Raw genomic sequence first — 72089 nt, 5'->3', positions numbered from 1 at the left:
ACCATTCAGGGATAATTAATGAACAAGGAGAGTGCGTATGTGAGGATCTTCAAAAGGCAGAAGTATTCAGTCAGCAGTATGTAAAAATTGTTGGTTGCAAGGAAAATGTCCAGATAGAAGAGGTGACTAATGCTAAAGAGGTATTAAAATTTACATTTGATGACAATGATATGTACAATAAGGTACAAAAGTTGAAAACTAGAAAAGCAGCTGGAATGGGTAAGATTTCTGGGGATATACTAAAGACAATGGGTTGGGATATAGTACCATATCTGAAGTACTTATTTGATTATTGTTTGGTTGAAGGAGCTATACCAAATGAATGGAGAGTTGCTATAGCAGCCCCTTTGTATAAAGGATATAAAGGAAAGGGTAATAGACATAAAGCTGAAAATTACAGGCCAGTAAGTTTGACATGCGTTGCATGTAAGCTTTGGGAAGGCATTCTTGCTGATTACATTAGACATGTTTGCAAAGTTAAACTGGTTCGATAGAAGGCAATTCGGTTTTAGGAAATGTTATTCGACTGACGCTCAACTTACAGGATTTCAGCAAAATATAGCAGATATTTTGAATTCTGGAGGTCAAATGGGCTGTATCGTAATTGACCTGTCTAAAGCATTTGATAGGGTGGATCATGGGAGACTACTGGCAAAAATAAGTGCAATTCGACTGGACAAAAGAGTGACTGAATGGGTTGCTATATTTCTAGAAAATAGATCTCAGAGAATTAGAGTAGGCAAAGCTTTATCTGACCCTGTAATAATTAAGAGGGGAATTCCTCAAGGCAGTATTATTGGACCTTTATGTTTTCTTACATATATGAATGATATGAGTAAAGGAGTTGAATCAGAGGTAAGGCTTTTTGCGGATGATGTTATTCTTTATAGGCAATAAATAAGTTACAAAATTGTGACCAACTGCAAAATGACCTTGATAATGTTATGAGATGGACAGTAGGCAATGGTATGATGACAAACGGGCTTAAAAGTCAGGTTGTGAGTTTCACAAATAGGAAAATTCCTCTGAGTTTTAATTACTGCGTTGATGGGGTGAAAAGTTCCTTTTGGTGATCATTGTAAGTATCTGGGTGTTAATATAAGGAAAGATCTTCATTGGGGCAATCACATAAATGGGATTGTAAATAAAGGATACAGATCTCCGCACATGGTTATGAGGGTGTTTAGGGGTTTTAGTAAGGATGTAAAGGAGAGGGCTTACAAGTCTCGGGTAAGAGCCCAACTAGAGTACGGTTCCAGTGTATGGGACTCCCACCAGGATTACTTGATTTAAGAACTGGAAAAAATCCAAAGAAAAGCAGCTCGGTTTGTTCTGGGTGATTTACGACAAAAGAGTAGCATTACAAAAATGTTGCAAAGTTTTGACAGGGAAGAACTGGGAGAAAGGAGACGAGCTGCTTGACTGAGTGGTATGTTTCGAGCTGTCAGCAGAGAAATGGCGTGGAATGACATTAGTAGACAAATAAGTTTGAGTGGCGACTTTAAAAGTAGGAAAGGTCATAATATGAAAATAAAGTTGGATTACAAGAGGACAAATTGGGGCAAATATCATTTATAGGAAGGGGAGTTTCGGATTGGAATAACTTACCAAGGGAAATGTTCAATAAATTTCCAATGACATTGAAATAATTTAAGGAAAGGCTTGGAAAACAACAGATAGGGAATCTGCCACCTGGGCGACTGCCCTAAATGTAGATCAGTATTGATTGATTGTTAGAAACAGATTGTACCGGGTGAGTTGGCCGAGCAGCTGTGTACTTTCATCCGGTAGATAGTGGGTTCGAACCCCACTGTCGGCAGCCCTGAAGATGGCTTTCCGTGGTTTCCCATTTTCCCACCAGGCAATTAAGGCCCTGTCCCATCGTCGGCATAAGACCTATCTGCGTCGGTGCGACGTAAAACAAACAGCAAAAGAAACAGACTGTAACAGAGTTTCTTTGAATCTGTGCATTTCCTGTTGATAGTCATTTCAAGAGATTTTGTTTTACTGATGTTTAGTCCATGTTCTTTAACTTCCCATTCCCGAGATTTCGTTTCTCCTGAAAATATTAGAGTGTTAGGCTCTTTGCAATGTTCTTTGATGGATTTTATGATCCAATCCATGGCAGTGATGAACAGGAGTGGTGACAAGCCACTTACCTGCTGGACTCCTCTTTTGGTTTCAAACCAATATGATCTTCCATCCCCTACTTGGACACAGCTCAAGCACTTTTGATAGAGCATCTTTACTTTATCAGTCGGGAAGTTTGGCACACCTATACCTCCTAGGCATTCCCAGATTATCTCTCTAGGCATACTGTCGTAGGCCTTCTCGATGTCCATATAAACTAGTGAATGGCAGTCTGAAACGAGATCTCAGGATTTCTCGAGATTAGGGCAGGCACTATTTCTAGCGAGAAATTTCGAGAGATCTCGAGAGCGTTGTCCCCGCATTATGCGGCGAGCAGCGTGTCGGAGCCGAATGTTGTTTGCGCCGTATATGCGAACAGCAAACCACACGCCTTCTCCATTCCATAAATACGTGTCAACAAGCGACTAGGACGTTCATTTCTTTCATTTCTACAGAGTTCTATTTTGACGCAGTATAACATAATTATAAAAGGATACGCATTCTGGCATTGTATGCAGCGGTAAGTTCACGAATGAATAAGCCAATACCTGGATACTAGAGGCGTGCATTATTCGAACTCGAGACGAGTGGAATGTGTGATCTAAAATGCTTGAGTTTATTCCAGTTCTTTCTACAGGTTGATGTACATCGTTATCAGACCCCACATTCAATATCATATGACTACTGCTTGTATTTACTGATATTTTGGTGACGAAGGAAATAATTCCTTACAATACTTCGGTATATGACGGTGCAATGTGTAATTGTATCTGGTTGTACGCGACAACTTGAAGACGATGTCCGAAACGTAACACAAGTGATGGATGTTATTTTGAAGAGATGCTACATAGCACAACCCGCTGTGTTTGTTCAAAAGAAGTCAAATTCGTCGGCAGAAATACTCCTGGGATAATCCGGCACTGAAAAACACGTAATATCAATGAAGGGGAATCGTCACGGAACACCTCCGGCCCGGCCTGCATCACAAGAAGCTACCCTGTCGACAGCAATTGCGAGGTATCCAGGTAGGTGTTCATCCTATCCACAGTTATTAACAAATTATACGGGTTATTCAGCTAAGAAGTCCACCTGCAATAACTTGTGAACAGTTTAACGTACTGACATTGTGTTTTCACTTCCGTTAATGGTATTAAGGAGCTCATAGTTCAACATGCAGTGCTTTCCTAGGCTTTTGACAAATTTATCGGCACACATGTTTCCATATGAGAACTGCTGATGATATATTACCAAGCTTACATTTGTGGTTACTGGAACGTCGCACAGCTCGCAAAACAAGAGAATCGGTCTCGAGAGTGGTGCCCATCACTCCTGTCGAAAGAATTGGAGAAAATTCGGGCATTTTAAATAATACGTTCCACTAATGTGTAATGGTTTTTTCCCCCGCCTCAAGTTCGAGTAATGCACGCCTAGCTACTGTTTTTCCGCGTGTCCTTCAAGCCCATATCGGCCAGCTCATCAGAATCTTTTATTTTACTTGATAATGAAATAATGCAGTAGTTTATAACTATCCACAATAATAGCAATATTATCCATACATATGCTCCTCAGGCACACCGCGCCCGAACACGACGTGTATTTATATTGTATCGTTTTGTTTGAGGATTTATACTTTAAAAATTGACTTTTTAATTATCATATTTACGTAAACATAAGTGTGATAAGTGTAAATGTCAGTTATTAAAATAATTATTAATTATAATAATTAAAATAATATATAAGTTTTCTTCACAAAATGTAAATGATTTTTGTTTCTGATTTCTAACATGTGTCTGTCAGCCCCATTCCGCCCGCGGGCGTGGAAATGGAATTCCAATTTGACATCAAGTGGTACGGATTGTCTTGGCGTAAATATTTGGGAATTGCGGGAAAAACCTTTCGCAGGTAGATAAAGACCTAGGTGGCACGAAATGTCCTGAAAAATCAAGTGGCACGGAATGACCGTGGTACGAAATATTCGGACACCGCCGTTATCAGAGGGTGAACTTAATGATTTTGAGTGCTGTTTCTTTCAATGTGAGGGGGCAAAAGTAGGGGTTAAGAGGTTCCCTGTGTACCAGAAGGTGGCAGATTGTCTTGGATTATCGCTGTCCTCAGTGAAGAGAGTAGGAGCCGCTTCAAAGGAGAATGATGGAAATACGTCATGCGGGTCAAGAAAATAGCAGTGTGTGATACCGGGGCGTGAAAATCCATCTCGATGATTTTGCTTTGGGCACAATACGAAGAAATATGCACGATTTTTTAACGAATAAGATATTTCCCACAGTTAAAGCTTCCGCATGAAACTATTAGAAAATATGGCGGATTTCCGTGGTATGTCAATTTCTACGCTTTTGAAATTAGTTCAAAGCTTGGGATTCCGATTCAAAAAACTAAACAGGAAACCTGTGCTAATGGAATCTGTGACAGTTGCTGCATCGCGACATACCTACCTTAGACAAATTAGAGACTTAAGAGCACTGGGCTACAACATCTTTACAGACGAGGCCTGGTGCGGACAGAACTATACTATGAAATATGGGTGGCAAGAAAACGTGGTTGAAGCTCTAGAAAACAACTATAATCTGTACAGAGGGTACATTCAGCAAATTTATGGATGGCACGGAGGGTTCAAAACACCGTCTGGAGCTGGGAAATGCATCATAATTTTACACATCGGAAGTGAAGAAGGATTTCTTGACGGTGCAGAACTTTGTTTTATTGGCAAGAAAGGAAATGGTGATTACCACAGTGAGATGAACTCGACTCATTATGAAGAATGGTTCACGAAAGTCCTGAGTTTATTGCCTCAAAGGTCGGCTGTCGTTATAGATCAAGCTCCATATCGTACGATGGTCGATCCTTCCTCTAAAAACCCGAACATGTCATGGCTGAAACCTGAAATTATATCTTGGATAACATCAAAGAATATTTCACTACCACCTGGAGTTGATGATTATAACAAATTAACTAAATCAGAGCTGATTGTCCCTGCCAGGCTTTATTTTCAAACACCGGTAAAGAAGCTGGAACAACTGACTAAACGACTTCGACCAGATGTACAGCTTGTTTGGTTACCAGTGGCCCATTGCGAGCTTAATCCAATCGAGCTCATTTGGGCTTACGTAAAAGGGAAAATAGCAAAAACAAATATGGCTAACACATTAGAAAATGGTAGAGGTATGGAAGCAATTAACGCTTTATGCCAAGAAGCCTTACGTACCGTGATCCCTGAACTCTGGAAACAATGTATTAAACACGCCAAGGAAATTGAAGACCACTACTGGGAAAAAGATGGACTGTCTGAAAATGTCCCTTATTTCGAGCGTCATAATCAACATGAATGGCAGCAGCACCGATTCGTCGGAACACAGTATTTTTTCAGACGAAGAAAAACGATAGAACTAAATACCGTAAACTGGGGTGAATAGGGACAACTTTTTCAAATTTTCCTACATATCTTAGCAATAATTAACTTAGCATTGAAAGTTATATTTTTATATTTTGAAATGTCCCGTAAATTGTTCATAACATACCTGCTTCTTCCTTCCCCTGAACATATATATTTACAAATATTCATTCCCTATTCACCCCAAGGTCGGGGTGAAAAGGGACAGGTCTTTAATTTTATTGTATTCCCTATTCAGCCACACAGAGGGGTAAATGGGGACATCATTTACCTCTTTAAAAATAAGTTAACATTTATTCCAAAAGTAAAAACACAAATATTTTAAACCTTTTACTATCATTTTAATGCCACAAAGACACAAATTACAAGTTCTAAAAGGAGGCTCATTTAAAATAAATAAAAAATTCATTTCTCAAAGAAAGCAGTCACTTTAAAAGTGGGTTTGGCTTGAAGGTGTAACGTCCCCTTCGCACAGTTGGTGGCTTTAAAACAGCACGTACAACAGCTTTTGAGAACTCGCTTTCCTCACGCATATCAAGGAACACGGACATCTTAACATTTGGTTGATTGGCGAAGAAAAGTTGCAATGTATTTTTCCTTTTCAAGTTCTTGTAGAACCATTCCAATGAATAGGCCTATCTTCACACCCTTATCGTAAGAAAACTGGACCCGTGGCCCAGTCTCCTTCCTTCAGATCGTTTATTCCTTCACTTGTTTTCTCCACTTCACCATCTTGTCCTTCTTCATCACTCGAGTGTACTTCATATTGAACATATTCTTCTTGTTCTGGATCATCTTCATTAGCTTCCTCAAAATCACCTAGAATCACACTGCAACCAGCTGGGACGTTCAGCCTCTTTTTTCGACCCCTTATCTGTTCCATTTAATCTTTTCTATATCACATTTCCTTCAATAATTCTGTCAGGCTGTCATTTGCAGCTACTGGCGTGTCTCTCGACTGCTTCAAATAACGATGAAGGACTGACCTTGAAATTTCAAGAACAACTGGGTGGACAGCCAGTATCACCTTCTCCTCATCAGAGGACGATACAGTTTTGATCGAGGGTCCCTGACGTATTTCCTAGGCATCATTCAAGAATTGCTGAAATTAAATGAGACCAAAATTGAGGTTAGGTTAGCAGAAAGCCACGGTGTCAAATGAAACTGTTACCTACAACTCTAGTTTGACTTATAATTGAGAATAGTATCCGTTTTTCAGATAAATGTGTTTATTTTGTACATTTTTCATCTTGTCCCTATCACCCCAATTTAATGGAAAAAATATGCCTACAACAAAAATAAACAGCTGATTTCAAAATAAAGGTACATTAACATATTATGTGAAAATACTCACCAAAACACACCCAAATGAGAATAGTAATGCAGTAACACGTCAGTCTAGCCACAAGTTGATATTTGACATTTTACACTGTATGGAAATTCTAAGAAAATTAACATCCCATTAGCATGTCTACCAACACAAGAAGTAGAATATGATTTTGGCGCCAAAACTCATTGTAAACAACAGATTATCCATCTTAAGTGCACTGGTACCATCACCATAGACCAAAACACAAGCGTGAATGCAAATAACTCTTGTAAAAATTGTACCTACAGTGTGATATTTCTAAATCAGGAAGTCAACCATTGTTAAACCTGCCATTGAAGGTCCAAAGCCCTTATGAGAAAAGGTGATGGGAAGTGGAATTTATAAGAGGAAATAGAATTAAAGGTTGAAAGTAAACGAAAAGCTGTGTTTGTTTCGCGCGTGATTACTACTGAACGCGGCAACACTGCGCCCGATTTCACCACCCGGCCTGCTATTAATCGAACGGTCCGGCGTACACAAAACCTCCTTTCAAAATTACTCTTCATAAATTCGAGACCACACTGTACGGTTACAGTTGTTGTAGTTTCTGATAACCATGACAGTGATTCAAAACAAGCCCAGGTTTGCTGCTGCACGTTTATCCTGGGCTGAGAAAGAGTTGCTTTAGAAAAATAAGAACTTTCTTCGGAGTGATTGAAAAAATTGTAACTTGAGTATTACATTACAAATACATGTGGTTATAACATATAAAAATTTCTATACCATCAGACAAGTACTTTTCCTTGTACTGTATATATTCCTAAGTGAGCGCTTCCTAGAGAAGAAGTAAAAAACCCCGGGCAATATTTACTACCACCACAAATAAAAAATATTTAATGAACGACGAAAACAATGTTTTATATGAGCTAATGTAGAATTAAACAAGGAGAATATTGGTATAACTCGCATTGCAATAGGCCTATCGGTTCGTTTGTAATTAAAGCCTAAACTCGAGTGTCCATAATAAAAAATCCAACTGTAATCACAAATTATAAAGGGTTATTCAGCTAAGATGTCCACTTCAAATAAGTCCTGAAGAGTAGTGATGGGCAACGCTCTCGCTCGAGACTGACGTCGTAGATCTCGAGACTCTCTCGAGAATCTCGAGACCGATCCTCCTGTAGTGCAAATTGTGCGACGTACGAGTAACTACGACTGTAGACTTGATAGTACATCATTGGCAGTTATTGCGTGAAATGACGTACTCATATGAAAACATCTGAGCCAATACATTTTGTCAAAAGCCTGGAAAAGTACTGCATGTTCAACTATGAACCCCTTAATACCATTAACGAAGTAAAAACCGAATGTCAGTATCTTAAACTGTTCACGGCTCATTTGAGGTGGAATAACCCTGCATAATTTGTGAATAACTGTAGATAGAATGTACACCTACTTGGATGCTAGAGGCGTGCATTATTTGAACTTGAGACGGGGAAGATGTGCTTAGCTACATACGTAACACCCATTACACACGAGTGGAACATGTAATCTAAAATGCCCGACTTTGCTCCAATTCCTTCAGCAGGTATGATGGACAACGCTCTCGAGACCGATTCTCGTGTGCTGCGAGCTGTGCGACGCGACGTCCTAGTAACTACGAGTGTAAGCTTGATAGTTAACATCAGCAGTTCTCATATGGAAACGTGTGCGACGATAAATTTTGTCAAAAGTCTAGGAAAGCACTGCTAGGGGCTTTTCGTCGCACCGACACGGATAGGTCTCATGGCGATGATGGGATGGGAAAGGCCTAGGAGTTGGAAGGAAGTGGCCGTGGCCTTAATTAAGGTACAGCCCCAGAATTTTCCGGGTGTGAAAATGGGAAATCACGGAAAACCATCTTCAGGGCTTCCGACAGTGGGATCTCCCGGATGCAAGCTAGGAAAGCACTGCACATGTTGAACTATGAGCTCCTTAATACCATTAACGAAAGTGAAGACAGAATGCAGTATCTTAAACTGTTCACGAGTTATTTCAGGTGGACTTCTTAGCTGAATAACCCGTATAATTTGTTAATAACTACTATTACGATGTAAACCTACCTGGAAGCCTCACGATTGTTGTAGGTAGGGTAGCTTCTTGTGATTCAGACCGAGCCGGAGGTGTTCTGTGACTATTCCTATTCATTTATATCATCGGTATATGTTTTTAAATGTCGGATCATCCCAGGAGTATTTCTGCCGACGTATTTTACATCTTTTGAATAAAAACACAGCGGGCTGTGCTATGTGGCATCTCTTCAAAATAACCGACGTCCACGACTTACGTTGCATTTCGGACATCGTCTTCAAGTTATCGCGTACAACTAGACACAATTACACAGTGCACTATTATATACCGAAGTACGTAATTATTATTATTAACAAATACATCGCAAATGGGAAATATCCCGGTGGCAATGGTCACTTACAGTAGTGTAATAATAACCAGCATACTGATGTGGGAAAGTTTTCCTTCGTAAACAGGACCATAAGGGATTGGAATAAATTACCTGCAGCAGTCTTTGATAGATTCTCTTCCGGTATCAAATCGTTTAAGGTGATGATTAGTGCTAGTGCAAAGTAAAAGCTGTAAACGACGAACACTGAATTTGTGATTTCTTCTGGATTTAGAATGTTAAACTAGTAGTATTTCTTGTCATATTTTCTTTCGTTGTTGTCGTTCTAGTTGTAGGGTAATGTGGTTTAACTTCACTTTATTATCACTTGTAATGTTAAGCTAGTAGAAAGCTCAACCTATAGTATCGTAAGCGGTAGTGTTAAGCACTGGAAATATTGAATTTGTTTATGATGATGGTGGATTTAGAATGTTAAATTAGTAGTATCGTACTTCTTGTACGCAGTATAACATAATTTTAAAGGATACGCATTCTGGCATTGTGTGCAGTGGTAAGTACACGAATGAATAGGCCAAGTACAGAAACTGACGGCTACTGTAGGTACACCTACCTGGATACAGTAATAGAGGCGTGCATTATTCGAACTCGAATTGGTATTGCTTGTTGTACTCTTGTTGTTGTTATTGGGTAATTATGCTAACTTTACATATGACGCGAATACTCTATAACATTGTAAGGAATTATTTCCTTCGTCCCCAAAATATCGGTAAACACAACAAGCAGTGGTCATAATATGATATTGAATGTGGGGTCTGATAACGATGTTCACCTACCTATCGAAAGAACTGGAGCAAACTCAAGCAGTTTAGATTACACATTCCACTCATGCGTAATGGTGGTTGCATATTCAGCAGGGCGCATCTTGCCTCCTCTCAAGTTCGAATAATCCACGCCTCCACTACTGTATCCAGGTAGGTGTACCTACAGTAGCCGTCAGTTTCTGTACTTAGCCTATTCATTCGTGTACTTACCACTGCACACAATGCCAGAATGCGTATCCTTTATAATTATGTTATACTGCGTCAAAATAGACCTCGCTAGAAATGAGAGAAATGAACGCCGTAATCGCTTGTTCACACGTATTTACGGAATGGAGAAGGTGCGTGGTTTGCTATTCGCATACTCAGCGAAAACGAAGCTCTCGAGATCTTTCGAAATTTCTCAAGAGAAATAGTGTATGCGCTAGTCTCTGGAAATCTCGTCTCAGACTGCCCATCACTAGTCGACAGAGTAGCTTCTTGTGATGCAGACCGGACCGGAGGTGTTCTGTGACGATTCCTCTTCATTGATATTATGCGTTTTAAGTGCCGGATCATCCCAGAAGTATTCCTGCCGACGTATTTTACTTCTTTTGAACAAGCAACACATCCACGACTTCGTTGCTTTTCGGACATCGTCTTCAAGTTGTTGCGTACAACTAGTACAATTTCACATTGCACCGTTATATATCGACTTACCTAATTATGACGGGAATACTCTATAACATTGTAAGGAATTATTACCTTCGTCACTAAAATATCGGTAAACACAAGCAGTGGTCGTACGTTATGGAATGTGGGGTCTTATAACGATGTACACCTATCTGTCGAAAGAATTGGAGCAAACTGAAGTATTTTAGATTACACATTCTACTAATGCGTAATGGTGGTTGAATATGCAGCAAGGCGCATCTTGCCTCGTCTCGAGTTCGAATAATGCAAGCCTCTAGTATCCAGGTTCGTGTACCTACAGTAGTCGACAGGTTCTGTATTTTTTTTTGCTAGTTGCTTTACGTCGCGCCGACACAGTTAGGTCTTATGGCGACGATGGGACAGGGAAGGGCTAGGAGTGGGAAGGAAGCGGCCGTGGCCTTAATTAAGGCACAGCCCCAGCATTTGCCTGGTGTGAAAATGGAAAACCACGGAAAACCATCTTCAGGGCTGCCGACAGTGGGGTTCGAACCTACTATCTCCCGAATACTGGATACTGACCGCACGTAAGCGACTGTAGCTATCGAGCTCGGTGGTTCTGTACTCAAACCACTCATCCTTATACCTACCAGTGCATACAATGCCAGAATGCGTATCCTTTATAATTATGTTATACTGCGTCAAAATAGACCTCGCTAGAAGTGAGAGAAATGAACGCCGTAGTCGCTTGTTCACACGTATTTACGGAATGGAGAAGGTGCGTGGTTTGCTATTCGCATACTCAGCTAAAAACGAAGCTCTCGAGATCTTTCGAAATTTCTCAAGAGAAAAAGTGTATGCGCTAGTCTCTGGAAATCTCGTATCAGACTGCCCATCACTAGTCGACAGAGTAGCTTCTTGTGATGCAGACCGGACCGGAGGTGTTCTGTGACGATTCCTCTTCATTGATATTATGCGTTTTAAGTGCCGGATCATCCCAGAAGTATTCCTGCCGACGTATTTTACTTCTTTTGAACAAGCAACACATCCACGACTTCGTTGCGTTTCGGACATCGTCTTCAAGTTGTTGCGTACAACTAGTACAATTTCACATTGCACCGTTATATATCGACTTACCTAATTATGACGGGAATACTCTATAACATTGTAAGGAATTATTACCTTCGTCACTAAAATATCGGTAAACACAAGCAGTGGTCGTATGTTATTGAATGTGGGGTCTTATAACGATGTACACCTATCTGTCGAAAGAATTGGAGCAAACTGAAGTATTTTAGATTACACATTCTACTCATGCGTAATGGTGGTTGAATATGCAGCAAGGCGCATCTTGCCTCGTCTCGAGTTCGAATAATGCAAGCCTCTAGTATCCAGGTTCGTGTACCTACAGTAGTCGACAGGTTCTGTACTCAAACCACTCATCCTTATACCTACCAGTGCATACAATGCCAGAATGCGTATCCTTTATAATTATGTTATACTGCGTCAAAATAGACCTCGGTAGAAATGAACGCCCTAGTCGCTAGTTGACACGTATTTACGAAATGGAGAAGGGCCGTGGTTGGCTATTCGCATACCCGGCACAAACAACATTCAGCTCAGACTACCTGTAGGCCTACGACACGCTGCTCGCCGCACAATGCGGGGACAACGCTCTCGAGACCTAGTCGCAGACTGCCCATCACTACTGAACAGTTCAAGATACCGACATTCTCCTTTCGCTTTAGTTTATGGTATTAATAGGTTCATAGTCGAACATACAGTAGTTATCCAAGCATTTGACAAAATATATTGGCTCACACGTTTCCATATGAGAACGTTATTTAACGCAATAACTGCTGATGATATACTATCAAGTTTACACTCTTAGTTACTGGGACTTCGCACAGCTCGCAGCACAAGAGAATCGGTCTCGACATCTGTGACGTAGTCTCGAGTGTGCGCGTTGCCCATCACTAATAAAACCATCACCAAGTTCTTACCACATACCCAGTGCTCCTGTTAGCATTCTGACGGCAAATATCAGGTCTGTAGTACTTCGGTGTTGCTCCTCCAATAACATTTCCATTATATTACTAATTCTTTTTTTGAATAATTTTCTCCAGAAGTTTAAGTGAGTGAGAAAGTAGAGTGATACCCCTATAGTTTCCGCATTTCTTCCCGACTCCCTTTTTATACAGGAGAATAATGATGCCCTTCATCCAGTCTTCTGGTATCGTGTTCTCTTTCAAGATGACAGTACTCTACACAGCCAGCTCCAGCTGCCTTTATCATGTCAGCAGCGAGGTCGTCAAACCCTGGGGACTTACCATTTCTTATGTTCTTCAGCTCAGACTTCACTTCTAGCCATGTTACCTGGTGTTGTGCTCCATCACTTGCACTTAAACTGCAGTTTTCAGTTATATCATTTTGAAGATTTTCTCTATTTAATAAAGTACAGCCAAAACTGGTGAAGACGTTTATGTGGGAACCGAAAAAAAAAAAAAATGTCCTAAAGAGGGAACGTGCTACAAGATGAAAAGCAATTTCGGTGTTAAATTGAAGGTTAGGTTTGAACGTAAAAATAATTACGAAGGAAACAAACAAGTGTTTACAAATAATAATCAATGAAATAATACATTTTAAGCACACCAACACAGTAAACCATCAAGGAAAAATGTTCTTAGAAATGCGAACTATACACGTCGCTTACAATTATGTTTAAAAGATGGCATAGGAAAATCGTCATCTGGGCAATTTGTGCACGTTTCGTGTGTGAATTAACATCCACTTTCTCATATAAACTTTAATTTTTTATTATCTATTAACCGTCTAGATTTCTTCTCCAAAACGGAATGTCCTGCTAACCACTACGCGTAAGTACTGTAGACCTAAAATATGTACGTTTTTACACAATTCGCTTACGAACGTAAAATTAAGCAGCCACATGTTAGCTGTATACGTAAGTACAGTAGGCCTAATTTACATACGTTGTTACACACGTACGTACGGAAGGCCTAGTTTGCGTAAATTGTTACAGAAGTCATTCAGGCCTCTTTCAGACGGCGCGTAAATAAAAAGCGCTCGTCAGCATGCGCGAGTGCACCCGCTTCCACTGACACTTAAGGCCGGTCTTCACTGATTAACATTTAACACCAACATGTTAAATTTAACATGTTACAACTGACATGTATATTGCGATTGTATCTTCCAACTGACTTTGCATGTTAACTCAGAATGTTGAGGTTAACACTTTTAACATGTTGGCGTGTTTTCCGCTCCAAGTGAAAAACATGTCAAATCAATTCGTTGTTCGTGAGATGTTGGCACAGTTTCGGCAACTTCTTTGCCATTCCCATGTCAACAGATAGCCAAACGTCGCAAACGAAGTGCTTCTCGTGAAGTAGGATTATAATTACAACACTCATTCTCTTTGTTACAAATACAGTACCCGTACGCGCACGCGTGTCGTTCTCTCTGCACTATACTAATATTTATAGTCAGAAATGGAGTGGAGCAAGATTACTTTGAACCTCATTAATGACATAATAGATATTTGTGGGATGTCTCATCAAAGGAATACAGAGATAATGCGAAGAAAGCCGACAGTTTCCAGGAGCTCTAAATTATCTATAATTATTCCCGCGAGTGCATCGAAAAACGAGTAGCGTTCCTCCGCTCCCAGTACAGTCGAGTATTGTAAAACATCAGAAAAGTCCGAAGTCGAGGGCGGGAACGGACGAAGTTTATACTTCAAAGTGGTTTTCTTTTGAAGCAATGAGCACGATGAGGGGAGGAAATGTGTCGAATAAAACTACATTTCTAAATCATAACAAGAAGAAGCAACAGTGGCAATAACAAGGGCCAAATCCTCTTCATCTGAGTTCATTGTCCTTGTTTGAAAATACTAAAAACCATCTAAATGTATTACCACAAACTGATATTATGAACTGCCTATATATATAAACAAAGAAAGTCAAGTGTAACATGTTTATTAAGTGTGGACACAATGTTAAATGAAACAGTATTCAACATTTAACATGTTGATGGTGTAACCGGTTAACATTTAACACTTTTAACATGTTAAATGTTAATCAGTGGAGACCGGCCTTTACACAGCGGGTCGAGTAGTGCAAAACTCCCCGCGCTTTCCAGAGGATCTTCTTCACACACTTTTCAGTGAAGGCAACAAATATAGAACATAATCTTCGTTCGCCTTCTACACTTGAGAAAATACAAAAATTGTTGAAGCATGCTGTGTCTTTCACATTTCGTTAGAGAAGACTGGTACAATTTTGAGGATACTTTCTCAATAACAGGTCTAAATGGTATTTCTGACTATAAAGTTAGGTATTAAGTTCTCAATGTTTATTTCGAGTTCCATAACAACCGCTGTAAATCACACAGAAAAAAAAAACCCGACACAAATAACTTTTAAACTGAAAATGAGAATTAAATGTCAAATGGGCGAGAGCGGGCCTACAACTTTTGTCTAAATCCAATTCTACTCCCTTATTGGTACACTATCGGGTTCCGATACAGGTCACAGTACTAATGTCGCGAGTACGGTCGATCCGCTGTGTATGACGACATGGATAAATCCGATGTCCAATAACAAGTAACTGCGGGCGCGGGACGGCGACACACTACGAACTGCCCGCTCAAGCATTTCTCACGCACGCGGTTGCACTTTGCCTCCACGTCAAATGAAAGATTCTATTTGAACAATCAGTTCTTATTTTAGGCCTAGGCGGTTAAGAGCGGAAGCGAGTCGAACCCGCACCGTCTGAAAGAGGCCTCACGAACTTAAAATTAAGCACCAACATGACAGGCGCAAAGAGAATATGACCTGGATTGTGACCGAAGATCCCTGCAGCTGTAGGCCGACATGCAACCACGCTCTGAGCCCGTGAAATTAAGTTTTCTAGCGAATCCTTACCTAGGCCAGTTGTCGCTGGCCCGACTCGCATGCAATGTGGCCGGGAACGCTAATTTAAAATTCTTATTGTGAGAGTTACGAATATATGAAATACTAAAGTGACGTAAATGTGCTACACAGGTTTCTTTAGCAAGTATTTTGTAGGACACGTCCTGGGACTTCGGAATAATGACGTAATAACCAGATAAACGCGCTAGACAAGGACGTCTTAACCAGTTTCAACTCTATTGAAGTACGGTAGTCTATTTCTTCTGACGCCTTGATATCTTTTCACCAGGTTCCCATTGCAAGGATATTATTGCCTTGTTCACTTCTATTCTTGACTACTTTATAAAGCAACTTCCTATTACTTTTACAGTTGACTTATCAGTCGCTTCACAAATAGTTTCCTGTACCAGATACTGAAGTTCATCTTCTTGATGGACTGATTTCTGTTTTTTGTTATCTAGCCTCTTCTTTGCTGCATTTCTTTCTTTCAGAGCAGTTTTTAACCTCACATTCTACCGTGGTGTAGCCTATCTTTCTCCCTGCATACTGCACTCATCTTTCCACATAGTGATTCAGCTTCTGAAACCAGGATGTTCTCGAATGACAGCCACTCTTCTACTACTCTTTTTTTAATTATCTGGTAATTTGGCTGAGATCTTTATGATACTTTTTTCCCTGCCATCAGGGCTCAAACTGGCTAACCACAGTATCAGGCCAGAGACTCTATGCCTTAGTGAAATCATAGTGCATCTGGTGGCTATGATCGTTATCTCCATACTTCCTTGATTGTTTGCTTTCCACTTCGAGAATGAGGTATTTCCTGGCGGTTCTCAATGTGTCCAGGCTTCTTTAATACACTGGTGTGTTCGCTATCATGTTATTTTATATTAAAAAAATGCAGGTAAATTAGTTGTCACCTGTATCAAATTAAGGACAATTTAAATAGTTTTCATATATAATGGATGCAGAAATTTTCTCACAGAAAAGATAGGAATAGTAGAAGGGGGAGTATTCATTCTGGTGAAAGAAGAATTTGTAAGTTACATAAAAGTTAAAGATGACAAACATGAAATTCTAGGTGTAAGGCTCATCTCTAAAGATGATAGACAACTTGATGTCTTTGGAGTGTACAGACCAGGAAAGGGTAGCGCTGACATTCAGAATTATTTGATAAGATAGTCGGCTATGTGGAAAACAGTATGGAAAGGAACACGATTGTAGCAAGTGATCTCAATTTACCAAATGTCAATTGGGAAGGTAATGCAAACAGGAAACATGACCAACAAATGGCAAATAAGTTCATGTGGGAAGGACAACTGCTTCAGAAAATGACAACCAACTAGAGGGAAGAATATTATGGATGTAGTGATGGTAAAACCAGATTAGCTCTACAGAGAAACCAAAGTAAGATATATTAGTGATCACAAACCTATTTTTGTTATAGTTAAAAATAAATGTGATGGAAAGGAAAATTTTTAAAGCAGGACTGGTAGGCAGTACCATATGGCTGATAGAACAGGCATGAGGGAGTTTTTAAGAAGGAACTATGATAGGAGGAAAACTGTAAACAAACATGTAAACATACTCTGGGATGGGTTTAAAGCAACTGTTGAGGAATATGAAAATATGTTTGTACCTTTAAAGGTTGTGATGTTTGGAACATCACAGCATGTGATAAATTATTGAACTATATTATTAATTGATAAGATGTATATATTTAATCACCGATAGGTCATTTTAAAATTTATATATATATATATATAGGGTTTTAATAATCCATTTCACATCATTTCATTTCTTTGTATCGCAGCTATAACGTATTCTGAACGAACCACATATTGGGTAAAGTATTTCAACACCATTCATATTAATAGCTTGCAGTAAATTTTCCAATAGCCGTTGCGAGGTGACCAGAGTCAGCAGGCTAATTTCAGCCCATTTCCAGGAAATGTAAGTCATCAAGTTTACGAGAGACCTTACCCTCTCCACCTTCTGAAGAGACAGTTGAAACATTATGAACACCGAATTTTCGAACTTCGTTACCTGACGCTATATTTCAGCGGGAAAGTTCAGCCTATGTGAATGGACGTAATGAAGTAACATGGTGGATTCCTAGCAATACATAGAAGGGATAAGAACTCGAATCTTACTGGACCATGTGATATGGCTGATGGAGGGAGACTTTTGACGGCCATATACCTGCCGACAAGAGCTGGAAAGGACACTCTTATTCGGACATTCTTACTCGTATTCAGATTCACACTGGTACTCGTACTCTTGGAAGACACGACAATTCGACGTCTGCACATCGGAGAAGATTTTAACTTAGTTCACTTAGCATCCTAGTAGTATTCTGCTCAAAAGTTACTCTCATTGGGATCTGTTCTCTCAATGACGAGTGATAAAGTCAACGGGAGACTGGTTTTGACTAGTATAGGGGAGGAGAGCTTTTATTATGAATTTAGTTACGCTACTGTTCCGTAATACGGAAGAATACAAATGTATTCTCTCCACGAACATAACCCATGGTGGTTTTGCATCTAAAATTAGGACTCGTTATGACTTTATGTAAGGAGTACAGTACGAAGTGTTAAAGGCAGGAAATGCAGAAGTAGGACTGGAATCCAACAACAGATGAGGCAGCCAGTACGAGAGATCCATCGATCATCAACTTCAAGACAACAGTCTACAAATGGTGAGCTATTGGCTTAAATTACTGCAAGTCTACGCTTTACAATTCATGTTCTTAGAGTTCATTTAATTTCATTTAATTTTTCTTTTGCTTCCGTAAGTTCAGATTTCGTTAATACGCCATTACGTCTCGTTTTTCAACCTAATAAATAGCTGTTTTAATTTGTATTTTCTGAAATTATTATTAATGATCCTTAAATTCCAAGTTAGTGTACTTAATGATTTGTGTTCCGTCACCTCACCCCTGGGAGTTTTTTTGAGTCTCATTATGTATCATTATTATTATTTATCAACTATCGTTTTCAAGCCATAAGCTTGAAGGCTGGCGCCCATGGGATTTTGTTTATTGAGAAACAATGAGATATTTATTTATATTACTATTAAAATGACCCGCCACATTATAATTTTGTCACATCTGTGGGCTGAGTGGGTACGTCACAAGGTGGTAAGGAATGGTAAAGACCCACTATATTTTAATAGAGAAGTAAAGAGATTAAGGAGGAAGTGCAGGCTGGAAAGAAGAAATGGCTGTGGAAGTAAGGAGAAACTGAAGGAACTTGCTAGGAAATTGAATCTAACAAAGAAGTCAGCTAGGAACATCATGATGGCAAGCATAATTGGCAATCACAGAAATTTTAGTTAGTTTAAGGCAGAAACAGGTTTCAAGGAAGACGTTCCACGAATCATTAATGAACTAGGGGAGTGTGTATGCAAGGATCTTCAAAAGGCAGAAGTATTCAGTCAGCAGTATGAAAAGATTGTTGGTTACACGGTTAATGTCCAGATAGAAGAGCTGATTAACACTAAAGTAGTATTAAAATTTACCTATGATAACAGGGACATTTACAATAAGATACAATTTTTGAAAACTAGAAACACAGCAGGAATTGATAAGATTTTAGGAGATATACTAAAGACTGCCTGCTGCCATTTCTTGATCGATACAGTACTTTGGTATCCATCTCTTGGCACAGGCCAGAGTAAAGTGTAGTTTTCAATGAAGTTCCAGTCTCATCCGTGGCTGTGACAGTATGGAAGTTGCTGGGGTATGGGTGGTACCGAGTAATGACATTCAGAGCACGACTGGTGCATCGGAGTGTTATGAAAGGTGTTGCTCATAGGGTCAGTCCTGCTGCAATAGCACTTTCTGACCCAGTGAGGAAAGCAATGGTAAACTACCTCACTCCTCGTCTTGCCTAGTACGCCCCATTTTGGTGCTGCCATTGGTTTCCTTATAACTGCATAATCTTTGGTGGTGCTATTTGAGGATCCAACCAGCCTCTGGGCTGATGACCTAACAGACAGACACTAAAGACTATGGGTTGGGATATAGTACCATATCTGAAGTACTTATCTGAATACTGCTTGCATGAAGGAGCTATCCAAATGAATGGAGAGTTGCTATAGTAAGCCCCATGTATAAAGGAAAGGGTGATAGACATAAAGCTGAAAACTACAGGCCAGTAAGTTTTACATGCATTGCATGTAAGCTTTGACAAAGCAATTATATTAGACATGTTTGCAAAATTAATAACTGGTTTGATGCAGTTTGGGTTTAGGAAATGTTATCCCACTGAAGTTCAACTTGTAGGATTCCAGCAAGGTATAGCAGGTATCTTTGATTCAGGAGGTCAAATGAACTCTATTGCAATTGACTTATCTAAGGAATTTGATAGGGTAGATCATGGGAGACTACTGGCAAAAATGAGTGCAATAAACTAGACAAAAGTGACAATTGGTGACTATATTTCTAGAAAATAAATCTCAGAGAATTAGAGTAGGTGAGGCTTTGTGACCCTGTAATAATTAAGAGGAATTCCTCGAGGCAGTATTATTGGAACTTTGTTTTCATATATATATATATAAGATATGAGTAAATAAGAGAAATCAGAGATAACTTTTTGCATATGTTATTCTGTACAGAGTAATAAATAAGTTACAAGATTTGGAGCAACTACAAAATGACCTCAATGTTGTGAGATGGACAGTAGGTAATGGTATGATAAACAGGTTTAAAAGTCAGGTTGTGAGTTTCACAAGTAGGAAAAGTCCTCTCAGTTTTAATCACTCTTGATGGGATGAAAGTTCCTTATGGGGATCACTGTAGGTAGGTGTTAATATAAGGAAAGATCTTCATTGGTGTAATCACATAAATGGGATTGTAAATAAAGGGTTCAGACCTCTGCATATGGTTATGAGGGTGGTTAGGGGTTGTAGTAAGGATGTAAAGGAGAGGGCATGTGTCTCTGGTAAGACCCCAACTTGAATATGGTTCCAGTGTATGGGACCTTCACCAGGATTAGAATCAAGAAATGGAAAAGTATCCAAAGAAAAGCTGCTTGATTTGTTCCGGGTGATTTCCAAAAAAATAGTAATGTTACAAAAATGTTGCAAAGTTTGGGCTGGGAAGACTTGGGAGAAAGACTAGCCACTCAACTAAGTGGTATGTTGTTGGTCTGTTATTGGACATTTTGCCCCCGTGTGTTAAGTTGGGCTCATCAGCTGGTAAACAGCACACCCACCAAGACGCATGGCTAGTGCATACCGTGGAAGCCACTGCGTAGGCCACTTGGAGCAACCGCCAGTGCGAATGCACTATCAGGGACTCATTTCGAAAAACTGATGCCTACCTGGCCATCAGATGATATAGATGTTGGTTCCCTATGGGAATCAACATCTATATCATAAGAGGTACGTTCCGAGTTGTTAGTGGAGAGATGGCGTGGAATGACATTAGTAGACTAAAGTTTGAGTGGTGTCTAAAAGTAGGGAAGATCACAATATATATGAAGATAAAGTTGGAATTCAAGAGGAGAAATTGGGGCAAATAATTTATAGGAAGGGGAGTTAGGGCTTGAAATTACTTACTAAGCAAGATGTTCAAGAAATTACCAATTTCTTTGCAATCATAAAAAAGTCTTAGGAAAACAGCAGAGAAGGAATCTCCCACCTGGGCAACTGCCCTAAGTGAAGATCAGTAGTGACTGATTGAGGATTGATAACACTGAAAATGTACACAAAGTTATTAAATGGAACCTTTTAAAAATGCAGTGAATGATATATTTATTTTCAATGAAATGAAACTTGGGGGGGGGACCACTATCAGTGCTCTCAGGTAGTGGTTTTGCAAATGTGGCAATATTACCAATACGTCAGTGCTCTGATAGAACTAACACAATTATGGTCATATGTACATACAGACAGGCACATTATGGTACCTAATATCACACTGATGTAAGGCTGTACAGAAGTAATTAATACATTACACAAATCTTTTATGAAAGCTTATTATTAGATATTTAACAATAATAACAAGCAATAAAGCTAATGTACAATAAATAATGAATTCATATTACATAGTATGTACAGTATATAAGTGGCCTTGATCTTTTGAGTAACAGTTCAGTCTTGAATTTTTTTTAAAAATTGCCATGTTAAGTTATTTCTCAGATTCACTTCCTCTTGTTGGAACCTCCGCCAGACAAAATAATTGCCATGCGAATGAAGATGTTGATGGTGTCCAAGTAAATTGAAATTGACCTGAAAGAGTAACATTTGAATCAGTCAAAATAGCAATGGAAACACTGATCAACAGGATTTCTGTAACAAATTCTACTACCAGCTCCAGTTTTTTTGTGCCACAAGGGTTCTGTTATTAGAGCATTAGCAGTAAGTCCATTAGTAAGACATTTTGACAATGTCTAGGAATAGTTCACAAAGCATTTTAATCATCCTAACAGAAAGGGAAGATACATATGGTAAGTAAAATCAAAAATAGAATTGATGAGTACTGTGTACTGGAGCACTTCCACTGACATGGTACTGGAAGTTTAAGGGCAGCCAGGAGTATACTTGGGAGATACTGTCAATTGCACCTGTGAAGTATTTATAAGTTTGTTCCATGTTGATTACATATGAAAATATGGCCACTGAATACTCGGCAAATATAAAACTTTTTAATGCCACACAAATCTCTCGGACTATAAGAATGCTTGAAGGAGGCTATGGCAAAGTAGCAATGAAGCAAACAGGTTTATTACAGACATGCATATTCTTGAGTATCAATAGCATCGTGCACACATTAACACAAATATAGAAATATGTGAAGCAAAGAGAGTACTGGTAGTGAAAAAGAATGGAGGAGATATCAGTAGCAACAGGAAACAGAAGTTACACGTTGACAGAATTTGAATGTGTGTATTTTTTTAAATTAACATACAAAAGGAAGCTTCTTTGATCAGCAGTGACAAAGAGTCAAATCAGACAGCAATATTTTTCATACTTAATGGGCTTCCTCTGATTCAACGAGCTAGAATAACAAGAGAGGTGGAAGCGCTGCCTGGGTGAAGCTAATAGAATAAACGTCCCCCATGTTTCCTGTGATCGCACAAGCAAGGGGTAGTTTCTCTTGAATGACGAGAAGTGTAGAAAATACACATTTTAGAATCACTGGGGCAGATTTAAAGACAGTCAGCCAAAAGCTTAAAGCATTAAAAATCATAAGACTGCGAATACTGCCACTTCATCATGTTGCGGTACGAGGCAAACATCACTAATTGTATGGTAGTTCGAAATCGTCGCACTGTGACATATGAATGAGCCTCAAAACCGGAACAAGAGTGCTACCCTGCTTGGCCGTTGTGGTTAAGCGTAAATTACAATAAAAACTGTAGACAAATATTTATGAGAGAAATCCTTAAAATGATAGGGACCGCATTCTGATATTTCTGATATTTTAAAAAGTAATGCAAGCCCATGAGTACTGTACCTCTATAGTATAAATTGTTCAATGTATTATAATATAGGGGACATTTTTCCCTTTACTATATCATACTGGGATTACTAGCTTAAAGGTAACCTTGAAAGTTATCCATTATGAAGTGTAGCCTAGTTTTAAAAACCAAGGCAAATGACAACAATAAAGGCTGCATGAATTTCACAAACAGCAATGAAATACGGCATTTACCGGCTTGGTGTACGTTTGACCGAACAGGCCTACATCAAACCAATGCCAAAGCACAAGATAGTAACACACAGCCTTCAGGACCACAATGGAGGGGTGAGGGAAGAAAGAACCTGAATATCAAACTTCAGTGATTCATACACCACCAATGGCATATGGCAACAAAACTGAACTCTCAAGGTCAAAAGACACAGGTACTAAGAAATAATCACTTATCATAAGCCTGTAAAAAGGGAACATTATCAAGCATCATACATTCGCAACAATAATAAATAAGGTAATATTTCACTACACCTGGGCAAGGTCAGATCGCATCAGTGGCTTGTCTGCCTGCTCTGTGCAAGGTTCCGTGATGCTAGCATTGCCTGCATTGTGTCTGCGATCGTTTAAAATGTTTAAACGAATTGAGAATCCTGCCAGTTTTGAAGTGACGGCCGTTCGACCTTGTGATATTCATCGCCAATTAACGGAGGTGTATGGAAACAATGTGATGGACGAGTCGTCTGATCGGCGCTGGTGTCGCAATTTCAACCTGGGGAGGGGGAATACACACGACGAGGAGCGTTCAGGGAGACCATCTGTCATTACAAACTGCTGAGCGCAGTAGACGAATGCGTGAGGAACGATCAGCGGGTCACAGTTGATGAACTCTGAACATTTTCCTAATGTGTCTCGAACAATTGTTCATGAAATTGTCAAAGACCATCTGCATTATTAAAAAATCTGTGCAAGGTGGGTCCCTCGCATACTTACAGAGGAGCACAAAACCAAGCCTATGGCTGCAGCACTGACGTTTCTGGGATGTTATTGCTATGAAGGAGACACTTTCCTGACTCGCATCATTACTGGGGACGAAACATGGGTTTGTTATGCGCCACCTGAGAGTAAACAGCAGTCAATGGAGTGGCATCATGCTCATTCACCAACCAAACCAAAAAAATTCAAGACAGTTCTGTCCACCAGAAAACTCATGGGAACCGTTTTCTGGGATCGCCGAGGTGTACTGCTCATTGATTTTATGGCCCGTGGAGACAATTAATGCTAATGCGTATTGTGAAACATTAAAGAAATTGTGGCGGGCAATACAAAACCGACGGCGAGGTCTATTGCCTACAGGCGTCATTCTCCCTCATGACAATGCCAGGCCTCATGCAGCTGCGATAACACAAGTTTTGCAGCAATTCAAGTGGGAAACCTTTGACCATCCCCCGTATAGCCCGGACTTGGCCCCTTTGGATTTTCATATCTTTACGAAGCTTAAAGACTTTCTGGCGGGTAAAAGATTTGACAGCGATGAAGAACTTAAACAAGCCGTGACTACGTATCTCAATACGCTGGTGGCGGAGGACTATGACTCTGGAATACAAAAACATGTCCCATGTTATGACAAATGCCTAAATTTGCTTGGAGATTATGTGGAGAAGTAGTGTAAAGTATACTCTTTCCCAATAAAAATGTGTACATTTGTTAATATTTACTCTTGTGTCTATTGTGCAAACGGGTACCACTTTCCGGATGGCCTTCGTAAATTAGCCTTAGTCTGAAGCACATCATAAAAAGCACATATCACATTTGAAGTACAAATAATAGGAGGTAACATCTGCAGGAAGGTCCTCATCAATCATGTCAGGTGACTTCTCGTGATTAAGTTTCCTTGGAGGTGGGTGCTTCATTTTCTTTGTAAATGTGAAGGAAAATTATATAGGGTTGAAACTGCATTGGTCAGTAATTGCCATATGTCATTTGTTTCATCCATGTACTTTTTTTAAATGTACGGAGCATAACTGACTGTATTGAGTGGAATACCATTTATCTCTTTTCGTCCTCACATCCCATTTATGGCCAGGTGGGTCATTTTCGACCCATCAAATTATGCTATCCTCCTTTAAGCTATCACATTGTTGATACTTGTAAGATCAATTAAGTTAACCATTATATATTTCGTCATACATTTAGGCAGGAATCTGATTCACTGTTGGAGTTATTCTTGATCTGGAGTCAATGGAAGAAAGATGGATTGTCAGCCCTCTACTCGCAGGAGAAGAATGTAAGTAGAATTGACAACTATTCTCATTGGCATGTTATTCATTCTAGTATTTACTATTTAAAACTTCAATAATATACATACATAATTTGATATCCGCATAACGTGTTTATAATTTCCAGTATTTTCGATATAATTTACTGTGGATTGTTAACGACCCGCTGGGCAGTCGCCTGAGAACTATAACCGACTTTCACATCGCTCGATAATGACCACATATTTAGTTTGAATGTTATGTAATTTGGCTTAGTATTCCTAACTAGTCTAATTTATTGCAGAGTACAGCAACTGACAGTTGCAGAAATCCTGGATGAGCTCTAAGCAGCCGATCCTTCAGGTATCCCCGACTCCGGTGGTGATATCTTTATTGGGCTGCCTGAAGATGGAGAAGAAACAAATGCTGACTCTGGTGTTGAAGATTGGTCAGATCCTGAGACTAAATCGTGCTCAGCTTCAAGCTCCAGCAGAGTTAGTGATGCAGGTACCAATAAACAGCAACGTCAATTTAGAAATTCCTCCCGAATTCAGCGACGAACCTGAAACCCTTCTGGGAAATGAACAGGCTCATGGTAGCGACTTGGACACAAACTGTACTAACGGGACAGCTAAATCTTTCTCTTTCAATTGGGAAATTTGTGATTTGAAATTCCCACCCTCTTCTTCGTCCAATGTTCGTCATCCAAGTAAAAGAAATTTTACGATCCTATAGATTTTTTGGATGCATTTCTCAAAGCAGATACAGTTCTTCAAATACTGAAATATACCGTTGGTTATGCCTCTTACATTAATAATCCACAGTTTCAATTATCGTTGGAAGAGATGCACTCTTTTTTCGGCATACTTTTTCTGAGTAGATATGTACCCCTACCATGAAGAAGGATGTTTAGGAGGAACTCAGATGATGGAAACGAACTTGTTCAGAACAGCAGGAGTAGGAATAGTTTTGAGGAAATATTCAGATTTCTTCACGTATGTGAAGAATTTGGATTTCCTGGCAGGTGACAAAATGGGTAAATTGAGAAATCATCTAAACAAGTAAAAAAAAAAAAAAAAAAAGCTCCCAAAGAAGACTCTGTATCTATTGACGAGAGTCTATGATCCCGTATTTCGGGCGCCACGGGTGTAAGCAATTCATCCGTGGCAAACCAATTTGCTTCCGCTTCAAAGGCTGGGTAGCCGTTCAGCGGACAGGCTACTGTCTCCAGGATGTCATTTACCAAGGATATAAAGGAGAAAAGAGGGGAGTTAGGTGAAACATTAGTGGTGACATTTGTGCATATTTCTGAAGTATTACCTGGGACTGCCTTTTCTTTATATTTTGACAAATTTTTTACGTAACTTAAGCTTCTATGTAGGATCTCTGAAGAAGGCCATCATGCTACAGGAACTCTCAGAAGCAACAGAATGTTATTTCTGGTAAGACTGTCACTGAAAAGGAAGAGCACGGTTACTTTGAATCTTGTTTTCTGATAGTTGTCTTGGAAAGACAATGGTGTAGTGAACATTATGTCAAATCAGTTTGGTGTAACTCTCCTTCAAGGAGGTTACAAGATACTCAGCCAACTAACGAGGGAAAATAAAAGTCAAACAGCCAAATGTTCTCTGTAAGTACAACCAAAGCATGGGTGGAGTTGATCTCACGAAGCATAACGTGTCAGATTTACGAATTTCAATTTATGGCAAAAAAGGGTACATTCCTATTTTGTTTTGGTTGCTCGATTTATACATGAACAATGCCTCGATTCTTAGCAGAAGGTAGGGTATGTCTTGAATCCCTAACTCTCCGTCGGGCAGTAACCAAGGCAATTCTCTACAAACATGGGACAACTCCTAAGGGAAGGGGTCGACTTACATCGCTTGACATTATCAAGGAACGCCAGATGAAGGGGCACCTGCTGATAAGTCAACAACCTAGGTGCCAATGCAAGATTTGTCGCAATAAAACAGTGAAGGCCTGTGCGAGGTGTGATGTTCCCGTTCATGACAGGTGTTTTGTAAATTACCATGAGAGTCTCAGTTCCACTGTCAGTTATGGAGTCTGAAGTTAAGTATTTTAGGTACTAAATAATATAATTAAACAGAACAATGACAACTATTGCTCTTTGTGTCAATATAACACTCATTTCTATAGGTAAGTAAACTGTAAGTCTGTAGAAATAATTGTTGCTAAGCTTGATATTCAGAATATCCCCTCTCCCAAACAAGTGCTTAGCGGGTCGTTAACGACCCATAAGTTTATATGGGTTCTAAACAGTAAATATGGTTTTGTTCATTTGTCCATGAATAATGGGTCATATTAAGTGCTTATATATATATAAAAGTTATCAATATCGGAAGAAAAAAATAATTTTGACATAAATGGGTTAATTATTTTTTAAAGGAAATCTGAAATATAATTTGACAAATAATTACTGTGGCTATCAGTACTTTTGCTGTGTAAGCATTAAAATGGGTTTGATTAGAAACAGTGATCTCTGCTATCATTCAGTAATAAAATATGATATATCCCTGGTTTCATTACTCTGATTAGAACAACCGTACACTGAACATACGGCTGGCATTCTTGAAAGCGAGAATCTATCTTTTCACTTGTTAAAACGTATGAAATTAAATTGCCATGCGCTATCTCCATCACCTCGAAATATGTTCTCACACCAACTTGCTTCGTTTCGACAACCGTTAACATGGCTACCCTTTAACTTGCTGCCTCAGGGAGCGCTGATGTTAGGCACACAGCCCCTCTATGCTATTCTAGCTCATTGCTCTGATCTGAGATGCAAACAGAAACATTAAATATTAGTACAATAATGGTCACAAAATAGTGCTCAAAAAAATATTTTACATAATATTCTGTTAGTGCACTTTATATGTACGGTAGGTAACCCTTGGGGAAGCCTCTAGAAGGCATGTCCCCAGGTGGATCAAGGGCCCATAGAAATACAGGCGGGTTCATACACCCTGGAAATGAACCCACGGACCAACAGGCAGCACAGCTGCTGGGAGCTGTATAATACTGGGAGAGACTCTCCAGTGGTCATGAATATGGAGGACCCATACTTGGGGTAATTCGAGAAGGCTTCAACAACAGTTACAGAGAAGAGGGACTTTGGTACAGAGTAACTGGCAGAAGATGAAGCTCAGTGATTAGGTGACTAAGTTACCTGTTCTACGCCTGGGGCAAGTATCAGATAGGATGGGTGTTGGTTCCACTATTGGAGGAAATGCCACTGAAACATGTCTTGAAGGACAGCAGCAGCTTCTTCAATACTGGACTGAGGCTGAGGAGGAATTTGAGTGTTCAGAACTGGATAGCACCATGCAGAGCTGGAGCAGTTTTATGGGTATGTGTATGTGTTAAAAAATAAGGCTATACAGTAGAACCTCTATAATTTGAATCGGTTAATTCAAACTCCCGCCCAATTCGAAGGAGCTCTCGTTCCCGGAAACACGAGGTACAGTTTCGCATGTTATTTAAATTGTTTAATTCAAAATACATACAATTCATAATTTGAAGAACAATGTCTCTTCCATTACTGAAATTCAGACTTACTACAAAACGCCTTTTGCATTTAAAAAAAAATTCAGAGTAATTTAAATTCGAATGGTTCATGGTGTGGGTTACTGTAGTCACGTCCTAGTTCGTGAACCACTGACAACGGCTGAGTGGCCTAGTAAGTGGTCCTGAGTCGGGATACCAGTTCCTATGGAATGGGAGTGGGCATCTCTGACATATTCTGAGTCATGGCCCTAATTGTGCTCAGGTGGCTAGGACTATACAATTCACCGGTGGTACATAACCCGTTAGAGGAGGGATCCTCACTTGGACTATGTGCAAGTAGGGTAGCCACCTGCTCATGAATTTACCGAGCTCAAAACATTTTAAGCAAGCCTCGGACATATAGGAGTAACGGAGTCCCACTCGCATTTGACAGGCGAGGGACTCCTTGGAAACAACTTGGCGAACGAAATTGGAATTCGATGGGGAGCTATCAATATTAATGGGACTTATGGAAGAAAGCGATATTCGGGTAAGGGGAGATAACGAGGAAGAGAGATTATAAAGTGTACTTGACGGGTGTTAGAAAGGGAAGGGCAGAGTCTGGGTAAGGGCTCTATCAGGAATACCACTGCACGAAACAGTTTCTGTTAGGCACGTAAATGAGCGAATGATGTGGGTAGATTTGAGAGTTGGAGGAATTAGGTCTAGAATTGTCTCCGTGTATTCACCATGTGAGGGTGCAGATGAGGATGAAGTTGACAAGTTTTATGAAGCATTGAGAGACATCGTGGTCAGGGTCAACAGCAAGGATAGAATAGTGCTAATGGGCGATTTCAATGCGAGAGTTGGGAATAGAACTGAAGGATACAAAAGGGTGAATGGCAAATGTGGGGAAGATATGGAAGCTAATGGGAATGGGAAGCGTTTGCTGGACTTCTGTGCTAGTATGGGTTTAGCCGTTACGAATACATTCTTCAAGCATAAGGCTATTCACCGCTATACATGGGAGGCTAGGGGTACCAGATCCATAATAGACTTTATCTTAACCGACTTCGAATTCAGAAAATCTGTTAGGAATGTACAAGTTTTCCGGGGATTTTTCGATGATACAGACCACTATCTGATCTCCAGTGAACTAAGTATCTGTAGGCCAACGATGGAGAAAGTGAAATCTGTTTGTAAATGAATAAGGGTAGAAAATCTCCAGGACAGAAGTACATGGATATGATTAGTGAGAAGTTTCGAACTGTAGACAGTAAGCAGGTTCAGGATATAGAAAGTGAATGGGTGGCATACGGGGATGCTGTAGTAAAAACAGCAAGGGAATGCCTAGGAACAACTGTGTGTAAAGATGGGAAAAGGCAAACATCTTGGTGGAATGATGAAGCGAGAGCAGCCTGTAAACGTAAAAAGAAGGCTTATCAGAAATGGCTCCAAACAAATGCCGAGGCAGACAGGGATTTGTACGTAGATGAAAGAAACAGAGCGAAACAAATAGTTGTTGAATCCAAAAAGGAAGTCAGGAAGTCATGGTGGTATAAATTTACTCATTCAGAACAAATATTTCTGATTCCCTATGGGTATCAACATCTATATCAGATGGCCAAGCAGGCATCAATTTTGGGTAGTGAGACAGTCTCATAGTGCACTGGCATTGCCAGTGGCTACAATTAGCCTACGCAGTGGCCTTCACGGTGTGCACTGGCCATGCGTCTTGGTAGGTGTGCTAGGTACCAACTGATGAGCCCAGCCTAGCACGCGGGGCGAAACGCTGGCAACCAGGAATGAGTTAGCTGGAAAATTTAAAATGTTCAGTAGCGGACCATTTATATTGGGATTTGTTTTATTTTTTTTCGAAGTAGTGCCAAGATGGCTTATTTTTCTTTGTCACGCATGGCCCAAGGTCTCGGGGTGAGTTATCGGCATCAGGCTTATCTGCCCTGATAGTTTCATTTGTACTCTACAGATGGCATCCGAGAACACATTTCTGATGCTGATAGTTCACACTGAGACCTATGACAAGAACAAGGAAAAATTGACCACCTTTGGACAGATTTGAAAAAAAAACCCCATGAAAACCGATGCTATTTTTTCAGAATTTTAATATGTATACTAAACCAACCCCCACCTATAGCTAAGTCTACAAAAGAATCTTTGTGATGATACTTTCAACCAATTAAGAGTATATACAGTAAAATACCAGTATAACAAAATTTTGTTATACTGAAATATGTTAATTCTTAAGCACTCGCCCACTGCTAAACCTGTTGAAGAATCTACATTATTTCAGCACAAATTTACACATTAAAAAACCTTAATACAGTATTTATTAAATGAGAAGAAAATTAGGATGCATATATTTACATGATGTAATGGTATAAAGTACAGGTACTAGCAAGAAGTTTTCAGCATCTCAAATTTTACCCTGTACCAGTAGATTATCTCCTCGACTATTTTTTGACAAAGTCTGATTTTCTTCTGAATGCTCCCAGACACAAACAAATATTCAAGGTAGACAGCAACCACCGTACTTGAATTTACCACAGCTTCTGGCACATCACTTCGTGACAAGAAAATCCTGAAGACTACGTGCCATGTTTATTGCCTGCACAAGAGAAACTCTGTTGAACACTTTGAGGCACTTCCTCCTCTTCCACCTCATCATCACATGGATTTCCATCACTAATAATATCTGCTACAATGTCTCTTCAGTGATTTCCTTTTCCACTAACACATCACAGTCCATGCTGACAATCGGTAAGATTTACACTTGTTGGTACATCCAACTTTTCACACATATGCTTCCAGTTCTCTGTTTCTGTATCCAACTCTTCACTTTCAATGTTGTCCTCTCCATAACCCACTCCAGCTTTTCTAAAGCAGTTCCTGATTACCTCTTATTTCAGTGACCTCCATACAGCACTGAACATTTACATTGCTCCCAATAAGTTGACATTAATGTCTCTCTCTCTGAGGCAATGTTAGATAGCATACGCTGGACCACACGAGCTCAGTAATGCCGCTTCACGTGAATTATCCCCTGATCCAGTGTCTGCAGAACTGAGGTAGTATTTGGAGGCAAAAAGAAAACTTTCACATGCTCCAAATGGCGAGGTACACAACTACGAGAGGAGCATTTGTCTAGGATGAGAAGAATTCTCCTCTCTTCGGCCTTCATCTGACATTCCAGGCACAACAGCCACTCTTCGAAGATCACTGATGTCATCCATGCCTTTTCGTTGTGCCTATATTCACAGGAAAGATGATGTACTCCCTTGAAGCACCTTGGCTTCCCAAACTTCCCAATTATGAGAGGCTTCAGTTTATCCGTCCCAGTGGAGTTGGTGCACAAAAAAGCCGTTATCCGTTCTTTTGAGCCTTTGTCCCCAAAACACTTATTTGCCTTGAATTCAAGGGTTTTATTTGGCATTAATTTGTAGAATAATGCAGTCTCATCTGCATTATAAACATCCACCGGCGAATATTCCTTCAAGGCACCAGATAGTGTCTCCACCCGCCATGAAGATGCAACTTCCTTTGGAATAGCGTTTTCTTCACCATTTACAACCTTGTGGGAAATGCCATATCTTTCCCGGAACCTATGAAGCCAACCAGTACTCCCCATAAATTCCAGAAATCCAAGCGAACGTGTTAAGGATCATGCACGCTCGCATAACAGTGGGCCATTGACAGGAATGTTTCTGGTCCGCATTTCGATAAACCACGTACAAATGGCTTTGTCCACCTCCTCGTAGTCTGCTGTCCTCATCTTTCGTTGTGGGCCAAGGGCATCAGCATCAATATTCTGCTCTATCTTACTTTTCTGTTTTAGAAAAGTAGATAGTGTTGAATGACTGATTCCATACTTCTTCGCTATTTCTCCTTTTTTTTCCACCTTTCTCCACTTTCCGAAGTATTTCACTTTTTTCTTTTAAAGAAAACTGCTTCCGCTTCTTTTGATCCATATTAGCGAAAGAGTTAACTGGCACACTAATACACACGTTGCTTCACGAATGAAAGAAACAACGAACGCCACGTGAGACGTGAATAAACTGAATGCAGTACTGAAGGTAGAGATGTAAAACCGTAATGTTCATCAGTTGATTGTAAAGGTGGCATTCCGAACCAGCCAATAGTGTTACTTCTTACATATTGATTACTTTGAAGTCAATATCCAGCTTGACCAATCTCGTACATGTATGGAAAATGGGTACCTGAACCGTATCATGTAAACACAAATACAGTGGAACCTCGATTCTCCGTTTTTTGGAGGGAGCAGGAAAAAAAAAACCCACACCGTACAACACGGGAAAACTGAAAATCTGGGAACGAATGAACCATCAACAATTTGGCTAATCATCATAAAAATGAAATATGTATACTTGTAATCTTACAAACGCCCCTAAACCAAACGACAACCCCAATGGGCCTTCCGCTTACCAAGCGACTACCGTCGGTCCGAAGGCCTGCAGATTACGAGGTGACGCATGGTCAGTGTGACGAATCCTTTCGGCCATTATTCCTGGCTCTTTAGACCGGGGTCACCACATCACCATTAAATAGCTCCTCAATTAAAGATAATCGTAGAATGACTGAACCTGAAACCAGCCCTCATATCCAGATAAAAATGCCTAACCTGGCCAATAATCGAATCTGGGCCCTCCGGGTGAGAGGCAGGCAAATTAGACCACAATGTTAAAATACCGGCATGCGACTTTAAATCTCGAAACTTTACATTCAGTTTTACCGCACAAACTTTGTCAGTTTCATCTGAAAACTTTGTCATATTCCTTTGAAAACTTCTTTCAGTTCAGCAACTTTGATCAGCCAAACTCTTCGAAAAATCTAATAGGTACCCGTAATGCCAACCAAACAATCTACCACAAGTAGTTTTTCATTCTCTAATCTAATAAAGTAAAGCACATTAGATTCAAATGCGCCCAACATGATGGCAAAATACTTTTTTATCTTCCATTGCAATTTGGTCACCGGTATACTGTTCCTAGTCAGTTTATGGAAATCTTGTACCGCGTAAATTAGGCCTACATCGACTTTTAAAGGTTATGCTGAACTCGAGAATATGGTTTCGAAAGTATGAATCCTCAAGTTCACGAATGCATTATATTTAGTTCTGCCCGTCACTAATCACAATCAAATTGGAAAGAAAAAATATCATTAACACTTCCGAAATGACGATTATTCGCGACCTTGAGCTCAGCTGGAAAGCGTGCTCGCTGTACAAGTCTGCAAGAGTGCGAAATAAAATTTTAAACGTAATGTGCGCAAATAAAACGACTGCGGCTTCTGTAACATTTTAACACAAGAACGTGAAATTGCCAGTCTTATATTAGGAAGAAAACAGTAATAAGCAATCCCAAAACATTCCATGGCTTTATGTATGTAAGGTCAGGTTTCTGTTCAGGTTTCGATAACATAATCGTATACGATAATATTAAAATAATGAATTTGTGTTACTTAAGGAGCAGTTTCGATTTCTGCCTGAAAACCCAGTGACTATACAGTGCCCTGAGGGAAATTCCGAAAACCTGTTTGGCGACTCACTCGAAAAAAGTAAAAAAAAATAAACATCTAACCCTGGATATAATGTAGACGATTTGCAAGTACGAACATTTGACGAAACTTGTTCCGTTTTCAAATAGAGCTGTCGAAATGCACTCTGTCTCCTTCCACTCTCTGCTTGATAATATCCGAGGATTCTCTAAACAATACTACCTGAATGCGATACTAAGATGATCCCTCATGCAAGTTCACCGCCGATCGCTTTTCCAGTACAGTACTACTTCAAATTACCGGTACCACAATGACCGGACGTCAACACCAAGATCCGTAAGTATGCCGTAGCCTCCTTTCGTAAGACACAGTTTCTTGATAAACGCGTGATCGAGGATGTAGCGCTGATGGGACTGATTTTTGGACGGTTGATCCGGGAAATCGTTTCGAGGAACGAAAAATGCAGAATTTGTACAATGTGATTTAATTAGGATGCTTGCGGGACCACGTAATTTGAACGAATAATACGGGAAAACATAGTTTCCAGGAACGTATAATCAAAGTTCTACTGTACTGCAATCCAATCCGCTCACTTCAATATTTGAAGATAATTATTTTTATCAATAGAAAACTGGCTTTAATTTGCTTCTTGTGTATAAAAAAATAATCCTACATACAGCAGAACCTTGATAATTCAAAATGGATTACTTCAAAATCTCGCCCGATTAGATCTCGTTCCCGGAAACATGAGGTACAGTTTTGCAAGTTATTTCAGTTTAATTCGAAATACGGATAATTTAGAACTCGAAAAACAATGTCGGCCCCATTACCGAAATTCAGACTTTTAATTCAAAAATGCCTTTACATAAAAAAAAATAAAAATAGCAGGCCTATTTTACAGAGTAACTTATAATTTAAAATGTATCCGCGCCATGATAAAACGAGTCTTCCGGAACGTACAGTGTAGCTTTCCCCATTTTCACTCACTTCGGTGTGTCTTCACTGTGCTTCATATTTGCTAGGTCCGAGTGAAATCTTAATTCTCTTGTATTCAGTTTTCAGGAACGCCACAATATCACGCACTACCAGCCAGGTTGGGGTCACTGGACTGTGTTGCAATGCACGCTGAAGCGAGAGTCTTGATCCCCTAATTGTGCAAGCAGAGGGCATATAAAATGCATGAATAAAGCACTTACACGAGAGCCAGCATAGATTTCTCCTCGTTTTTGAATCATGCTTTGTTTTTTTCGTTGCGTGAGGTCATGTTTGTCAGTGGTTTATCCGAGTGCATTATCTGAATACTGTAAATGCACCTTGTTGGATACATTTTGTAATTGTTTTTTTCCATGACACTTTAAAGGTTTAAACTGTAAATCAAGGTTAATTGCATGCAGTAACGGGTCTTAAAATATTTTGTGATGCAACAAGAGTTGGCATTTCTGAATTAAGAGTTGACGGTTAATTCGAAGTCCGATTTTTGGGTCCCAATGACTTTGAATTAACAAGGCTTTACAGTAATTACGTTCAATACCGGTACACCACACTGATTAAGATAATCTGCATGTGCTGTTGGGTAGGCAACCCGCTCATCAGAATTGTGATGCGTTTGCTTACTTTCCCCCGTTTCGTAATCGGGTAGTTTTGCCTGTGTTGTACAGGCGTGCCGTCCTTTATTAGCTGCACAGAAATATGTTGTGCAATATACCCGGCAATTAAAACAGGATGATTTTCAATTATATTTTGAAGAAAAAGGCTACATTTTAATTTGTTATACTGAAAGTTTGAAATTCATTACAATGAAATATTTAAACACACATTAAATAGGTAAAAGGGAAGGGGCCTAAAAATAATTTCGCTATTCTGATCATCTTGTTAAACTGGCGTGCATTATGACATTTTACTGTAGTGCATATTTCCAAAAATGTTGACTTTCTGATGTGACCTTCCAACAGTTAAAAATGTATAACTTCTACATTATTCTACAATTATTTCAGAGGAATTAATAAATGCTTAGTTTCTTTTTAGGGTCCCCCTAGCCGAGGCAGTAAAGGCGTGCTCGATTCTACAATACTCTGCATAACTCAATGAAATCGGGTGACTTGTATCAGATTACATGCAAGAGCTCAGGGAAAGAATTACAGAGGTCTAGCAGCACAATTTTAAGTCCTAGATGACATTTCATGATTTTTTTTAATGTTGTCAAACTTCTGACCAACATGTACATGACAGGAAAACACAAAAGACATAAAATTTTGAGGTATGTTCTATGATTTCATTCAATAGTGTTACCGATTCATGAACTTGCATGACTTAAGTTAATTTTGTGTATCTTCTCTTCATTATTCCAGTTTTGCATCAGCACACATTTCTACTTTCCGTGTTATGCTTTACCCGGTATCAATTTTTCTATTTTCCATGTGTTACCTAAACCTGTATTAATTTAAAATAAATGCATAATTTACTTTAGAGATTTTATCTCACTATTAACCTTTTACAAACATGCTTTTAATTTCACATTAATGTCATTTCAAATTATCAATATTATCCCATACGGTAGTTTTTCTCCAAAATGCTATCAAAGGCTAAATTGCAAATGTATAAATGCTACAAAATGCCAAACTTTGAAATCAAAATGTTAAATTTCTGATTTCAAAAGGCTAAAAATCACCACACTTACTCGTAAGTGGAGTTCCATTCATCTATACCAGGTTTTGAAACTTTCCTGCTGCATGCAGGCTTATAACATTCCAAGTGGCAATGCTAAATTTAGATTTAGATTTGTTGCGTGAGGTTATGTTTGTCAGTGAGTTGGCGAATTTGAATACTGTAAATGCACCTTGTTGGATACATTTTATTCACATTTTTTTCCATGGCACTTCAAAGGTTTAAACTTTGAATCAAGTTTAATTGCATGCAGTACAGGTCTTAGAATATTTTTTGATGCAGCAAGGGTTAGCATTTCTGACTTAAAAGAGTTGGCAGTTAATTCAAAATCACATAATTCGAAGTCCGATTTTTGCGTCCCAACGACTTCGAATTAAAGAAGTTTTACTGTACTCGCAAACACAGTGTTTGAGGTCTACTGAAGAATCTAAAGCTGTGTAAAGGGTATGAAATTTATTTCAGAGTAATTAATAAATGCTTATTTTCTTTTTAGGGTCCCCCTAGCCGAGGCAGTAAAGGCGTGCTCGATTCACCTGGAAGGACAAGGGTTCGATTTCCTGTCGGAAAGTAAAAAAATTTAAGAAACAAGATTTCCACTTTCGGAGATGCTTACAGCCCTGAGATTCACTCAGCCTATAACATAAATGAGTAGCAGGTTAATTCCTGGGAGCAAAGGTGGCCGGGCGTAGAGCTAACTACTACACCCCACCAAGTGCTGAAGTTACAGATAGTGGAAGCCTATACCTTCCTTTCCACCCCTCCCAAGGCCTGTACGGAGATAGTTCTGCTTTGCTTATTTTCTTTCTGCTATTTGTTTTACTGTGCACCAACACAAATGTCTTATAGCCCCAGCATTTACATGGAGTGAAAACAGGAAACCATAGAAACCGATCTTCAGGGCTGCCAACAGTAGGTTTTGAACCCACCAGCTCCAGAATGCTAGCTCACAACTACATGACCCAAACTGTGTAGCCAACTTACTTTATATCAAATGAATTTCAGGAATGATTTTTGAAGGTGAAAAATTATCGACTCCTTAAAACTAAACAACTAATGATCACTAAGTGTAACTGCTGAAGAGTAAAAATGTAAAGTACATAAAGCAGTACTAAATCACATATACTCACGCATTAACTGGATCATATGGACGAGCTGCCATCAGAGGGTAAGTTTCTGCCATGCGAATAATGCGCTGAGTATCGTAGAGCAAGAAGCCAGAAAAGATCAATAAACCACCATATAAACTGATTGAATATAGACCTGCACCAAGAGCTGTGGTGGGAGGAAGAAACCAACTACCTGTAACATAAGAGACATTGCATTTAGCATCAATCTAGTGGGGGAATGTGTGTTAAGTAACACTGGACACAAACACATGCAGAGCCAGCCCTGGGGTCTAGGGGTAGCACACCTACCTCTTACCTGGAAGCCCCGATTCCTGGCCAGACCAGGTATTTACATGGGTCTGAGGGCTAGTAAGAGGTTCATTTCAGCCTTCACGGTTACAACTGAGAAGCTATCTGATAACAAGATGGTGATCCCGGCCTAGAGAGCCAAGAATAATAGCTGACCACGGGTCACCTCGTAATCTGCAAGCCTTTGAGCTCAAGAGCAACTATTATATAGGCCAAGTCCCATCAGGGCTGTACTGTCACGGTGTGAGTGATTAATTCAAATCTATTGTTCTTGGGATTCTGCGGTTTGGTCATTCCAGGTCTGGAACTTTGGACTGTTAGATAGGCAGTGTAGTTCTATTCGTTAAAAATGAGAAAATGTGTGGTGTTTCATTTGAACGAGTATTTCGTAATATGAAAGCATTGCTTTTAAGACAGTCTTTCTGAGGACGTAAAAAGGCATTATAATGAAAACATCCCAACCTGATGGTGACTGATGGTATGAAACTGGATCTACCATTACAGTGAAAATTCCATCAGTCTTCATACTGTACGAGAAAAGATGTTTGGTGACCTCCCGTTGCATTTCTAGGGTAACGTTAAGAGCTATACAATTTAAGACAATCTTGCTCACAACGTGTACACTACCTAACCTAGAATTCTGTATACAGTGTAGAATTCCGTAGCGAAGCACGGGTACATCAGCTAGTTTCAATATATTTTCAGTAACCTTATTACCAACGCAATGAAAATGTTACTACATCTTCCACATAACAATACAGTCGTTAAAATCCATTGGTAGTATGTGAGAAAATACAACCCGAGCCTGAAAAGTTTGGTGAATGGTCGCCTAGTTTGTACACCGTGCTAGTTCGGACGATGCACTCGCGCATACGCATTGCGAGATATTACACCAAGTGCCCCCTATCAGTCAACTCAACACGGTTAAACCGAGTTGAACGCTGCAACACATCGCACGGAGTCAGTGTGAGGACTGTCATTGCACAATGGTTTGCAAAATGGAGCAACGCGTTAACGTGAAATTTTGCTTCCATGTAGGCAAAACGGTAACTGAAACACACGCAATGTTAGTGCCAGTTTACCACGATCAAGCAGCGAGTAAAAAGTGCTTTTTAACTGGTTTAAACCCTTTTGAGATGGAAAGGAAGTTGTTGCGGACGAGGCATGTTCGAGTGGACCAACCACAGACACAGCTCCAGACAACATCGAACGAGTGTGACAGATGCTTGCAAATGATTGGCGACTGTCGTTACGAATGATTGCAGATGAAGTGGGTGTAGGCAAGGACCACTGTTCATGAACATTTGAAAAAGCGGAAGATTTGTAGCCGGTTTGTACTGCACAACCTGACAGACGAGGAGAAGCAAACTCGGGTGGAAACGTCGGGAGATTTCATTGGCATTTTAGGTTAGTTGCAACGCCATTTTACCTCAAATCTTTTCCTCTCCAACGGCTTGTCGTGGCGTAAATGCCTGGAAGCATAAAATGTCGCAAACATAAATTTGAGGATTTTAATACATTGTTAGCATAGAAAATCTCAGGACCAACAAAAAATGTTGTAAAACACTGGAAAACATAAAAGCCAGGAACATAAATGCGGGGTAATACTGTATCTTAAGTAGCTTGGGAGCCTGATAATAGTTAAGCCTAAAAAATTAATTTTCTGTCCAATTTCAGGTTCAAGTGTGAATTTTATATGCGGGTCAATGTTATTTAAATTAATGAGGGGGGTAGCAGAGTCTGTGATGCTCTCATCGATAATTACTATGGCATCATCTACAGATCTCGCCAGAAAAGGATGTTGTCAAAGTTATGATCAATTTTGGTGTGTTCCAAAAAATCCAAGTAAATCTCAGCTAAGATACCCAAGGCCAGCAATTCCATAGCCAATCCTCCTCTTTGATAAATAACATTATTGAAAGGCACCCGCCTCTCCTTTATTCAACCTCTCCCCTTGCTGCACCCCCTCGCTCCGCCTCTCCCCGCCCCTTCCTTTTCCTGTGAATCTCAGAACCGTTAGTACGAGGCACAAAACTATACACCATGCACCACATGCCACAACGAGAGGTATGTCTCATATAACCTATGCTATTTGACTAACCCCCCCCCCATATTTCTATTCGTTGATTTTATCTATCATTTATTCAGGTTAACTGCATGGACACAATGAATTGCGAATTTACACCAGCCACAAGTTAAGCCGTAGAGAGCCAGACAATGATATATAGTTTCATATATATGTGTAAAGTGCCAACCACGATATATCGTTTGGATCAGATAAAAAATTAGATGTATGGCTTTTCAGGTGTTTGCTCTATTAACCAGCGTTTTGTCTTAGATCTGACACTAGACTCGGAGTGGGATGTGTCAGACCCTACCCACCGAACTACATGGGAACTTAGAATTTCCATATCGTTTGGATAGCGAGCAATTCTATACGAGTTAGTACAACTTGGGCCGCCAGATCGCAATATCTTATGTGTCGAGTCCATAGAAAATTGTCATTAGATTATAACTACGCCGCTAGATAATGCATAAATTCATTGTTTATCATACACTGAGTATCTAAAGTCCGTGTTCATCTACCACGTATGATCCCCATGCTGCGCGAGTAAAATGGCGACTGGTGGGAGAAGTTATTTTGTTAACGATGACGAACTGGCTGTATATCTTAATTTGTAGTGAAGAGGATGATGAATACTCTTATGAGAAATTCATTCCTCCAACAAGTGAGGAAGGAAAAAGTGGAAGTGTTATTGGGAGTGATAACAGCAAGTTTTCTTTAAACACTCAACCACGTGCTCATTGTCCGAGTGTCAACATTGGAAGTGGTAATGACCGTCTGAGTGACAGTACTGATGATGATGACTGCTGTAACAATATCCAACAGCAACAACTACCTGTTTTCTGTGAAATTCAATTAGGTCAAGATGCAAAATACCAACCCTCACCTTATTATGATACTACTGGCCCGAGACACGCCCGTTCGTCAGACGTAAACCTACAGCATATTTTTATTTTATTTTACACGGCTCAATTGTGGAACCTCATAACTACAGAGAAAAACAGATATGAGAAATCATGAATTGTTACCACATGTCAGACCACGGCAGTGGCGCCTGGTTATATTGACTGAAATGAAGGCTTTCATTACTGTTTTGTTGGAAATGGGTAGAACTAGAAGGCCGAGCATATTTTCTGACTGGGTCAAAAACTCCCGTTATATTCCATGGTTTGGAAATATGTTCTCAAGAAACAGATTCCAATTGATCTTGAGATTCTTTCATCTTGTGAACAATGATAATCACCATCTGGTCACCCTGACTACAACTCATGTGCCAGGTTCGATCCCATTGTTGAACATGCCAATTGTATTTTATGATATCATTGAACATAATTCATAAAATACTTAAGATAAAAATGTGAAACATTACATGTTTATTCATCTGAAATAGGATATTTCAAAGAAGTCATCAATATTTATCGTTGAATGGAATTTTCTGATTTTTTCTGTTTTGATTCTGATTTTTAACTTTTGGCGTTTTAAAATTGTTTCGAAAATATTTTTTTTGAAAATACTGAATAGCATTTTAGTGTTATTTAGCTCAGCAGTAAGAGTGTCTTCTTGTTAACATTTATTAAAACTTTCAAGTCAGTTATAATATTTGTGAACTATATAGTCCAGAGTGAGAACCTGCAAAATTCTCTAAATCTGCCTGGCACTCTTGGCATACTGTGAGCACCCTAGCCTGGCACTAAGAGAGTTAAGAATGTGTCAGTTTAAACAATATTTTCATGTGCTGTCCTGACAATGTGCAACAGCATTTCAGCAGGATTTTAACAAGCGCTACGGAACATTTAATTTTATTTACGCTGGTCGATGTGGATACACCATCTAGCAGTTCTGCGTCAGCTGGTGGTTATTTACAGTGGCATCCAGTGGCTTACATACTGGTAACACCACTCGTGTAGATTTGGGGATTGATGATCTGACTACAGAATCAACATTTACCAATTACAGTTTTGAAACTGAAATTGTAATGATTAGCAGTGATGGAACTAACAATTCTATGAGTATCAATAGAAGAAAAAGTCTGGATGATGAACATACTCCAGATACTAAGAATATTTAGAGCCTAATTTGTCAGATTTTGCACTTAGTTCATCCCAGATTTTAATGTTAATTGTGTGTCTGTACATTAGTTTTCATGTCAATTGTGTGTTTATACATTTATTTAGTTATTAGAAGTATTACATTAAGGCTGCTGATGGTTAGCCAGGGCCAAAACTAGTCCCTAGTTTAGTAATGTAATTCAGTAATATTGCATAATATAGTATTGAAAAAGGTGGACCATACAACATTAATTTAATAATTATTGTCTTCATTAGTAATCAATTTTACAACTTTTCAATATCCGTAACTGGGCAACCACAAGAATAATATGCACCATTCTAGTCAACCTCACATGATTATGTTCCTAATCTGTAGGCAGGCTATCACGCGACAAATATTCGCTCCCCTTCACTGTCTCAACACACAATAACTTCTAAATGGAATGCAAAATACAAGCACAGACAGACTTACTGGGTTATTATGCAAAATCAATGGAAAGCGGAGAGCAAAATGGAACTTTCCGGAGGCTAATGGCTTGCTTCCCAAAGGTGTAATATGCCCTGTTAAGTTCAGGAATAAAGGCCATTTCCTGTTTTCATATCACTCACCGACCTGCCTCCTGTGGTGAGTACTCTAGAAAACTGATTGTATTGAAACATAATGGTGATAATTTGGCATCAATAAGAGAGGTATTTTTTATGAAGATTTAATATGACATGAATTGGTATATCGAATTTACGATTCGCTAAGCGAGAAATTTTAATGAGAAACGCACCAACGAGGTTTCACTGTATTTTCTCTTGTCTGGTTAATTTCTGGAAAGAGTATTCCCATATAAATTTATAGCAAAAAGATTATCATTACTCTACTAGCGCTTGAAATTTTCATCATGATCCATATAAGGTTAAGTTAGGTGACTGAATAACAAACTGTAAAGTTTGCCACAAAAGCCACTGCAGTGATACAATTTTTCAGAAAGAAATTTTAACATACGCATTCACATTATCTCAAAATTAGACATAAGTAACAAGTAAGCCATAGTATGGAAATTTGCAAAAATTCAAATTTCAAACAAAGTGATTGCAGTTTCATACCAATTTTAATGTGTGATGAATTCACATGACTTACAAAAAATCAGATATAATGACAATCCGCTATAGCGAGTAAATTTTTCAGTTATGAATTCTCGCTACAATGGACGTCTTAATGTATTCCTCAAAAGAGTGCCACTCTTACGTATGAGCAGGGCAGCAGTTCAGAAACACCACAATCTTCCTGTTCCAGCTCCCCATCCTGGCATCTAGAGCCTGCATGTATTTCAAACAGGGAGGGATCTTTTCATTCAAGGCAACTTTATGCTCGTACTTGTATGGTCAAGTATGAATTTTTAAACTGCGTGGTTTCCTAGACTTTCCTATCATCAATAGCAGTAGCTTTTCAGTTCCTTCCATACTCGCACCAATAGTACTCTAGTTCACATTTTACTTAGCTTTCCTCCATGGCAAGCTTCTCCCTTCAAAACCAGACATTTATCTGGATAACCCTGTAAAAAAACTCCAAATTCATCGACATTAAAAATGTCAAGGTTTTTTTAACTGCTTATTTTGTCAGAGAAGAGTTTCCTTCCACACTCTCGTTTTCTCTTGACTTACACTCATGGCTTCACCACTTATTGTTTTATAAACGATGCTGGCTCGATTTTTAAAGGGGTCCAGCCACCCACAAGATACGGTAAAAGATACATTTAATACACACGAGATTTCAACAGCTTTTCTCCTTCACAATGTCAGACTCGTTGGCTGAATGGTTAGCATACTGGCCTTCGGTTCAGAGGGTCCCGGGTTCGATTCCCGGCCGGGTCGGGGATTTTAACCTTAATTGGTTAATTCCAATGGCACGGGGGCTGGGTGTATGTGTTGTCTTCATCATTTCATCCTCATCACGACGCGCAGGTCGCCTACGGGTGTCAAATAGAAAGACCTAGACCTGGCGAGCCGAACCCGTCCTGGGATATCCCAGCACTAAAAGCCATATGACAATTCATTTTTCCTTCAGAATTGCCCCGGTTAAAGGTAGGCTTAAATTTTGCTGCTATTTAAAACATAAGCTATTAGCAAAGTTTGTTCCACTTCATCGTACTTCCCCGATTTAAATTCGCTTGAAACACAGGAAAGTGTACAAGACAACTTGCTTTAAAATCTCCATTTTGTCTTTACTTGTTCGTGCTTTCTGCTCGATCCCTTTCAGAGTTCCACTCATTTTCAATTAAAACCAACATTTGCACACTCATATTACAACTCACTTCACCGGTTCACACTAATTTTGAAGCTATACATCAAAGAGTACGGCTATGCGCTTGGCAATCCTTAGCTTAGGCTTACAAGCGTACTACATCTCATGTGTTTGCTGTGTACCACATGACCCTAACACCTGCTTTAAGGTTAACAGCAGCAAATGAGAAATCTAGCAAATTATTTTTAGAACCTATATTATCCCTGCATTCCTACTGGGTGTCATGGCAACCAGTGTAATTTGCTGACTATTTTGCAAATATCTAACTGCATGGTCAAACCGTTAGGCCTATTAATTTATTTTCCCATTTTAATCCTTTTCATGCTATAGGTCATGAAGGAAAAAAACAACCACGTTTGAAGTTAAAAAAAACGAGTGCATGGGAAAGTGCTGGGGATATCACATGTGCGTGTGGCAGTAGCAACAAGTGTAAACGTAAAGAGTTCCTTTCTCCATGAGAACTTTATTTTATGCCACCTTTTCACATGTTCTAATAATGTGATTTAATAATTACGATGAATACAAGAACATAATAATTCATACAAAAGTAAAAATAAAAAGAATACAGTGAAACCTGGTTAGTGCATACATCATTAAGAAGTTTTCCACTCTTAGCATGTTGTAAACTCGAAGTCCCGACTCGCATCGTATTAACTCTCTACTGCATTATTTTTCGTTTTTGTTTGGTGAAGAAAATTTCAACCTTTAATGTTCAACTTACGTTCAGTGTTTCAGATATACCAGCAAATCAATTGGGGCCAACAGTTTAACACTCGCATGTGATGTGGTTTGCTATAGTGGGGAATATATACAACTTTTCACGATTTTACGCTAAGCTTTTGATATTCAAAGACCGAACATTACTGCCTACTGGCCATAGGTATGTATTGCAAGGTGCAAATACACATGCACGGCCGTAGGTCGGTAACGACTGAGGCTGAGCCAGAGGTACTCCTGAAGCCTGTGGTAATGATGGGGAGAACCCACATAAAATAAACGGTTCGTAGACGTGGATGTTGACGGGGTGGAAGGAGTACCTTCGGTTGTATTGCTGTTTTGTCACGTTATGTAAAAAAAAAAACAAGGCATCACTGGTATGTGTGTGACTGTGCAGTTGAAGGTGTGCTGTAAAACTACCTGTCTACAATCTGTACCCATTTATACAGGTGAAAAGTTGTATGTTGCCTAAGGGCAACAGTATGCAGTAGAGGGGTAAATCATCTTCAGCCATTCCCTTCTCCAGACACTGAGTAGGGTAGTGTGCCAAAGCCCTCCAGCTTACTCGATTTTTCCACCATTGCTCTTCTAGTACTTTATTGCTACAGATTCCTCTATATGCAGTACAGTCCACAACAGAGCTCCTCCATCTCATTCTAGGACATCCCCTAGGCATCCTTCCAGTCTCTGTATCCATGAATGTTCTCTTTGGTATTCTCTCTCCTGGCATTCTCATGTGTCCGAACCATTTTAGCTTTGCTATTATCAATTTAAAGTTAAAAACTTCATCACTGATCCGTATTGAACTAATAATTACAATGCTAAAAAGAGAAAGATATTCCACCTATTGCCTGTATGCTCCTCACGAACCACATTTCAGCTGCTTGTATCTTACTTCGGTTCCGCTTAGTTAACGTCCAGGCTGCTGAAGCGTAGGTCAGTATAGGTCTATAAAAGGACTAGCCGATGTACCCGTGCTTCGCTACGGAATTCTACAATGTATACAGAATTGTAGGTTAGGTAGAGTACACGTTGTGAGCAAGACTGTATTAAATCGATAGCTCTTAATGTTACCCTGAAAACGCGACTGAGAAATCACCAAACGTCTTCTCATGAAGACTGTTAGGAATTTTCATTGTAATGGAAGGCCTGCTTGCCTACCATCAGTCACAATCAGGTTGGGGAAATGCATTATAATGGCAGACACTCGCTCTCTATCTGCCTTTTTACATCCTCCGATAGACTGTCTTAGTAGTTTTCCCAACTGAAATTAACATAGGTCATTACTAGAGCCCGGAATTTTATGCATTAATAGGTTAGAATGCAAACTTACTGAAGCGAGAAGCAAGTATAGTCTACCTTCTCAACGATTATGCTATGGGGTTTGCATAAACATTAGGGGTACGGCCCATCAGAACCCCTATAATTTATGTTACTCTTCCTACATTATGGAAGAGCGCGTGGCCGACATTTACTACTTACCAAATTAGTTTGCAATTTAACCTATTACCGCATGAAAATCTGGGGTTCAGTCATTACAACTGCGTCGGAAGGAATGGTGCGAGTAAAAGCAATGATTTCACATGAAATACTCAGTCAAATGAAAAACCACATATTTTCTCAATTTTAACAAACAGTACTACGCTGCCGATCTAACAGTCCAAAGTTCCAGAGCCTGAATGACCAGGCTACAGACAGCCGTGATCAGTGAACACACACTTTTTTTCAGAGAGAGAGAGAGAGAGAGAGAGTGGGTGGGGGAGGAGGGGGAGGTCGAATAGTGGAGAGTCCCAGGGCAAACACTATCCTCTTTACAATCTGTTTCCTAGGAATACCCGACGAGTCGGAAAATCTCAATTCACTCCACTGGTGGTGGAAAAATCTGACTTGGAGGCAATTTTTTCCTCCAAGCCAGAGAAGAAACCCCCGCTTTACTGCTAATTTTGAATAAAATGAATGTAGAATTTAATAAAAGTGAAGAGGAAGAAGCTCTTTAAGAAATGGCTCTTTTCAGGATTGAATTTTGAGTTATTAAGGAATTGTGGTGCTATAATTTGGAATATGCCTAAATTGTAATTGTAGACCAGGTCATAATACTACTACTACTAATAAGCCTCTGGCTTAATAGTGCACAATGCTCATTCAAAACAGTGCATCAGAGTAGGGATTGAATAGCTGGAATACTATGATGAACCAGTGAGTAACGTACCAGCAGTACGGTATCAGAAAATGTAGGAACCAGAGGAATGACATGCTAAAGAAGAAAGTTTTCTAATTCTAACTCCCAGCTATTTCCCACCAATATTTAGTCAGACTGTTATACTCTGTACGCAGCAGTAATCCCGTCTATCGGAGTTGAGCAGCAGCATAAGAGAAAGAACATCACCACAAACATTGGTCAATGTAATGTTATTGTTTATCAATATTGTAGGTTTTCACATTTAGTTTTCTTCTGACTTTGAAATACCACTTATCATAGTCGGTACGGTAAAACTGAATAAAACAAATGGTCGGAAATTGTATTCTCTATGTACTCTTCGATAGGACCAATAACATAGGTATTTAAAAATACAATTTTAGGTGCCTTTCCCTAAACTACAATTTCATACAGGGCGAATAAAACTGTTTATAACTTAGACTGTAGTTTCTTATTCCCCAAATCTATATACCGACTTTCATGAAATTCTGTTAACCCATTTTCTCTTGGCTTGTTGTTAATATGGACTATGCAACAAAAATACAAATTTATTAATGTATACATTATCAAAGCGCCAGTACAGTAACAATGTACGATATAAATGATCGTACATTTAATTCTATATAACTAGTTATGTAGTATTTATCGACAGGGCCACTAATATAAATATTTGAGAATTCAATTTAGGCCTTCCCCTAAACTACCATTTCACTCAGCATGAGTAAAATGATTCATAGCGTAGATAGCAGTGGCTTATCCCCTGACTTCACATACCGATTTTCATTAAATTATCTTCAGCCGTTTTCTCGCGATGCGTGTACATACATACAGATATTACGGAAAAGTAAAAAGTGCATTTCCTTATTATGGACATGACCGATACAGAAATACCATTCTTTTCGAATTCTGAGCAATGTACAGACAAAACTCATATTTTATATATATACTGCATATACACACGGTATAGATGAGTATAAAACCTTCTTGCACTTCATTGGCACATCTTTGTTCCATACAATGTCTCGCACACTGGTAGAAACTTGCAAACTGCTGTATTCTTAAATCAATTTCTCCATCCAAATTTCCATCTTGTGATATCACGCTGCCCAAATATTTAAAAAAATTTCACTACTTCAAGAGGTTCATTTTCTATTTTTATCACTTCCCTGGATTTTCTGTTATCTCTTGTCATGAACAAAGTCTTACTCTGCACAGTACTCTTCATTCCAAAATTTCTTATCTCCTCATTCCATACATCAGCTTGTGTCTGTACTTCCTCTTCATTATCTCCCCAAACTACAATGTCATCAGCAATGAGCATAGACTATTTGCTAGCCCATCATCATCTCCTTGATATGTAGAATTGTATCAATGATAATGAAGAGTCGGGGAGACAACTTCCCTGTCTTAAGCCTGTCTCAACTCTGAACCATTCAGTTTGACCCACTTTGGTTCTAACAGAGCTTTCGCAATTTTGCGATTTTGCATAGTTTCATTCCCAATCTGCGCCTCTGTCAACGTTTTCCATAACAAATTCCTTGGGACACTGTCATATGCCTTTTCAAATTCTAGAAACGTTATTACCATGTCCTTTCCACATTCCCAATACCTTCCTATCATTTGATGCAATGTAAATATTGGATCAAATGCAGACCTGCCTCTTCTGAATCCATACTGGTGTTCTGCCAATTTTCCCTCTACTCTGTCTCTTATTTGTCTATCCAAGATTCTTTCAAGCATCTTAGCTGTATGAGGTATCATTGCCACTCCTCTGTAATTTTTACATTGCTTCCTGTCTAGTTTCTTGAAAATTGGTACGACACCTTTCGTCCACTCTTTTCTCTCCATATCACTCTGAAGAGTTTATACAATCACTGTAGACAAACTACTCCTGCTACTATTATCATTTCTATGGTGAACTCGTCAATTCCAGCTGTCTTGCCTCGTTTCATTCGTTTAGTGGCCCACTCAATCTCTGCCACGGCCACCTCGTTTTCCTTTATCATTCATCTGCACTAAATCTGGTTATTTGATTTCTCCTTGTGTCTGGTCAGTTAATCTGCTTTGGAAAGGGAGTAAACCAGTCAGTGTCTCCACGCGAGTGTTGGGCGGCGGTAAATAGCCTGACCCACTATGAGGACCAACGACTACGAGCGGAGAAGTCCTTATAGGAGGGAAATGTGCCCTCAGTGGAGGAAAAGACACTGAAACCCTATAGCAGCTGTACCGTCTGTACTCCAGAAGAGCAACTAAAAAAGACGCCTGTTCTCGATGTTAGGAGCGGCCTACAAATTTCCACTGGCAGTAGATCTAAAATGCCTTTTTGAGTGGCGAACCCATTGTAATAAAAGCCTATATGATGACAAGTGTAAGAGGGCTAAATCTATATAAAAAATACCTCACCTATCGCGTCACAAATTTTTGGAATTAACGGCTGGTACAATAATTTTTCCTAGCTTGAAAATGTTTTTTGTCATCCTTTGTGAAAAAAAAAAAAAAAAAAAAAACTTTATTTCCAATAGGTAAGAAGCCCTTGCCACAGGAGGTAGGTTGAGGAAAATTGCAAGAAAACTGGGAAAAGGCCTTTAATCCCTAACCTTTACTGGGTAAATTATACTTTTGAGGAGCAAGCCTCTAGCCTCAGGATTAGGGGTGTTCAGTTTTGCTCGTCGGATTTCAGCAATAATGCTCTGAACAATCTGGTAAGAGTGTGAATATCTGTCATGCGATAATCTACCTACGCATTAGGAACCTAATCATGTGAAACTGACTAGTGTGGTGCATATGCTTCTTGTAGCAGCCCAGTTATAGATACCGAAAAAGTAGTGAAATCGCTTACTAATGAAGACAAAATTAAAATTTAGAAAGTTGACAAGCATTTGCATCTCTCAATTGTGCCACGTACATTGAAACTCTTACCCATGAGCTTCAACTACAGTCGATCGAAGGGTTGTTATCGAGATGGCAGCTGAAGTCATTTCTTGCACATGGCATAGTTCAACCTCCAAATAGTTCATGATCAAAGGGTGCGACCAGAAAACAATGTTTAATAACTCACTGGTCCACAATATGCTTCAGCTAACGTTTGTTTTAGAAAGCGTGCAATCTGCAATAATACACTGATACTTTTAATGGACCCGAGTGTAAAAGTTTTCATATTTGCTTCTGGTGTATTACACACCTTTTAATACAGCGGAAAAGGTTTCCGTATTTGTTCTCTCGTCCTTTTCGTGCCTTTTTTATGCTCTAATCTCATCTTCAGAAACGGTCGATATAACTTGCACTCTACCTGTACATACACTACCTAAAGTGTTCACATATCCCTGTTTGATACTATTTTATTCACGTATTCAGTAATACGTTCTCTCACTTTGCACTTTCTCTTTCCTTGTCCAGTACACAAATGTCTTAACAAGGTTTTACTGTATTCAATTTTATGCCAACATGTGATGTATGGTGGGAGAGAATTCAATGTGAGTTTTCTTTTCTTGAGCATGGAAGGACGTTACTGTATTCCATGTCTGACTGAGCAATACTACCAATATCAAGTGTTATTGTAGCACTGAAATATTTTGTGACTTTAGTATCAATATCAAAATATGTCATGTGGTCACAACGTCTATGTGTGTATGCACGCGCTGGTATTGGCGTCACAGCATAATATCACGCGACCTTGGCAAGCACGGACGGGCTCTGTGACGTCAGGGACCCGCTGCAAGCGCACAAGCGGTCGCACACAGAGTGCAACTTCAGCGGAGATGCGAGAGTTTTACACATGAGCTGCAGTGAGTGGATTTTTCATATCTCAAGGGGCTCTAAAATCTGAACTGTTGAACCAAGAAACCTTTTTATACCTGAACATTTTAAATGGAAAAATATATGTAAATCTAATGTGACCAACTAAGGAACCAAGAATCTGCATGTTTTAGGCAGGAAAAATTATTGACCGAGTTTCACTGTACATCAAAATGTTGGCCGGCAGGATAGAAGATTTGTGGGTATGCAACTTCTAATTACTAGAATGCGTGCCACAATCCTGGATTCAATTACAAACCTCTCCAGTGTTCATATGAAGTGAGGGCATATGACTTGGTGATTTGTCCATCAGATGGTATTATTCAACAGTAGTAGGCTATGTGCTGACACTGGATTTCACCCTCTACCTCATTATCATCCCACATCTGGATGTGCAGGTTGCCCCATGGATATCAAATACACACACCTACATCAGGCGAACCAAACATGTTCTCGGTCACTCCTGGCACTAAAAGCCATACAATAAAATAAATAAAACAAAGCCCCCCTCCCAATATTTCAACTGTCTAACATACAAGGTCTATATCCAACTGGACTCAGGTAATCTTGAAATTCTAATACTTCAAAATTTCTGAATATAATTGGATCTCTCATCTTACAGTTTAAGGTGCCTTATTTAAGGAAATATGGAACACAGTATTACATGATTAAACACTTACCAAGAGAAGATGCAATGACAACTCCTAAGCCAATTGCCAGAGGTCCACCCATATTCAGAAATTTCTCACTGGGAGCACAAACTGCAACAGTAGACAGGCCTCCCACAATGCCCAACGTGTACCTGTCAGCACACAAAGGACCGGTAATATTCTCTGAACGAAGGACAAAAATACTGTATTATCTTATGAAATTTAAGTAACTCTGCAGCTTCCTACCAGGCAGCTCGAACAATTACAGGGCCTCCCAACAGACAAATGGGTGCTACAACTGCTCCTATGACACCAGAATGCACCAGCCAGGCCAGCTGTTTAGCACCAATACCTTCTTTATACGGAATACTTTGTACGATCATACCACTTCCAATCATAGCAGCGACTGTACCAGCCAGAGCCTAAAAGAAAAAGGAAAATACCATCACTTAAAGATAACCATATACAGTGAACCCATTCTTTACACCTAAATTAATACCAGTAAAATGACATCAATATCCTGATCAAAAGTGCTCCCAAGGAAATTTGCGATTCCCTGGTAACACTCCTGATGCTATACTCTATCAGAAAATACAAGGGTCAGAATTATAATTTAGGCGAGATGAGAAACATTTTTTCAACATAGCTCCTGACAAAAGCTGCTTTCAACATCCACTAAGGACCAGCTGTACAATGGCTGGATAAGTTGCATTCCAAGTATAACTGCAAAATATGCTATACAGACATCAAATTGAAGGACAGCGCATTACTCCCACAGTAAATATGGGGGATGTAAATACAGAATCGGATAATGATGACTGAATCTTTCATGATTATTTTGCTTTTTGCTAGTGGCTTTTGTGGCAATGATGGGATAGGAAAGGGCTAGGTGTTGGAAGGGAGCAGCTGTGGCCATAAGATACAGCCCCAGCATTTGCCTGGTGTGAAAATGGGAAACCACGGAAAACCATCTTCAGGGCTGCCAACAGAGGGGTTTGAACCCACTATATCCCGGATGCAAGCTCTCAGCTGCGCGCCCCTAACCGCACAGCCAACTCGCCTGGTCATAATTTTTAAGAACAAGGATCATGCAGAACGTGGGACCCCATCCAGATCTGTTTCATATATTTGACAATGAATGTATCGTCTGATTTCGGTTGACCAAAGATTTTTTTCTCTTTTGGATATGATTAATAATCAGCTGGAACATATGACTGACAGGTCGGTAGGTTAACCTAATGTTATTTTTAATTGGTTTTAATTAATCTGATGTGTCTAAGTTATCATGTAGTTATGTTATATCATCAAATACTATTGTTAGAAGTATGTTAAGTTTATTTGTGTGATTGCATATCACTAGGGCTTGGTAGGGTAGTTCATGCATTTGCATGTTTTTTTTTAGGGGTTAAAAATGTATTCTTTTCTAGCCTATTTCAGTCCACTGCTGGATATAGGCCTCTTCCATATGCTTCCATCGTCTTCGGTCTTGAGTCACTTGGAACCAGCGTGTTCCAGCCAACAGCTTTATGTCAGAGTCATCTCTTCTGGATCCTTCCAATGCCTCTGTTGTGTTCTCAATGTCTCCAGTGAACAATCCTAGAGGTTCACCTGTTGTAGTCTTGTCGAGCTACGTGTCCTACCCATTGCCATTTTAGTCTTGCTACTCTCTCTAGGATGTCTGTTACAATTTTTCTTCTCCTGATGTCCCCTGAACGGATCTTATCTCTAAGGCTGATCGCTACCATCTATCGCTCCATGGCTCGTGTTCGCTGAAGCTTGCGAGCACTTTCCTTCGTCAGAGTCATCGTTTCCAGACTGTAAGCAATAACTGGCACCATGCACATATTATAAACCTTGGTCTTCAGGTTAATTGGAACATCCTTGTTCGTCAGGATGAATCAGTTTTTGGAATGCTATCCAACTCATACCTATTCTGCGAGGAATTTCTGCACGTTGGTTGTCTTTTCCAAGTTTCATCGTGTGTCCAAGATAGATGTACTCATCGACAGCTTCTATATATTGGTTTACCATTACAGGGAATTATGCACGAATAATGGAATTTTCAGTCATTTGAACATGCTTTTATGGTACATATAACTGCATACTTTCGTGATTTTTATAAATGCATCATTTTAATATTTTAGCAACTATATGGCATATTTTAATTAGTTTAATGGTTTTAACAATATTTTTAATCAGTCTTTTTCATATGGTTGCTGTCGGCAGTAATGTTGAGCATGATGACGCAACTTGTCATGTGGTGAGGAGTTATGTCACGCAGTGAATCGCGTTTCATGTTTAACTGTCGACTGGCTGTCCATCGAGTCTTGTAACGGTGTTGTGAACTGGTTGTGACCAAACTATGTTTCGCGTATAAAGTGTCCGTTAAAAATTTCTTTAAATGACAGGACTTTTCAGGCGACTTAATATCTGCTGTTCTGTGGAGCATGAGAGAAAACCATAGGAAGTGAGAAAAGATTTCAAATAGTTCAACACAAACACAGCAAAACATAAGAATTTAACTACCAAACTCACAAATAAAGAGCCTGTTCAAAAACAACTATCAGAGTGTTTAGGAAGTAGGATAATTGAATTTTCTTACGACTTGTGCCAAGCATTTTAGCTACTGATATTCCCTTGCATAAAATAACCCCACATTAAAACATTTTCTTGCCAAATACACTCGACAATATATGCCTGAAACAAGTACATTGCGCAAGACTTACGTAGGACGTTGTTACAGTAACGTATTGACAAATTTACAAATTGAATTAGCGGATCAGTTTGTGTAGTTGTCTATTGATGAAACCACTGATTCTGAAGACCAATTTATTACTAATGTAATTGTGGGCGCCTTAAATAAGAAACAAAAGACAATACCATATCTTCTTAACGTGTATGAATTGCCGGCCACTAACAATGTAACTGTAATGCAGTGGATGATGTACTCATTGAAATTATTATGGCCATCTGTTATCAACTACGACCAGCTTTTATTTTATACCGATTCCGGTACTTATATGGTAAAATCAGGACAAACACCGAAAGGCATTGTAGAACTTGTTTGGCACATGCTCTTAATAGCATTGCTGAGACAATACGCAATTCTTTCCCACGGGTGGATCAATTTGTGACCTGTTCAAAGAAAATTTGTTAAATCTCCTTCAAGAGTCAAGTTGTTTAGATCAACAGCCAATTGTAAGTTAATGGTTATTAAATTTGCGTAAATAAAGAATAATTGTGCAGCCGCAAGAAAATATGGCATAACTAAAGCCAATGTTCGGTGTTGACATGACGACAGTCTAAAAATGCGTACTGTACAAGAAAGGCATTCATATGATTTCAGCAAGCATTTTTTAAGAATTTGTTTTTTATTCTTTGAAAGAAAAAGTGGGGCGTGTCATCTGGCATTCAGGGTAGTCTTTGATTTGGAGAAACAGTATACTGGAATTATGAATTTACTCATTCAGGACAAACATTTTAGGCTCCCTATGGGAATCAATATCTATATCAACTACCAATACACCCTTTGTAATCTCTACTGGTTTCCTACATTATTACTGATGCTACCGAATACTTCACATTTAAGATAATGCATGTTCTAATGAGTAATGCTTTCAGTACAAATTTCTACCACAAAAGACATTATGCGGATAAACATAATGTTTACAGTAAGTTAAGATACCTACCAAGAAGGAATTCTTAGTCATAAGGTTCATCATGGCTGGAGATCGAAGCACAGCAACGGCACTACATGCTGTTACAGCCAGGGATCCACCAAAATACATGTACGTAGCTTTAATCCGATCCTTTACATACTGGGGCCAGAGCCTACAAAAAATTCACAAAATAAACTTTCTAGCAACTACTACACAGTATATACAATACCACAGTACTTTCAAATGGATATTGAAAAGAAAGGTATACAGGACGTACTTACATAGCTTGATCTATAGCACCAGCTTGTTTCGATAGCCCAAGGCCATAGTAACACAGAGCACCTAATCCCAGAATTCCTCCTCCAACCATAGCTCCTTGGCCAATATTGAATGCTACAAAAAATTGCACAACGAAAGGTAACAGTTAGGTTATCAATTAAATACAGTAGAACCTCGATAATTCAAGATAGGTTAATTCAAAATCCTGCCTAATTCGAAGAAGCTCTCGTTCCTGGAAACGTAAGGTACAGTTTTGCATGTTATTTAAATGGTTTAATTCGTAATTCGAAGAACAATGTCGGTCCCATTACTGAAATTCAGTCTCTTAATTCAAAACTGCCTTTACATTAAAAAAATATTTTCAAATTAATTTAAATTTGAAATTTATCCGCATCATGTGGAGCATGCTGGGGGTAGATTTAATTACTTTCACTCACTTCGGTGTGTCTACAGTGTGCTTCATATTTGCTAAGTTTGAGTGAAATCGCCATTCTTTTGTATTCAGCGTTTTAAGGAACACCATAATATCATGTAGCAGGCAGTGCGCGGAGAAGCAGAATCCGCGAACACCGGAGATGCCGACACTTGGCGGAAAAGTGAGGCTCATATAATCAATTCGTACGCGCTGAATAATATTGTCAATGCCGATGAAACTGCATCTTTTTTATGCCAAGCCCAAATGATCTTACAGGATGGAAGTGACAGCCGGGAAATTTTACAAGGGGGCTCATTGCACTGTTGCAATGCACATGGAAGCGAGACTTCTTACCCTCGTCATAGGGAAGTCCGATAAGCCATGATGTTTTCAGGGCGTCGGGCACGTTCCGTGCAAGTACAGGACAAGTAAAATGCATTCAGTACAGTAATCCAATGAATAAGGGACTTGCACAAGGGAGCCAGCATAATTTGTCCTCTTCTTTGAATCATGCAATTTTTTTCTTTCAATGCGTGAGGTTATGTTTGACATGGATTAATCCAAGTGCATTATTTGAATAATGTAAATGCACTTTGTTGGATACATCTCAGGAACAGTTTTTCCAAGGCAGTTGAAAGGTTTAAACTGTGAATCAAGGTAACTGTGTGCATTGACGAGTCTTAGAATACATTGTGACGCAGCAAGGGTTCGCATTTCTGAATTACGACAGAAGTACCATGGCAGGAAATCGTACTGTGTTCTAATGCAGACTGAAGCGAGACTTTCTCCCAACGTGATAAGAAAGTTCAATAAACCACGTTTTAAGGGCATCGGGTACTTCCCACGCAAGTACAGGACATCTAAAATGCATTCAGTTCAGTAATCCAATGAATAAAGGACTTGCTCAGGGGAGCCAGCAGAGATTTCTCCTCGTCTTTGAATCATGCTTTTTTTTTTTTTCTTTCTCTTGTTGCGTGATTTTCTGCTTGTCAGGGAGTTATCCAAGTGAATACTGTATTGTGAATTTTAATACTGTACATGCACCTTGTTGGATATATTTTAGAAAGTTTTTTTCCATGGCATATCAAAGGTTTAAACTGTGAATTAAGGTTAACTGCATACAGGATGGGTCTTAGAATATTTTTTGACACAGCAAAGGATAGCATTTCTGAATTAAGAGTTGGCGGTTTATTCGAAATCTTGTAATTCGAAATCCTATTTTTGCGTCCCAACGACTTTGAATTAACAAGGTTTTACTGTAGCAGGAAATTAACTAAAAAACTTAACCCAGATAAGGCTGATGTACTTCCAGAAGGATATGTGCAGAGGTGCAAAAATATTCACATATTGTATAAGTTTTTGAAGCATTGACTGAATTCTCACCTGTTTACCTTGCCTTTACAACACATTCTAACCGAATAGCCATGCAATATCAATTGTTGACTCAGCTTTTCACAAGTAACTTAAAAAGAGCGGGTTACTAAAAATGGATGATTTGTCGTAAATGGTTTAGTATATTTGCTTGATGTTTACACTGTTTGTAGAAATGATCAATGTTATGGCATCTCAGGAGGTTCCTTGAACAGCCTAACCAGTCATGTGGGATTACAAAAAGATAACTAATGGTCTACATTCTATTTCCTGTAATCATCCTTCCAGAAGAATATCAGCCATTAATCACAGCACTTTGATTGCATAGCTTCTCTAAGCATACTTCTATTCCTTACGTTAGCAAAATCTATGCCTATCGTCTACAGTGCAATTTCAAATATACAGCAAGTCAGGTTCATCTCACTTGGTACGGGGGACCAAGCAATGGATATATGTCATGGTTTGAGCCTTATCAGCGAGCTGGAACACTGCCGCAAAACTAAGTCCTCCGACAAGGATGTAGGCTACAGTGTTATGACATAGGCTGACCAGATTGAGAACTCTCATAAGGAATCCATTTGGGCAATTTTAACATCACTACTGTGCCATTTCACTGTTCTCAATGAAGTCTGACTGGAACGAAAATGGAATCTAAGATGTGAGAACGTCAGTGTTAAAACATCAAAGCATTCCTAAATGTCAAAGGGATAATATTTTTGTCAGGTACTTGAGAAAGAACCATAGAAGGCGGTGACAAAGAAAGACACGAGAAGATTGTTTAAATTTATTACTGAGAAAACATTCAATTCTTACTGAAGGTACAGAAATAAAACGTCACTCAAGACTGCTGAAGAGGAAGGATAGTAGCACCAAAGCGAAAGTTAAAGACGCAAATATAATAAAATAATAGTCTACGAGTTTTTTGCAAGACGCTGACGTTGAAGGATATTTAGATCCGCAAAAATAGAGAATTATTCCAGCAGACAGAAAGACTTCCACATTACTACATCACATTCCTTGCAAGACGACGTGTTAGCCGACGGAGTTTATTTTTAGGAAGCTACATAATAACAAGAGCGCAAGACAGAGAACCCAATATCTTAGTCAAGTTGAAATATTCACATACATACTGCAAATCCTAAAGCATTGTAAAAGATTATTTTTGAGGAGCAATACTCATATTATCCATAGATTGACAGACTGTGTCCTTAAGATGACAAAACTAACCATGCTGAAGTCTTATTCTGTTTTAACAGCGCAAGAGGCCGAAGACATCATGCACTAAAATGTGAAGGCAGAGCTACCTAGGTTATGGCGACACGAGATGACAAGTCTAGCCTATGATGACAGGCAACGACCCGAGATTATCCCAGATGTTCCCAAAAGGATGAGGGAAATGCCATGAACCAAGCCCGCATGTCTAACCACCAAGACGTGATGACGAGGGAGTACGGAGAAAGATAAGTCATTATAGTCATTAATAAAAATGTTATTTGTTTGATTTTGGAGAGTGCTATGCTATATTTTTATTCTCATTTATCGAAACGTGAACGAAGTGCTATCGTAAATATTATCAAAGAAGTGATGTTACATGAGAACACAACTCATAGGTATGTTAGAGTTTAGTAGGTATTCATCTGACAAATATCAAATCCGTTATGTAGGAAGCAGTTAATATTCTATTCGCAATGCTGTCCGTATTGAGTAAGAGGAGGTTAAGATAATCTTAATGTGAATACTATAAGACATTGTGGTAAACGCCAGGTTTATTTTAGAACAGGTGACGTGAAGTAAAGAGGAAATTAGATCGTATGTTGAATTTGAGAACTGGCTAGAAAATATTTTACGGAATTGTTGAAAGATTGAGAACATAAGATAATAGAATGAATGAGTAATAATGCTAGTATGGTATACGTTAAGTTGAAATGAATTAATGCGTTTATGGTAATGTGAAGTATAATAGGAGATGAATGATTTATATGCAAATAATGGTATGAGAAGATGATGAATAATGTTGGTGATTATTGCTTCGATGTAGATGAAGTTATTGTTTAGTTTAGCGACAATATTATTTCAGTTTACGTATTTTGAGATGGAAGAAGGCTATGTTTTGTTCTCAATCACCCCTTAATCTTTGGATAAGCCATGTATAGCGTTGATTACAATCTTCATAATGTTCCTATGTTGACATTTACTTAGTACATCAGATAATTCTTGATAACAGGAGTGGCACAGAATTAGCCTATACTTATGTTTTTTCTAACCACAAGTATTCTCACTTTGAATAGGAAAGCTAGGAAGCCTACTGTAGTACGTTAATTGATATCACTGGTAACTGTTCTTCGAAATTGAAGGCTATTAGTAATTGATAGCATCTTCTTAAAAGCTAAATCCCCTGATATCCAGCATAATTGTGTTAAATGACCGTCAAATATGGATGATAGCACAGTATTACAACATGTATAACCACCGTATGAGCACTTAATTTATACCTACCCCAAATTAACAAGTTGAGTAAATATTAGTTATGATGTTTCAATCATATTATTTTTAAGGATGTAATGACTTAATGATTTACCTTTCTTCGCTTATGAAATGCGACACCAAGAATTTTGAAAGAATATTAGGAATGTGCAACCCAAGTGAACCATGTTAAATAATTTAAATTATATTATTTTTTTATTTATTTATATTTTCTCACAACCAAGTTGTTAATAATTGGGCATGAACAGCTTCATCCAAGTAAATCTATCATACTGTGTGCTAATTAATGAATAAGGGCCTTATTTTTTGGTGAAATAAAACTGTTGATTTCGGTGTAAAAACTAACACTATTTCGGTAGGTATTTCGTGAAATAAATTGTCATACTGATCGATGTTTCTTGTGAAATATTCCTTATGGTATGGGGTAAATCTGACTAATTTTGTGATTAGGAGTTTTAAAGTGAACACTTGTAATGTATTAAATTGTTATTAAACCTTAGAACCACCAAATATACAGAATGCTATAGAAATAAATACCGGCAGGCCTATATAAATCACTGAAACCTCAAAACGAAGTTAGGCGGAAGTTAGGAATTTATACATAGCCTAACACTTTTTTGCCGGTCATGTGGTGTAGGGGTTGCGTGCCTGCCTCTCGCCAGGAGGCCCCGGGTTCAATTCGCAGCCAGGTCAGGGATTTTTCTCTCGACCTAAGGGTTGGTTCGAGGTCCACTCAGCCTACCTGATTAGAATTGAGGAGCTATCTGACGGTGAGATGGCGGCCCTGGTCTCGAAAGCCCAGAATAACGGCCGAGAGGATGCGTCGTGCTGACCACACGACAACTCGTAATCTGCAGGCCATCAGGCTGAGCAGCGGCCACTGGGCAGGCCAAGGCCCTTTCAGGGCGTTAAGTGCCGTGGGGTTTGGTTTGGTTCTACACGTTTTTACATTTATGAATGACTTGTCTCCAAAGTAAAAACTATGCATGGTTTCAACATTATCAGGATTCAGAGTTGTGCGAGTCAGAAAGTATATTTTTTTAAACAAAGCAGCCCCTTTCACTGACCACATTAGACGTCGGAAACCATAATGCTTGCGAACACTTGGTGCAAATTTACTGTGGTCTTCTATCGAACCTCCTAAAACTTCACTAACAATGTCTTCTTTCTTCTCTTCTGTCAGACGTGCTTTCACTGCATTTTGCAAAACCATATATCCCTGGAGGATATTTATGGATATGCTGATGTTCCCCGGCCAGGGATGAGTAACTCTGACAGTTAAGGCGTTGGCTTTTTGAGCCCAAGTTGGTAGGTTCAATCCTGGCTCAGTCCGGTGCTCAAATACGTCAGCCCCGTGTTACTAGTTTTATTGGTGCGTAAAGAACTCCTGTGGGACAACATTGCGACATCTCGGTGTCTCCGAAAACCGTAAAAGTAGTTAGTGGGACGTAAAAACAATAACATTATTACAACTCAACCAGGCGATTTTTTTTTGCTATTTGCTTTACGTCGCACCGGCACAGATATGTCTTACGGCGACGATGGGATAGGAAAGACCTAGGAATTGGAAGGAAGCGGCCGTGGCCTTAATTAAGGCACAGCCCCGGCATTTGCCTGGTGTGAAAATGGGAAACCACCGAAAACCATCTCCAGGGCTGCCGACAGTGGGGCTCGAACCCACTATCTCCCGATTACTGGATACTGGCCGCACTTAAGCGACTGCAGCTATCGAGCTCGGTGCGATTTATTTAGAATAGGCCTACTAATATCGTCATATTTCATAATAAAGTCGGTATTATTTATCTTCCCTTTTATATTCATCCATGTCCTCATGCCAGGATTATCCAGTTTTTCTATAGAAATGCTGGTTTACATGAATGCTTTTGTTGTGTCTATTACAAATTGCTCTCTACCACTTTTCAACTCCTTTGCGATGTGTAAAGTATCGCCGATTGTTATTTGCCGCTTAAAATTATGTTCATTTGCTTCATTCTTCTTTTGTGTGTTTCTGATTCTCTACAGTATTTATCGCACGTGTCTCTTCGTTTTCACGTAATGCGAACATTACAGTACTTACACATTAGAATCTTTCTTGCAGCATCATATACATAGAAGGCCTCACTGTTGTATTCCTCGGCCCTCGGAAAAACTGTTGTGACTTTAGTTTTCAGCATTTTTGTACTTAAATGCTGGATATTTGCTGATAAAGTTTCATAAGTGGCGAACTCTCACTGCGAAAGAGTATAATGCCCACTGCTGTATCTACAACCGATCTTGCTACGAACACAACGCCATTTGCTGTAATCGATAACATATCGATTTTTAATGATTGCCTTGGAGATCGCGGAGCTGAATGCACATACCTCCGATACACAGGGCTCATCACTTTGTGTGCATTTGTGTAGAGAATACACAGTACCATCAATCAACTGAGAAGGAAACTACTATAGTCAAGTTCTCAGAAGCATTTAAACGTTTATTGGAGATCTTTTCCGATACGATTTCGCATTTTTCGTACCAAGTGGGGTATATTTTGTGATTATTTGCGCGATTCGCGTAATAAATCAGATTTCGCGAGTTCATTTCGCCAAAATATGGTACTGTACCTACAAGTCATATATAGGCTAGAAAGAAGATATGAAAAATTTCGTGCGTATCGCTATTACCAGAAAATACGGCCCCTATTAATGAATGTTTGAGAAAAAGTTAGTAAGATTTTAGGAACAATTTCAAGCAATGATTGATAAGATGAAAGATGAGATTCTAATTTTATTTGTGATTTAATCAGACTTTGGAATCTGCGTCCGACACATTTAATAACTCTCAGTCAATATTGTAAATATTATGTGATGTAATTTTCTTTATTCAGTTAGAGATCTAATTTTGAATACATTTCGATGATTAATTGAAGCACGAAGTCAACTATTACTTATTTTTTCAAGAAATAATTCATAACATACTAGGCATTTTCTTCAATTTCTACTTTATTTTAAAATAAGTATTATATTGTAAAACTTAATTCCTTTTTTTAATGACTTCATAGGATAAGAATCTAGTTATAAGTGATGCGTGTTTGAATATTATGGTACTTGTCGGCGTTGATTATTTGCGTATCCTTGTGAGTCAAATGCGAAGACTAACCAAATTACAGGTAGGAGACATCCACTGCGTAGGTTAGGGTTTTCTGCTATTGTAATCTGGTGATCCTTTCTCGAATGCGGGACCCATAGCCAATAAATTTAAAGTATCGAGAAGGTAATAGAATATTCGAGCTAGCGCACTACCCGTTCTGAAAGACTTGCGAAGAAGAAAATAATATACAGGCCACTGGTACGATAAATGAATCACCAAGGTCTGCGACATACTGGCAGGAGGCGACTTGGAAAAGAAGCCTCAAGGATATGATTGTTGTTTTCAAGGGGCCTAACATCGAAGGTCGTCCGCCCCCCCTCAAGGATATTTTGATTTCAGATTCCATATTAGTAGCTACACAGAATAACTGATTATTGTGGCCACTAATTTTCACACTATCACTCCAACTCGTAAAGCGACAGAGCAGCAGAAGAAACGGACACTAACTGACCAACCAAGGTTCATTCACAATTGCAACAAGCACTGACGGAGCAGATCAGTACATTTAGCCCTATTGGGTGTTGATCAGAGGAAACAAATGGTACTTTGCCAAACTGAACATTGAACTGAAGCAGCAGAACTCAATGCTTGGTAGCTTTACCCAGCTGATGGAGGTAAGCTAGACTACTTAGCATTTCGCCAACAGATTGCAACAGCTATTCTAGATAGAATCAAATCGCCAGGTAGGTTCGACCAGAAGAACGCCATCTAAAGAATCTATTCCAGTTATGATGTGATGGGACATTTTGAAGCAGATTTTCCTACAAATACAGTTATGGAGAAAAGGAAGCAGCTTTACTGCTGTCACTGTATGAAGAAAACGAAAACAGTGTGTGAAATGTGAACCTGAGTCGCCAGAGGTCACTTCACAAGTATAAAATATCAGTTCTTGCCATAAACAGTTCAGAGCATATGTATTCGGCTGACATTCTTCCAGAAAGATCAGTTGGTTTTTTAAAACCTTTGGACAGAAAAATTTGAAACCAAGCTCAATCACTATTCTTTTTGAATGCCCGTAAGTATTTTGTTGGAAAAATAAAGGAGATGCTAAGGAAAAAAAAAAAAAAAAAAAAATCAGCCTTATCCAGTAATCAATGTAAAACCGTCAAAAAAAAAAAAAAAAAAAAATGTATATTTCCCATCAACTGGCAGAGAGATCAAGATCATAGGTTCAAACCTGGCAGAGGTAGGATTGTTGAAGGGCAGAAAATGTTGCATTCAACAAGCCATGTCTACAATGTTGGCATGTCAACAACACCTTTGGAGTTACCCAATAAAATTAATTAAAAATCAGCCATAGATCGCCCAAGTGAGTAAAGTGGGATATTATGCTTGGCCAGTGCCTTAAGAATTTATCATGTACCCTACTCAGCTGATATTACAGTACCAGAATAATAATACTTTTCTTACAGTTTTTGGAGACGCAGAGGTGCCGGAATTTAGTCCCGCAGGAGTTCTTTTTACGTGCCAGTAAATCTACCAACACAAGCCTGACATATCTGAGCACCTTCAAATACCACCGGACTGAGCCAGGATCGAACCTACCAAGCTTGGGTCAGAAGGCCAGCGCCTCAACCATCTGAGCCACACTACCGGAATAAACTACATTTTTTGATGCAAGGAAGAAACACAAGCTAATAAGATTCAATAATTCATTGGAAGTCTTCATCAACAAGCTGGAAAATTTGGATGTAAATTTAAGGCATTAATCTTGCAAAGTCTGATAAACTTTCATCAATTCTAAATACTTCCACAGGAGAATAACTTTACAAGAATTAAGTATGAAAATAAGTTGAAGTTTTTTAATTTAGGGCTTGATCGAGTTACCAGTATTTCAACATCCTAAGTTGAAATGAATATTAATTTCCCTAAGGACTGTTCCTTCTGAGACGAGACAGCACTAGAAGAAGAAAGAAGAAAAATTCCCTTACCAGTTTCGCCAGCAGGAGCCATTGCTTGTTCTCGTAGGGTCCGCCTCCTGGCCAAACGTGTTCTGAATGAATTCTCTGCATCATCGGCAAAAGTGCGGAACAATCCTTGTTTGGGTGTGTATGGTTTTATTAGGATCCTCACTCCTGATGTCCTTGCAATGGGTGCCAAAGATACTTGGCAAATCCTTGCGATTAACATGGTTTCTGCAACAGAAAAATGTAGATAAACTCTCGCTTTCAGTAGTTAATCCAGAACAATGAAAGACAAACATGTACAGAGTTATACTTGCAGGTAATAGTAACAGTACTGTATGGATTTTTATGTCTAACAATGAATGACATCTCCAAACTGATTTTGTTTGCACAACTCTGAAAATACAATATAACTTGCAAGCTTTCAGAACACTATAAAATACCCGTAAAACAAATCTAAAAATGTAATTTATTTCTATCACACCTGGTTTTCCAGTAATTTAAAATATCTGGAATTCAAGACCTTATATTTAAACAGTAGTCCACGCATTAACAGTGAAACAGGATACATAAAGAGATGTTTAAAAAGAAGCATCAGAAAGGCAACCTGATAATGATGCTAAAAACAAACATATCACAGAATATGTTTTTATTTCTGCACACAAAAGAAATGGAATATATCTGTGAATGATTGGACGCACTGGCCCCATTAGAATGTAGTCAAGTACAAACCATACCTTCACATGGTTGCATAAACACATCTGTTATATTTGTGGGACATATTTTATGCAAACAATGAAGAAAGATCACAGATTTTGTGATTACTCACCTTTTGCTTAGTTCGGCATTAAAGCTCAGTTACTAGGATAAAGTACCACAGGTTAAAGAACAAGAAAGACACAGTCTATCTGCTATGAGAAATACCTTCATCAGGTCCACAAAGAAGCACATACAGTGATCCAAAGCAGTAAATGTCGCATTCAGACAGTGATGACTTTCAATCCAGCGTTAGTAACAGCACACCACAGTTATTTACTTGGCCAGAACTAATGACTTCGTTCATTTGAAATTAATTAGGGATGTGCAGAACTTTCAGGCTCAGGACTCTGACAAAAATTTGCTTGTGCCCCACTGCTTTCACATGGCATAAAATGGGAACAGGACATTATATATCTTTGCAAGGTATGAGAGTGACCCAGAGTGAACAATAGGGCCTCCAACTGGAGACTTTATCAATTCTTCAGAATCAAGCTTAAGCTATATTACTTCACAATGGAAATACCTTGATCAATTTCTGCTGCTCATTTCATCCATATAAAGGAAATTTATTGAAGTTGTGTTTGCTGCAGTGCACCAACTACGCTACTGGCTTCACGTCGCACCGACACAGATGTGTCTTATGGCGACGATGAGACAGGAAAGGGCTAGGACTGAGAAGGAAGCGGCCGTGGCCTTAATTAAGGTACAGCCCCAGCATTTGCCTGGTGTGAAAATGGGAAACCACAGAAAACCATCTTCAGGGCTGTTGACAGTGGGGTTTGAACCTACTATTTCCCGAATACTGGATACTGGCCGCACTTAAGCGACTGCAGCTATCGAGCTTGATGCATTAACTACGAAGATCATTAGTATGCCTGTTAGTGGGCTACACCATTACCTATGTAAAGGCCACAGTCAGGAAAAGACTTACCACCTGCAATGGGGGAAAAAATGGCATCTCTGAAGATTCCTATCTGCTGGCTTGAAGAATGTGAAATGTGAAGTGCTTACAAAATGTTTCAAATATTTATTTTTGCAAAAGGTTAGTTTTGCACCAACACAAACAGGTTTTATGGCAACGATGCGATAGGACAGAGAGAATTAAGAGAAGAAAGGAAGTGACTGTGGCCTTAAGGTACAGAACAAACAATTGCCTGGTGTGAAAATGGAAAACCACAAATACCATCTACAGGGCTGCCGTCTATAGAAAGCAAGCTGATAGGCTACGTGACCCAAACCACATAGCCACCTTGCTGGTTCCAAATATTATTCCTTCCAATGCATATTAAATTAGGTATTACCGGTATGTCAAAGTTTATATGTGCTCTAGATAAAAATGGTGACTGTTACAAATACATATACAGTGCATATGGCAGAATGACTAATGAAAAAATTACAGTTGAAGTATATACTGGACCTCAGCAATAAATGATCCACATTTTGAGAATGCTCCAAATCCATGCTGAGAAAAAAAAAAAAGCTTGCAAATGTTCTCAGTAGCCTACAAAACCTACAAAAACTACAGACTAGACACAACCTAATTGGTGACAGTTTGTAATCAATTTATAAGCAAAAGAACAAATTACATCATTGGATGAATAATGTCAGGGAAAAGCCCAAAGTTGATTTCCTTCTTTCCAGCACCTCAAAATTATTATAAAATGATGCTGACAAAAAGCGCTGGGAAAAATGCTCACACGCAGATCTGCTCAGGCTAATGGTTACATCACGCATTCCTATCTAAAATTTGTCACAAATGGAACATAATTGCTTTTACTTAAATGAAATGAAAAATCTGCAGTAAATTAAGGAATACCGTCGTTATTAGAGAAATATAAATACGCACTTAAGGCCTGTATACAGGTCTCCTTTATGTTGTATTTCGCTGCTGGTGCCATCTTTTGTTAATTTCTTGAAGTCCAGGGCTAGCACCGAGAAATGGGAGTGCTATGTCTGTGGACTCTTATCTTTGTCCATATGACTAGAGTGGCCAGTTGAAACAGCAAAATGGAGGTCAATAGCATTCACGATAAGAAAAATAGCATGATCCCTGGCCCAATAAATCACTAGTCCACAGAATTCTTATGTACATTGGCTGTAGCTTTTTGTCGCCTATTAAATCTTGCATATCGCGATACAATTCAGGAAATTATGTCATTGACACCTGAAGCAATAAAACAAAAGCAAAGATCTTCAGTGAACACAGACATCACACACAAAATTGTTGAAAATATAAGACAATCAAAAGACATACGTGTGTTACTATGAGCGTAGCACCAAAAGTACTTGTAAAGTAGTAAAGCAGGTATACATAATGTTCACCAAAAATAAAATATTTCTTAATTTACTGCAGATTTTAGACTTCAACTGTGTAAAAGCTATTATGTTCCATTTGTGACAAATTTTACAGTGACATTTCGTAGACAGGAATGAGCGACGTAACCCAGGCTAATAATTACAGGCTACAGTTTAAAAAATTTAGGTGTAGAGGAATTAAAACGTAAGATTTTGTCTGTACATTGCATAGAATTAAAAAGAACACAACACTAACGTATAAAATGATTTTCTATGTTGCTATTGCCCGTATTGGGTCAGCTGTCTTTATAATGGAACTCGCATCATGAGTTCCCACAAGGCTGCCATCTTTGTCAAAAGTAAGAAAACCATGTTTCAAAAATCTTTTTTTTTTTTTTGCTAGGGGCTTTACGTCGCACCGACACAGATAGGTCTTATGGCGACGATGGGATAGGAAAGGACTAGGAGTTGGAAGGAAGCGGCCGTGGCCTTAAGTAAGGTACAGCCCCAGCATTTGCCTGGTGTGAAAATGGGAAACCACGGAAAACCATTTTCAGGGCTGCCGATAGTGGGATTCGAACCTACTATCTCCCGGATGCAAGCTCACAGCCGCGCGCCTCTACGCGCACGGCCAACTCGCCCGGTTCAAAAATCTTAATGGAATGACATTTTAGCAGGACTTCCAAGATATGCTAGATGGTTAAACCCCAGACACATTTGCTTGACCCTAGTCCCAATGATCTTGTCAATCACTACCCGGACCTAACCAATCCAGTTGAATTTTCTTCAACTAGCCACGCCCAACCTAACCAGACCATTGGTCTTGTCCATATCAATATTTTGTAACTGTAATCTTTCATGTTATTCAGTAGCTGTGCATAATGCAGATGTTAGCCAGCCTGCAAACTCATCGGAGCTGCCGCCATAATGCACCAATAACCTATACCGCACGAACCACGTACAAAAGTTTTAGTGTTGAGTAATATACAACGGCATTACAATAAACCAAACTATCGTCCTTGCAACTTAAGAGAGGCTGATTAAACCATTTGCAAGTTTGATATCTGAATAGATACCTTCAGTTCCTAGGAGCAAACGAGCCTTCCCACCACAACAAGCTTACGTTAACTGGAGAAGGCTGTATGGTCTGTGCTGAACAACTGTCTTAATTTACTCTTAGCCAGACGGCAAGTGTTCTGCACGCAACTTGGTTCCTTACAGATTACAGAGTTACAGTATACTAATAACGTTAAAACTAATGAAAAATATTTTGATGTGAAAAGCCGGCTCCTTCCCCTTCACTGAACTACCAAACTCTCGGCATATACCAGTATTTAACACAATTCAGAACCCAAAGTTTCCGAAACATACAATTCATTAATTGTAATGACTTAGTCATTGGATCATTATAAAATACTACCCAATTATTCTCTGAACTCAAAGCTTACAAATATCATCTGAACAACGGATTTCGTGAAAATTGCTCACAGGCTTACGAAATGAAGAACAGAACGATATCAAGCAAGTCATAAATGATAAACTCCATATATACCTTAGTGACACAACGTGCGGTAATGATACAGGCCACAAAGTATATATATGCGCTAACTGACTGCAAAACTAAATGCTGCAATAAGACAAAATTGCACAAGAGAAGTTAACACCCAATCCCTCCCCATTTTCAGAAAAGAATGCATGAATGACGTATCTATAAGGCAGTAAGCAGTCCCAGATTAAACACTTATAAGCAGGCAGTTAGTATAATTAGAGTAATTACGATAATACTTCCGCTGCACAACAATCCTAACCTTTAACATTGACACTTCAACAACATGGATCAAAGAGTGAAGACTAGATGAAAATACAATTAAGACCACCATAATCATATGTTACCTCGTGTTCACTGTTCCTTCAAAACTGCAAATAACACTTGTAAATTTTTAAATGAATCCAAAGAGCGAGCTTAAGATCGATTTCACTCCTCGCGACAAAATTACGTCAACTGCATTAACTCGACCTGCGCATCTAAGAAGATAAGGCTTCGGGAAACATTTGCTCATTCGCTAAAGAAAATTCTGGATCAAAGAGCTTCGATCATATATCCAATAGATGGCTGATGACGTCACATTCTTGAAGCAAAGATCTCAATCAGCTGACTGGTGGGTAGTGCGAGAGTTTTGAACATTGTGTTATAGGCGAGAATAGTGATCAGCGTACTTAAAAGTGACTTTTAGCTACTGTTAATGAAGCGATGGTGCACTATTGCGTAGCGTATGGATGCAAGGAGACCTTCAAAAAAGGATCTGGCATTTCCTTTCACGGGTAAGTAAATATTTACGTAAATATGATGATGATGTAAGGGGTTTCATACAGTTGTTGTCAGGTGTCTGTAGAATACGTACGTTTATTGTATTGGTTACAGTTCCAGTTTCCCGGTTACAGCAATTTTGAATACTGTGCTTTTATTGATTTCAGTTTTCCTGCTGATGAGACAAGGAAAAAGCAATGGGTAGTTGCATTAAGAAGAGAGAATTTCATACCTGGAAAGCATTCAAGATTATGCTCTAAGCATTTTTCACCGGAATGTTTTGATAATGAAGCATTTGGTGTGGGAGTTAAACTGAAGCCAAATGCAGTACCAACAATTTTTAATTTTCCACCCCACCTTTTACCAGCTGAGAAGAGGAGAAAACCTCCTGTGAAGAGGAAACTTCAAGTGGATCCTGTTGCATCAACAAGTTGTGTGTGAGCAGATTTTTTTTAATTTATTATTTTCCATAGATTTATGCAGGAATGTGGCCTGTCATCCTTATGTGAAATATTTGTGTTTAAGATATTTAACATACTGTTCAACTGCAACATCTATTGCAGCATATTAGGTTACTATATTACACATAGGTAATACATTTTTGTTGTTGACCCTTATAATTTTCATATTTTTTCAGTGTTCCTCAGGAAGAGGAGAATGAGTCTCTTCCTAAAACAAAGGTGTTCAGAAAATCTTATGTTGGTGATTACACTGAGGAAATGGTAAAGTCACCAAGGAAAGCCCAGACCTTCATGCAGGTTGCCAGGGAAGTTATTCATAAATCCCATAAGAAGCTGAAATTGGAAAGGCAGAAGTATCGGCGAGCTATTAATCAGTTGCAGAATGGGAAAGCCTTAGTAAACCATCTGAAGGAGAAAATGATGATAACTGAAGATGCTGCTTGCACGCTTGAGGTAAGAAAACAACAGCTTAAATATTTTTTCGGTTTCCCTATATCCGCTAGCCTTTGGTGGTGCTATTTGAGGATCCAAACAGTCTCTGGGTTGATGACCTAACAGACAGACATACATACATACATAAAATTTGGAGCCTTTAGAAGTCTGTAATTTGTTTTTATTGTATCACAATCTCTGTTAAACAAATATTTCAAAAATAATGTAATACCATAAATTAACTTGTGAAAAAGCATAATGCACCTTTTAACTTCCATTGTTCCAGAAATGTCTTTCTCCTGCTGCTGCCCAACTTCTGATGCGAACAAAGGATGGTGATACAAGAGCAGAGTATCCTCCTGAACTACGCTGCTTTGCACTTACATTGAATTTCTATTCAAGTCGTGCATACAGCTACTT

General features: G+C 39.1%; 1 protein-coding gene across 1 annotated transcript; it reads right to left on the bottom strand.

Moving 5' to 3' along the window:
- Window positions 1–21580: 21580 nt before the first annotated feature.
- On the bottom strand, window positions 21581–70519 carry LOC136877072 (growth hormone-inducible transmembrane protein). Its single transcript, XM_067150889.2, has 8 exons — window positions 70362–70519; window positions 65442–65645; window positions 56111–56222; window positions 55860–56001; window positions 52417–52592; window positions 52201–52322; window positions 38118–38289; window positions 21581–21849 (listed from the first exon to the last, which is right to left on the bottom strand). The coding sequence occupies exons 2-8, from the start codon at window positions 65638–65640 to the stop codon at window positions 21762–21764; spliced, it is 1011 nt and encodes a 336-aa protein (XP_067006990.2). The 5' UTR covers window positions 65641–65645; window positions 70362–70519; the 3' UTR covers window positions 21581–21761.
- Window positions 70520–72089: the final 1570 nt, after the last annotated feature.

The sequence above is a fragment of the Anabrus simplex genome, chromosome 7 (assembly GCF_040414725.1).
Source record: "Anabrus simplex isolate iqAnaSimp1 chromosome 7, ASM4041472v1, whole genome shotgun sequence".
In the NCBI taxonomy this organism is placed as follows: domain Eukaryota; kingdom Metazoa; phylum Arthropoda; class Insecta; order Orthoptera; family Tettigoniidae; genus Anabrus; species Anabrus simplex.
The sequence above is the reverse complement of the archived record's forward strand: the minus strand, read 5'-3'. Positions and strand labels throughout refer to the sequence as shown.

What these genes read in the sequence shown, in the direction of transcription:
- LOC136877072 (XM_067150889.2), bottom strand. Translation starts at nt 65,640, where the DNA reads ATGTTAATCGCAAGGATTTGCCAAGTATCTTTGGCACCCATTGCAAGG. An exon ending in GTAATTGTTCGAGCTGCCTG is followed by an intron (nt 52,323 to 52,416) that starts GTAGGAAGCTGC and finishes GTGTGCTGACAG; the next exon opens with GTACACGTTGGGCATTGTGG. An exon ending in CCATATGATCCAGTTAATGC is followed by an intron (nt 21,850 to 38,117) that starts GTGAGTATATGT and finishes TTACTCTTTCAG; the next exon opens with GTCAATTTCAATTTACTTGG.